The sequence below is a fragment of the Engystomops pustulosus genome, chromosome 2 (genome assembly GCF_040894005.1).
Source record: "Engystomops pustulosus chromosome 2, aEngPut4.maternal, whole genome shotgun sequence".
NCBI lineage: Eukaryota > Metazoa > Chordata > Amphibia > Anura > Leptodactylidae > Engystomops > Engystomops pustulosus.
Window position 1 is genome coordinate 6,540,971 of NC_092412.1, and position 72,089 is coordinate 6,613,059.

The window sequence follows — 72,089 nt, forward strand, 5'->3', positions numbered from 1 at the left end:
ATGCACAGCACAGCGCTACTGCTCCTATCCTGTATATATGGGCACAGTACTACTACTCCTATCCTGTATATATGGGCACAGCACAGTACTACTACTCCTATCCTGTATATATCTACACAGCACAGTACTACTGCTCCTATCCTGTATATATGAGCACAGCACAGTACTACTACTCCTATCCTGTATATATGGGCACAGCACAGTACTACTACTCCTATCCTGTATATATGGGCACAGCACAGTACTACTCCTCCTATCCTGTATATATGGTCACAGCACAGTACTACTACTCCTATCCTGTATATATGGGCACAGCACAGTACTACTACTCCTATCCTGTATATATGGGCACAGCACAGTACTACTACTCCTATCCTGTATATATGGACACAGCACAGTACTACTGCTCCTATCCTGTATATATGGGTACATCACAGTACTACTACTCCTATACTGTATATATGGGCACAGCACAGTACTACTACTCCTATCCTGTATATATGGGCACAGCACAGTACTGCTGCTCCTATCCTGTATATATGGGTACAGCACAGTACTACTACTCCTATCCTGTATATATAGGTACCTCACAGTACTACTACTCCTAACCTGTATATATGGGCACAGCACAGTACTACTACTCCTATCCTGTATATATCTACACAGCACAGTACTACTGCTCCTATCCTGTATATATGAGCACAGCACAGTACTACTGCTCCTATCCTGTATATATGAGCATAGCACAGTACTACTACTCCTATCCTGTAAATATGAGCACAGCACAGTACTACTACTCCTATCCTGTATATATGAGCACAGCACAGTACTACTACTCCTATCCTGTATATATGAGCACATCACAGTACTACTACTCCTATCCTGTATATATGAGCACAGCACAGTACTACTACTCCTCTCCTGTATATATGAGCACAGCACAGTACTACTACTCCTATCCTGTATATATGAGCACAGCACAGTACTACTACTCCTATCCTGTATATATGAGCACAGCACAGTACTACTACTCCTATCCTGTATATATGAGCACATCACAGTACTACTACTCCTATTGTGTATATATGGGCACATCACAGTACTGCTACTCCAATCCTGTATATATGGGCACAGCACAGTACTACTACTCCTATCCTGTATATATGAGCACAGCACAGTACTACTACTCCTATCCTGTATATATGAGCACATCACAGTACTACTACTCCTATCCTGTATATATGAGCACAGCACAGTACTACTACTCCTATCCTGTATATATGGGCACAGCACAGTACTACTACTCCTATCCTGTATATATGGGTACAGCACAGTACTACTACTGCTATCCTGTATATATGGGCACAGTACTACTATTCCTATCCTGTATATATGAGCACAGCACAGTACTACTACTCCTATCCTGTATATATAAGCACAGCACAGTACTACTACTCCTATCCTGTATATATGAGCACAGCACAGTACTACTACTCCTATTCTGTATATATGGGCACAGTACTACTACTCCTATCCTATATATATCTACACAGCACAGTACTACTACTCCTATCCTGTATATATGGGCACAGTACTAGATAGATAATGATTACCTCCAGGGTCTCCAGTGATCCCGTGTGAAGTGTTGGGATTATTCTGAGCTTCGCCTTAAAAATGAACCAATTAGAAATGAAATAGACTTAAATTATATGCACATTCATAGGAAGAGAAAGAATATAATACTCAGCAATAAGGTGCACAGTACTACTACTCCTATCCTGTATATATGAGCACATCACAGTACTACTACTCCTATCCTGTATATATGGACACAGCACAGTACTACTACTCCTATCCTGTATATATGGGCACAGAACAGTACTACTACTCCTATTCTATATATATGGGCACAGCACAGTACTACTACTCCTATCCTGTATATATGGACACAGCACAGTACTACTACTCCTATCCAGTATATATGGGCACAGCACAGTACTACTACTACTCCTATCCTGTATATATGGGCACAGCACAGTACTAATACTCCTATCCTGTATATATGGGCACAGCACAGTGCTACTACTCCTATCCTGTATATATGGGCACCGCACAGTACTACTACTCCTATCCTGTATATATAGGCACAGCACAGTACTACTACTCCTATCCTGTATATATGGGGACAGCACAGTACTACTACTCCTATCCTGTATATATGGGCACAGCACAGTACTACTACTCCTATCCTGTATATATGAGCACAGCACAGTACTACTACTCCTATCCTGTATATATGGGTACATCACAGTACTACTACTCCTATCCTGTATATTTGGACACAGCACAGTACTACTACTCCTATCCTGTATATGGGGACAGCACAGTACTACTACTCCTATCCTGTATATATGGGCACAGCACAGTACTACTACTCCTATCCTGTATATATAAGCACAGCACAGTACTACTACTCCTATCCTGTATATATGGGTACATCACAGTACTACTACTCCTATCCTGTATATTTGGACACAGCACAGTACTACTGCTCCTATCCTGTATATATGGGTAAGCACAGTACTACTACTCCTATCCTGTATATATGGACACAGCACAGTACTACTACTCCTATCCTGTATATATGGACACAGCACAGTACTACTGCTCTTATCCTGTATATATGGGGACAGCACAGTACTACTACTCCTATCCTGTACATATGGGCACAGCACAGTACTACTGCTCCTATCCTGCATATATGGATACAGCACAGTACTACTACTCCTATCCTGCATATATGGATACAGCACAGTACTACTACTCATATCCTGTATATATGGGCACAGCACAGTACTACTACTCCTATCCTGTATATATGTGCACTGCACAGTACTACTACTCCTATTCTGTATATATGGGTACAGCACAGTACTACTACTCCTATCCTGTATATATGGGCACAGCACAGTACTACTGCTCCTATCCTGTATATATGGGCACAGAACAGTACTACTACTCCTATCCTGTATATATGGGTACAGCACAGTACTACTACTCATATCCTGTATATATGGGTACAGCACAGTACTACTACTCATATCCTGTATATATGAGCACAGCACAGTACTACAGCTCCTATCCTGTATATATGAGCACAGCACAGTACTACTACTCCTATCCTGTATATATGAGCACAGCACAGTACTACTACCCCTATCCTGTATATATGGGCACAGCACAGTACTACTACTCCTATCCTGTATATATGGGCACAGCACAGTACTACTACTCCTATTCTGTATATATATGCACAGCACAGCGCTACTGCTCCTATCCTGTATATATGGGCACAGTACTACTACTCCTATCCTGTATATATGGGCACAGCACAGTACTACTACTCCTATCCTGTATATATCTACACAGCACAGTACTACTGCTCCTATCCTGTATATATGAGCACAGCACAGTACTACTACTCCTATCCTGTATATATGGGCACAGCACAGTACTACTACTCCTATCCTGTATATATGGGCACAGCACAGTACTACTCCTCCTATCCTGTATATATGGTCACAGCACAGTACTACTACTCCTATCCTGTATATATGGGCACAGCACAGTACTACTACTCCTATCCTGTATATATGGGCACAGCACAGTACTACTACTCCTATCCTGTATATATGGACACAGCACAGTACTACTGCTCCTATCCTGTATATATGGGTACATCACAGTACTACTACTCCTATACTGTATATATGGGCACAGCACAGTACTACTACTCCTATCCTGTATATATGGGCACAGCACAGTACTGCTGCTCCTATCCTGTATATATGGGTACAGCACAGTACTACTACTCCTATCCTGTATATATAGGTACCTCACAGTACTACTACTCCTAACCTGTATATATGGGCACAGCACAGTACTACTACTCCTATCCTGTATATATCTACACAGCACAGTACTACTGCTCCTATCCTGTATATATGAGCACAGCACAGTACTACTGCTCCTATCCTGTATATATGAGCATAGCACAGTACTACTACTCCTATCCTGTAAATATGAGCACAGCACAGTACTACTACTCCTATCCTGTATATATGAGCACAGCACAGTACTACTACTCCTATCCTGTATATATGAGCACATCACAGTACTACTACTCCTATCCTGTATATATGAGCACAGCACAGTACTACTACTCCTCTCCTGTATATATGAGCACAGCACAGTACTACTACTCCTATCCTGTATATATGAGCACAGCACAGTACTACTACTCCTATCCTGTATATATGAGCACAGCACAGTACTACTACTCCTATCCTGTATATATGAGCACATCACAGTACTACTACTCCTATTGTGTATATATGGGCACATCACAGTACTGCTACTCCAATCCTGTATATATGGGCACAGCACAGTACTACTACTCCTATCCTGTATATATGAGCACAGCACAGTACTACTACTCCTATCCTGTATATATGAGCACATCACAGTACTACTACTCCTATCCTGTATATATGAGCACAGCACAGTACTACTACTCCTATCCTGTATATATGGGCACAGCACAGTACTACTACTCCTATCCTGTATATATGGGTACAGCACAGTACTACTACTGCTATCCTGTATATATGGGCACAGTACTACTATTCCTATCCTGTATATATGAGCACAGCACAGTACTACTACTCCTATCCTGTATATATAAGCACAGCACAGTACTACTACTCCTATCCTGTATATATGAGCACAGCACAGTACTACTACTCCTATTCTGTATATATGGGCACAGTACTACTACTCCTATCCTATATATATCTACACAGCACAGTACTACTACTCCTATCCTGTATATATGGGCACAGTACTAGATAGATAATGATTACCTCCAGGGTCTCCAGTGATCCCGTGTGAAGTGTTGGGATTATTCTGAGCTTCGCCTTAAAAATGAACCAATTAGAAATGAAATAGACTTAAATTATATGCACATTCATAGGAAGAGAAAGAATATAATACTCAGCAATAAGGTGCACAGTACTACTACTCCTATCCTGTATATATGAGCACATCACAGTACTACTACTCCTATCCTGTATATATGGACACAGCACAGTACTACTACTCCTATCCTGTATATATGGGCACAGAACAGTACTACTACTCCTATTCTATATATATGGGCACAGCACAGTACTACTACTCCTATCCTGTATATATGGACACAGCACAGTACTACTACTCCTATCCAGTATATATGGGCACAGCACAGTACTACTACTACTCCTATCCTGTATATATGGGCACAGCACAGTACTAATACTCCTATCCTGTATATATGGGCACAGCACAGTGCTACTACTCCTATCCTGTATATATGGGCACCGCACAGTACTACTACTCCTATCCTGTATATATAGGCACAGCACAGTACTACTACTCCTATCCTGTATATATGGGGACAGCACAGTACTACTACTCCTATCCTGTATATATGGGCACAGCACAGTACTACTACTCCTATCCTGTATATATGAGCACAGCACAGTACTACTACTCCTATCCTGTATATATGGGTACATCACAGTACTACTACTCCTATCCTGTATATTTGGACACAGCACAGTACTACTACTCCTATCCTGTATATGGGGACAGCACAGTACTACTACTCCTATCCTGTATATATGGGCACAGCACAGTACTACTACTCCTATCCTGTATATATAAGCACAGCACAGTACTACTACTCCTATCCTGTATATATGGGTACATCACAGTACTACTACTCCTATCCTGTATATTTGGACACAGCACAGTACTACTGCTCCTATCCTGTATATATGGGTAAGCACAGTACTACTACTCCTATCCTGTATATATGGACACAGCACAGTACTACTACTCCTATCCTGTATATATGGACACAGCACAGTACTACTGCTCTTATCCTGTATATATGGGGACAGCACAGTACTACTACTCCTATCCTGTACATATGGGCACAGCACAGTACTACTGCTCCTATCCTGCATATATGGATACAGCACAGTACTACTACTCCTATCCTGCATATATGGATACAGCACAGTACTACTACTCATATCCTGTATATATGGGCACAGCACAGTACTACTACTCCTATCCTGTATATATGTGCACTGCACAGTACTACTACTCCTATTCTGTATATATGGGTACAGCACAGTACTACTACTCCTATCCTGTATATATGGGCACAGCACAGTACTACTGCTCCTATCCTGTATATATGGGCACAGAACAGTACTACTACTCCTATCCTGTATATATGGGTACAGCACAGTACTACTACTCATATCCTGTATATATGGGTACAGCACAGTACTACTACTCATATCCTGTATATATGAGCACAGCACAGTACTACAGCTCCTATCCTGTATATATGAGCACAGCACAGTACTACTACTCCTATTCTGTATATATGGGTACAGCACAGTACTACTACTCCTATCCTGTATATATGGGCACAGCACAGTACTACTGCTCCTATCCTGTATATATGTGCATAGCACAGTACTACTGCTCCTATCCTGTATATATGGGCACAGTACTACTACTCCTATCCTGTATATATCTACACAGCACAGGACTACTACTCCTATCCTGTATATATGGGCACAGTACTACTACTCCTATCCTATATATATCTACACAGCACAGTACTACTACTCCTATCCTGTATATATGGGCACAGCACAGTACTACTACTCCTATCCTGTATATATGAGCACAGCACAGTACTACTACTCCTATCCTATATATATCTACACAGCACAGTACTACTACTCCTATCCTGTATATATGGGCACAGCACAGTACTACTACTCCTATCCTGTATATATGGGCACAGCACAGTACTACTCCTCCTATCCTGTATATATGGTCACAGCACAGTACTACTACTCCTATCCTGTATATATGGGCACAGCACAGTACTACTACTCCTATCCTGTATATATGGGCACAGCACAGTACTACTACTCCTATCCTGTATATATGGACACAGCACAGTACTACTGCTCCTATCCTGTATATATGGGTACATCACAGTACTACTACTCCTATACTGTATATATGGGCACAGCACAGTACTACTACTCCTATCCTGTATATATGGGCACAGCACAGTACTGCTGCTCCTATCCTGTATATATGGGTACAGCACAGTACTACTACTCCTATCCTGTATATATAGGTACCTCACAGTACTACTACTCCTACACTGTATATATGGGCACAGCACAGTACTACTACTCCTATCCTGTATATATCTACACAGCACAGTACTACTGCTCCTATCCTGTATATATGAGCACAGCACAGTACTACTGCTCCTATCCTGTATATATGAGCATAGCACAGTACTACTACTCCTATCCTGTAAATATGAGCACAGCACAGTACTACTACTCCTATCCTGTATATATGAGCACAGCACAGTACTACTACTCCTATCCTGTATATATGAGCACATCACAGTACTACTACTCCTATCCTGTATATATGAGCACAGCACAGTACTACTACTCCTATCCTGTATATATGAGCACAGCACAGTACTACTACTCCTATCCTGTATATATGAGCACAGCACAGTACTACTACTCCTATCCTGTATATATGAGCACAGCACAGTACTACTACTCCTATCCTGTATATATGAGCACATCACAGTACTACTACTCCTATTGTGTATATATGGGCACATCACAGTACTGCTACTCCAATCCTGTATATATGGGCACAGCACAGTACTACTACTCCTATCCTGTATATATGAGCACAGCACAGTACTACTACTCCTATCCTGTATATATGAGCACATCACAGTACTACTACTCCTATCCTGTATATATGAGCACAGCACAGTACTACTACTCCTATCCTGTATATATGGGCACAGCACAGTACTACTACTCCTATCCTGTATATATGGGTACAGCACAGTACTACTACTGCTATCCTGTATATATGGGCACAGTACTACTATTCCTATCCTGTATATATGAGCACAGCACAGTACTACTACTCCTATCCTGTATATATAAGCACAGCACAGTACTACTACTCCTATCCTGTATATATGAGCACAGCACAGTACTACTACTCCTATTCTGTATATATGGGCACAGTACTACTACTCCTATCCTATATATATCTACACAGCACAGTACTACTGCTCCTATCCTGTATATATGGGCACAGTACTAGATAGATAATGATTACCTCCAGGGTCTCCAGTGATCCCGTGTGAAGTGTTGGGATTATTCTGAGCTTCGCCTTAAAAATGAACCAATTAGAAATGAAATAGACTTAAATTATATGCACATTGATAGGAAGAGAAAGAATATAATACTCAGCAATAAGGTGCACAGTACTACTACTCCTATCCTGTATATATGAGCACATCACAGTACTACTACTCCTATCCTGTATATATGGACACAGCACAGTACTACTACTCCTATCCTGTATATATGGGCACAGAACAGTACTACTTCTCCTATCCAGTATATATGGGCACAGCACAGTACTACTACTACTCCTATCCTGTATATATGGGCACAGCACAGTACTAATACTCCTATCCTGTATATATGGGCACAGCACAGTGCTACTACTCCTATCCTGTATATATGGGCACCGCACAGTACTACTACTCCTATCCTGTATATATAGGCACAGCACAGTACTACTACTCCTATCCTGTATATATGGGGACAGCACAGTACTACTACTCCTATCCTGTATATATGGGCACAGCACAGTACTACTACTCCTATCCTGTATATATGAGCACAGCACAGTACTACTACTCCTATCCTGTATATATGGGTACATCACAGTACTACTACTCCTATCCTGTATATTTGGACACAGCACAGTACTACTACTCCTATCCTGTATATATGGGGACAGCACAGTACTACTACTCCTATCCTGTATATATGGGCACAGCACAGTACTACTACTCCTATCCTGTATATATAAGCACAGCACAGTACTACTACTCCTATCCTGTATATATGGGTACATCACAGTACTACTACTCCTATCCTGTATATTTGGACACAGCACAGTACTACTGCTCCTATCCTGTATATATGGGTAAGCACAGTACTACTACTCCTATCCTGTATATATGGACACAGCACAGTACTACTACTCCTATCCTGTATATATGGACACAGCACAGTACTACTGCTCTTATCCTGTATATATGGGGACAGCACAGTACTACTACTCCTATCCTGTACATATGGGCACAGCACAGTACTACTGCTCCTATCCTGCATATATGGATACAGCACAGTACTACTACTCCTATCCTGCATATATGGATACAGCACAGTACTACTACTCATATCCTGTATATATGGGCACAGCACAGTACTACTACTCCTATCCTGTATATATGTGCACTGCACAGTACTACTACTCCTATTCTGTATATATGGGTACAGCACAGTACTACTACTCCTATCCTGTATATATGGGCACAGCACAGTACTACTGCTCCTATCCTGTATATATGGGCACAGAACAGTACTACTACTCCTATCCTGTATATATGGGTACAGCACAGTACTACTACTCATATCCTGTATATATGGGTACAGCACAGTACTACTACTCATATCCTGTATATATGAGCACAGCACAGTACTACAGCTCCTATCCTGTATATATGAGCACAGCACAGTACTACTACTCCTATTCTGTATATATGGGTACAGCACAGTACTACTACTCCTATCCTGTATATATGGGCACAGCACAGTACTACTGCTCCTATCCTGTATATATGTGCATAGCACAGTACTACTGCTCCTATCCTGTATATATGGGCACAGTACTACTACTCCTATCCTGTATATATCTACACAGCACAGGACTACTACTCCTATCCTGTATATATGGGCACAGTACTACTACTCCTATCCTATATATATCTACACAGCACAGTACTACTACTCCTATCCTGTATATATGGGCACAGCACAGTACTACTACTCCTATCCTGTATATATGAGCACAGCACAGTACTACTACTCCTATCCTATATATATCTACACAGCACAGTACTACTACTCCTATCCTGTATATATGGGCACAGTACTAGATAGATAATGATTACCTCCAGGGTCTCCAGTGATCCCGTGTGAAGTGTTGGGATTATTCTGAGCTTCACCTTAAAAATGAACCAATTAGAAATGAAATAGACTTAAAGGGGTATTCTCTCGCCTGGGCATTCACATTCAGTTTCACTAATCTTCCATTTATAAACATTTCTTCAATTAGATGTTATTAAAAAAAATGTTCCTGTGTGAAGATAATTTCTCATAAATGTAGTCTTGTTGTTCCTTAGAAACGAGATCAGCTTCCTCGGTTACGACCACGTCACACTCTGGCAGCAGTGGCCAGACATGAGCTATTGAGTCCTGCCTGACCTCCTGGATTCAGCAATCATTACCACAGGACGGCTGTGGGTCATGTAGTAACTCCCAGACATTTCATATACAAAGCCTTTTGTTTCTTTGTGCAATCCCTCCAGCAGATGTGGCCGTATCCGAGGAAGCTATCTCGTTTCTAAGGGACCATATGACTACATTTATGAGAAATAGAGATGAGCGAACATGCTCGTCCGAGCTTGATGCTCGGTCGAGCATTAGGGTACTCGAAACTGCTCGTTACTCGGACGAATACTTCGCCCGCTCGAGAAAATGGCATCACCCGCCGTTTTGCTTTTTGGCGGCCAGAAACAGAGCCAATCACAAGCCAGGAGACTCTGCACTCCACCCAGCATGACGTGGTACCCTTACACGTAGATAGCAGTGGTTGGCTGGCCAGATCAGGTGACCCTGGGATAGACTAGCCGCTGGCCGCGCTGCTCGGATCATTCTGTGTCTGGATGCCGCTAGGGAGAGAGCTGCTGCTGCTCAGGGAAAGCGTTAGGGTGTTCTATTAGCTTACTGTTAGGCAGGAGTGATTCTACAACAACCCAACAGCCCTTCTTAGGGCTACAATAACGTTATACATTTTTTATTTTAATTTGCATCTTTTACCATTTTGTGAGGAATTAGCAGGGGGACTTGCTACCGTTGTGTTTAGCTCTTAGTGGCACACATATCCATAGCAAAGACCGAAGTGGGAAAATTCAGTAGGGGTTGGATTTCTATTAGGCAATAACTCAGTGTCATCTCATCTGGCATAGTACTGTGCTTCCTTTGATACTTGGCTAGAAAATAGCCATAGGAGAATACAAACAGCTTCTTGAAGCCTACAGTAGCGTTCTATATATTTGATTTCTGGTTGATCTGCTGGTGGCTGTAGTTTCTGCAGTGCATGTACTTGCCAATTCTGAGCAATTTGTAGTGAGACTTGCGACCGCTGTGTTCTGCGCTTAGTGGCGCACATATCCATAGCAAAGACCGAAGTGGCAAAATTCAGTAGGGGTTGGATTTCTATTAGGCAATAACTCAGTGTCATCTCATCTGGCATAGTAGTGTGCTTCCTTTGATACTTGGCTAGAAAATAGCCATAGCAATAGGATAGGATTGTTTGGTTTTAAAAACTCAAAAAAAAACAAAAAACACAAAAAAAAAAAAAAAACACAAAAAAACACCAAAAAAAACAAAAAGAAGTAAAAAAAAAAAAAAAGTTATAACTCTCATTTTAAAAATGTTTAACCCGAGGGCTAGGGGTAGAGGACGAGGGCGGGGACGTGGGCGTCCAACTACTGCAGGGGTCAGAGGCCGTGGTCCTGGGCGGGGTGAGACACCACCTGCTGATGAGGGAGCAGGGGAACGCCGCAGAGCTACACTCCCTAGGTTCATGTCTGAAGTTACTGGGACTCGTGGTAGAGCACTGTTGAGGCCAGAACAGTGCGAACAGGTGATGTCGTGGATTGCTGACAATGCTTCGAGCAATTTGTCCACCACCAGTCAGTCTTCCACGCAGTCCACCCATGTCACCGAAATCGCCACTCCTCCAGCTCCTGCACCTCAGCCTCCTCCCCCCCAGTCTGCCCCCTCCCAGGAAAATTTGGCATTTGAACCGGCATACTCTGAGGAACTGTTTTCTGGACCCTTCCCACAGTCACAAACCACTTGTCCGGTTGCTGCTGAGCAATTTTCCGATGCCCAGGTTTTCCACCAGTCACAGTCTGTGGGTGATGATGACCTTCTTGACGTAGTGGAAGTGTGTAAAGAGGTGTCCGACGATGAGGAGACACGGTTGTCAGACAGTGGGGAAGTTGTTGTCAGGGCAGGAAGTCCGAGGGGGGAGCAGACTGAGGGATCAGAGGATGATGAGGTGACAGACCCAAGCTGGGTTGAGAGGCCGGGTGAACACAGTGCTTCTGAGACGGAGGAGAGTCCTCGACCAGAACAGGTTGGAAGAGGCAGTGGTGGGGCCAGACGGAGAGGCAGGGCCAGAGCTGGTGCATCAGCGCCAAATGTGTCAACTAGTGAAGCTCCCGTGGTGAGGGCTCTTGCGGCGAGGGCTAGATCTTCAGAAGTGTGGAGGTTCTTTAAGGAAACACCGGATGACCGACGGACTGTGGTGTGCAACATTTGCCAAACCAGGCTCAGCAGGGGTTCCACCACTACTAGCTTAACTACCACCAGTATGCGCAGGCATATGAATGCTAAACACCCCACTCAGTGGCAACAAGCGCGTTCACCTCCGGCCGTGCACACCACTGCTCCTTCCCCTGTGTCAGCTGCTAGTCAGCCCCCTGCCCAGGACCCTGGCACAAAAACCCCATCGTCGCCTCCACGATCCTCCACAGCATCCACCAGCGTTCAGCTCTCCATACCCCAGACGCTGGAGCGGAAACGCAAATATAGTGCAACCCACCCGCACGCCCAAGCCCTTAATGTGCACATCTCCAGATTGCTTAGCCTGGAGATGCTGCCCTATAGGCTAGTAGAGACCGAGGCCTTTCGCAACCTCATGGCGGCGGCCGCCCCTCGGTATTCGGTCCCCAGCCGCCACTACTTTTCCCGATGTGCCGTCCCAGCCCTGCACCAGCACGTGTCAGACAACATCATCCGTGCCCTGACCAACGCCGTTTCTGACAAGGTCCACCTGACCACGGACACGTGGACGAGTGCTGCCGGGCAGGGCCACTATATATCGCTGACGGCACATTGGGTTAACTTGGTGGAGGCTGGGACCGAGTCTGACCCTGGGGCTGCTCATATACTGCCGACGCCGAGGATTGCGGGGCCTACCTCGGTCCAGGTGTTTCAGGCCTACTATGCCTCCTCCTCCTCCCACCCCTCCTCCACCTCCTCCTCCGAACTACCATCCGTGGGCACGGCGCCATCAGTCGGTAGCTCTAGGCACAGCAGCAGTGCCGTCGCTAAGCGACAGCAGGCGGTGCTCAAACTGCTGAGCCTAGGCGACAAAAGGCACACCGCCCAAGAGCTATTACAGGGCATCACGGCGCAGACTGATCTGTGGCTGGCACCGCTGAACCTCAAGCCGGGAATGGTTGTGTGTGACAACGGCCGTAACCTGGTGGCGGCTCTGCAACTCGGCAGACTGACACATGTGCCATGCCTGGCCCATGTGTTAAATCTGATAGTGCAGCGTTTCCTCAAGACATACCCCAATCTGTCTGATTTGCTCACGAAGGTGCGCCGCATCTGTGCGCATTTCAGGAAGTCCAGCACAGATGCTGCCACTCTCAGGGCAGCGCAGCGCCGCCTCCAACTGCCCGCTCACCGACTGTTGTGCGACGTGCCCACGAGGTGGAATTCAACACTGACCATGTTATCCAGAGTTTACCAGCAGCGCAGAGCGATTGTAGACTGCCAGATGTCAACTTCCACCAGAACTGGTAGTCAGGTCAGTCAGCTTCCTCAAGTCTACAATGAGGAGTGGACGTGGATGTCTGATATCTGTCAGGTGCTGAGTAACTTTGAGGAGTCAACACAGATGGTCAGTGGCGATGCCGCCATCATCAGCCTCACCATCCCGCTGCTTGGCCTGTTGAAAAACTCTCTGGTCAGCATGAAGTCGGAAGCTTTATCATATTCCCTTGTTGATAGCCAAAGCACCCTCAGGTCTGTTTCTCAGCGCATATCGGAGGAGGTGGAGGTGGAGGAGGATGAGGAGGAAGAGGAGGAGAATGTTGGCGAGACACAAGAGGGGACCATTGTTGAGTCCTTCACTGTTCAGCGTGTATGGGCAGAAGAAGAGGAGTTGGAGGAGTTGGAGGAGGAGGAAATGGAGAGTCAGGCCAGTGAGGGGAGTGAATTCTTACGCGTTGGTACTCTGGCGCATATGGCAGATTTCATGCTAGGCTGCCTATCCCGTGACCCTCGCGTTCAAAGAATTTATTCCAGCACCGATTACTGGGTGTTCACTCTCCTGGACCCACGGTACAAGCAAAATCTTCCCACTCTCATCCCTGGAGAGGAAAGGAGTGTGAGAATGCATGAATACCAGCAGGCCCTGGTGCACAAGCTGAAACAGTATTTCCCTTCTGACAGCGCTAGCGGCAGAGTGCGTAGTTCTGCGGGACAAGTAGCGAGGGAGAGTAGGCGAGCAGGCAGCTTGTCCAGCACTGGCAAGGGTACGCTTTACAAGGCTTTTGCCAGCTTTATGTCACCCCAGCAAGACACTGTCACCTGTCCCCAGTCTCGGCAGAGTAGGGCTGATCTTTACAGAAAGATGGTGAGGGAGTACGTAGCTGACCATACCATCATCCTAGATGATCACACAGCTCCCTACAACTACTGGGTTTCAAAGCTGGACATGTGGCACGAACTGGCGCTGTACGCCTTGGAGGTTCTTGCCTGCCCTGCCGCTAGCGTCTTGTCCGAGCGGGTTTTCAGTGCAGCTGGTGGCATCATCACCGATAAGCGTACACGCCTGTCGACTGACAGCGCTGACAGGCTGACGCTTATTAAAATGAATAAAGCCTGGATTTCTCAGAATTTCCAATCTCCACCAGGTGAAGGAAGCTCAACCTGAATAATTGATCCACTCCTCCTCCTCCTCCTCATTTTCCTCCTTCTCCTCCTCTTTGTACAGTAAAGCAGAGGAAAATGGCTATTTTTTGACAGGGCCCACTGGCTCTACCTATAGTACTTCATGCATTTAATTTTTCTGGAGGGCCACCTACCCGGTCCTCTGTTTGAAACAATTTTTGTGAGTGCCACATACAGGCACTCAATCTATTCCATTTTTCTGGAGGGCCACCTACCCGGTCCTCTGTTTTAAAAAATTTTTGGGACTGCCACATACAGGCACTCAATCTATTCCATTTTACTGCAGGGCCACCTACCTGCTCCTCTGGTTTGAACAATTTTTGGGACTGCCACATACAGGCACTCAATCTATTCCATTTTACTGGAGGGCCACCTACCTGCTCCTCTGGTTTGAAACATTTTTGGGACTGCCACATACAGGCACTCAATCTATTCCATTTTACTGCAGGGCCACCTACCTGCTCCTCTGGTTTGAACAATTTTTGGGACTGCCACATACAGGCACTCAATCTATTCCATTTTACTGGAGGGCCACCTACCTGCTCCTCTGGTTTGAAACATTTTTGGGACTGCCACATACAGGCACTCAATCTATCCCATTTTACTGGAGGGCCACCTACCTGCTCCTCTGGTTTGAAAAATGTTTGGGACTGCCACATACAGGCACTATCCAAATTAAATTGTCTCCATAGCAGCCTCCACACGTTGTCTCCATTGCTACCTCCAAAAGTCGTCCATATAGCTGCCTCCATACATCGTCCCTTTATCAAACGAGGTGTGTCAGGCAGAATTTTGGGTTGTTTTCATGGATTCCACATCAAAGTTGTTAACTTTGTCGCCACCCTGCTGTGTTATCCACAAAATACACTGGCAAACTTTTACCATTTACGGATATTATTTCAGCGCTTCTTGCGCATCTGTTTACATTCCCCTCACCCGCCATATCCCAAACTTATAAGAACGCTACTACACTTAACTTGGTGCAGGCTGGGACCGAGTCTGACCCTGGGGCTGGTCATATACTGCCGACGCAGAGAATTGCGGGGCCTACCTCGGTCCAGGTCTCAAAGGCCTACTATACCTCCTCCCACCCCTCCTCCACCTCCTCCTCCTCCGAATTACCATCCGTGGGCATGGCGCCATCAGTCGGTAGCTCTAGGCACAGCAGCAGTGCCGTCGCTAAGCGACAGCAGGCGGTGCTGAAACTGCTGAGCCTAGGTGATAAAAGGCACACCGCCCAAGAGCTATTACAGGGCATTCCACATCAAAGTTGTTAACTTTGTCGCCACACTGCTGTGTAAGCCACAAAATATACTGGAAAACTTTTACCATTTAGGGATATTATTTCAGCGCTTCTTGCGCATCTGTTTACATTCCCCTCACCCGCCATATCCTAAACTTATAAGAACGCTACTACACTTGATCTTATACAAAAGGTTCTTAGAAGTGCTGTTTGGGGAGTAGCCTAGAGACAGGGGCTTGGATTGGCGAAAGCTCGCCTGGCAGCGGAACGCCAGCTCCATCTCAAGATTCAACTAACATAGTTTTAACTGCAGCACCTTTAATCTACTACTAGTTCACTGCCTCCATACATGGTCCCCTTATCAAACGAGCTGTGTCAGGCAGAATTTTGGATTGTTTTCATGGCTTCCATGTTAACTTTGTCGCCACCCTGCTGTGTAATCCACAAAATATACTGGCAAACTTTTATCATGTACCGATATTATTTGAGCGCTTCTTGCTCACCTCCTTTGGTTCCTCTCTGCCACCCATTGGTTTTAAGCCTGAGTCCATTTGGGGTATGTCGCCATGACACTCTCTAGCCTGCTGCCGCTGCCTCTGCCTCTGCATGCCGTCCCCTATAGTGTCAGGGTCAATTATTGGATGTTTTAGATGCTATCTAGCCTCATTCTGTCACTCTGTCATGGCCATGCTGTTGCCCATAATTTTGGCATAATGGTGCGATTAAGCAGCCTCAGAGGCATCCATGCATGCTGCCCCTGCTGTTTCCTGTCCATTTCCGTGGTGTTTCCATCCTTTTCTGAGGTTCCCAGGTGTTTGGCCAAGCTTCCCTGTGCAGAGCCTTGGTCCCCTTGAAAAATGCTCGAGTCTCCCATTGACTTCAATGGGGTTCGTTATTCGAGACGAGCACTCGAGCATCGGGAAAAGTTCGTCTCGAATAACGAGTACCCGAGCATTTTAGTGTTCGCTCATCTCTAATGAGAAATTATCTTCACACATGAACATATTTTTTAATAACATCTAATTGAAGAAATGTTTATATATGGCAGATTCATCAAACTTAATGTGAGTGCCCAGATGAGAATATCCCTTTAAATTATATGCACATTGATAGGAAGAGAAAGAATATAATACTCAGCAATAAGGTGCACAGTACTACAACTCCTATTCTATATATATGGGCACAGCACAGTACTACTACTCCTATCCTGTATATATGGGCACAGCACAGTACTACTACTCCTATCCTGTATATATGGTCACATCACAGTACTACTTCTCCTATCCTGTATATATGGGCACAGCACAGTACTACTACTCCTATCCTGTATATATGGTCACATCACAGTACTACTTCTCCTATCCTGTATATATGGGCACAGCACAGTACTACTACTCCTATCCTGTATATATGAGCACAGCACAGTACTACTACTACTATCCTGTATATATGAGCACAGCACAGTACTACTACTCCTATCCTGTATATATGAGCACAGCACAGTACTACTACTCCTATCCTGTATATATGGGCACAGCACAGTACTACTACTCCTATCCTGTATATATATGGGTACAGCACAGCACTACTACTCCTATCCTGTATATATGAGCACAGCACAGTACTACTACTCCTATCCTGTATATATGAGCACAGCACAGTACTACTACTCCTATCCTGTATATATAGGCACAGCACAGTACTACTACTCCTATCCTGTATAGATGGACACAGCACAGTACTACTACTCCTATCCTGTATATATGAGCACAGCACAGTACTACTACTCCTATCCTGTATATATGGGCACAGCACAGTACTACTACTCCTATCCTGTATATATGGGCACAGCACAGTACTACTACTCCTATCCTGTATATATGGGGACAGCACAGTACTACTTCTCCTATCCTGTATATATGGGCACAGCACAGTACTACTACTCCTATACTGTATAAATAGACACAGCACAGTACTACTACTCCTATCCTGTATATATCTACACAGCACAGTACTACTACTCCTATCCTGTATATATGTGCATAGCACAGTACTACTACTCCTATCCTGTATATATGGGGACAGCACAGTACTACTACTCCTATCCTGTATATATGGGCACTGCACAGTACTACTACTCCTATCCTGTATATATGAGCACAGCACAGTACTACTACTCCTAACCTGTATATATGAGCACAGCACAGTACTACTACTCCTATCCTGTATATATGGGCACAGCACAGTACTACTACTCCTATCCTGTATATATGGGTACAGCACAGTACTACTACTCCTATCCTGTATATATGGGCACTGTACAGTACTACTACTCCTATCCTGTATATATGAACACAGCACAGTACTACTACTCCTATCCTGTATATATGAGCACAGCACAGTACTACTACTCCTATCCTGTATATATATGGGCATAGCACAGTACTACTACTCCTATCCTGTATGTATGGGGACAGCACAGTACTACTACTCCTATCCTGTATATATGGGCACTGCACAGTACTAGTACCCCTATCCTGTATATATGGGCACACCACAGTACTACTACTCCTATCCTGTATATATATGGGCATAGCACAGTACTACTACTCCTATCCTGTATATATGGGCACAGCACAGTACTAATTTTCCTATCCTGTATATATGTGCATAGTACAGTACTACTACTCTTATCCTGTATATATGGGCATAGCACAGTACTACTACTCCTATCCTGTATAGATGGGCACAGCACAGTACTACTACTCCTATCCTGTATATATATGGGCAAAGCACAGTACTACTGCTCCTATCCTGTATATATGGGCACAGCACAGTACTACTATTGCTATCCTGTATATATGGGCACTGTACAGTACTACTACTCCTATCCTGTATATATATGGGCACAGCACAGTACTACTACTCCTATCCTGTATATATGGGCACAGCACAGTACTACTATTGCTATCCTGTATATATGGGCACTGTACAGTACTACTACTCCTATCCTGTATATATATGGGCTTAGCACAGTACTACTACTCCTATCCTGTATATATGGGCACAGCACAGTACTACTACTCCTATCCTGTATATATCTACACAGCACAGTACTGCTACTCCTATCCTGTATATATGAGCACAGCACAGTACTACTACTCCTATCCTGTATATATGGGCTTAGCACAGTACTACTACTCCTATCCTGTATGTATGGACACAGCACAGTACTACTACTCCTATCCTGTATATATGGACACAGCACAGTACTACTACTCCTATCCTGTATATATGGGCACAGCACAGTACTACTACTCCTATCCTGTATGTATGGGCACAGCACAGTAATACTACTCCTATCCTGTATATATGGGCACAGCACAGTACTACTGCTCCTATCCTGTATATATGGGCACAGCACAGTACTACTACTCCTATCCTGTATATATGGGCACAGCACAGTACTACTACTCCTATCCTGTATGTATGGACACAGTACAGTACTACTACTCCTATCCTGTATATATGGGCACAGCACAGTAATACTACTCCTATCCTGTATATATGGGCACAGCACAGTACTACTGCTCCTATCCTGTATATATGGGCACAGCACAGTAATACTACTCCTATCCTGTATATATGGGCACAGCACAGTACTACTGCTCCTATCCTGTATATATGGGCACAGCACAGTACTACTACTCTTATCCTGTATATATGGGCACAGCACAGTACTACTACTCCTATCCTGTATGTATGGACACAGTACAGTACTACTACTCCTATCCTGTATATATGGGGACAGCACAGTACTACTACTCCTATGCTGTATATTTGGACACAGCATAGTGTCTTGTTGCGGCAGGATAGCACCAGGTCGCTCCACAGGCGCAACTTTGTCGGTGTCGGCGGTCAAGGTGAAGTACAGATTTGTAAGGCAGAATTGTGGTTGGGGACAGGCAGCACAGGATCAGAGTCGGGGACATAGCTGAAGGTCAGGACAGGCAGCACAGGATCAGAGTCGGGGACATAGCGGAAGGTCAGGACAGGCAGCACAGGATCAGAGTCGGGGACATAGTGGAAGGACAGGTCAGGCAGCACAGGATCAGAGTCGGGGACATAGCAGAAGGTCAGGACAGGCAGCACAGGATCAGAGTCAGGGACATAGCGGAAGGTCAGGACAGGCAGCACAGGATCAGAGTCGGGGACATAGCGGAAGATCAGGGCAGGCAGCACAGGATCAGAGTCAGGGACATAGCGGAAGGCAGCACAGGATCAGAGTTGGGGACATAGCGGAAGATCAGGACAGGCAGCACAGGATCAGAGTTGGGGACATAGCGGAAGGTCAGGGCAGGCAGCACAGGATCAGAGTCGGGGACATAGCGGAAGGTCAGGGCAGGCAGCACAGGATCAGAGTCGGGGACATAGCGGAAGGTCAGGACAGGCAGCACAGGATCAGAGTCAGGGACATAGCGGAAGGTCAGGACAGGCAGCACAGAATCAGAGTCGGAGACATAGCGGAAGGCAGCACAGGATCAGAGTTGGGGACATAGCGGAAGATCAGGACAGGCAGCACAGGATCAGAGTCAGGGACATAGCGGAAGGTCAGGACAGGCAGCACAGGATCAGAGTTGGGGACATAGGGGAAGGTCAGGGCAGGCAGCACAGGATCAGAGTCGGGGACATAGCGGAAGGTCAGGACAGGCAGCACAGGATCAGAGTTGGGGACATAGCGGAAGGTCAGGGCAGGCAGCACAGGATCAGAGTCGGGGACATAGCGGAAGGTCAGGGCAGGCAGCACAGGATCAGAGTCAGGGACATAGCGGAAGGTCAGGACAGGCAGCACAGGATCAGAGTCGGGGACATAGCGGAAGGTCAGGACAGGCAGCACAGGATCAGAGTCAGGGACATAGCGGAAGGTCAGGACAGGCAGCACAGAATCAGAGTCGAAGACATAGCGGAAGGCAGCACAGGATCAGAGTTGGGGACATAGCGGAAGATCAGGACAGGCAGCACAGGATCAGAGTCAGGGACATAGCGGAAGGTCAGGACAGGCAGCACAGGATCAGAGTCGGGGACATAGCGGAAAGTCAGGACAGGCAGCACAGGATCAGAGTTGGGGACATAGCGGAAGGTCAGGGCAGGCAGCACAGGATCAGAGTCAGGGACATAGCAGAAGGTCAGGGCAGGCAGCACAGGATCAGAGTCAGGGACATAGCAGAAGGTCAGGGCAGGCAGCACAGGATCAGAGTCGGGGACATAGCCGAAGGTCAGGGCAGGCAGCACAGGATCAGAGTCGGGGACATAGCAGAAGGTCAGGGCAGGCAGCACAGGATCAGCATTGGGAACAGCCTCCACACTATGTACACGAGCTCTGCACAATTTGTAGCTGTAGACCCCACTATTACCATCAGGGTCGGCACCAGCACTGAGCTGCTTTGTCATTTCCATTTTTCACTCCCCGCTTCCAAAAATCTATAACTTTTACATTTCTCCATGTGCAGGGCTGTGCGGGGGCTTGTTTTCTGCACAACAAATTTCCCTTCATAGTGATGGTCTGTAATATCCCATGCCTTGTACTGGGAAGCGGGAAAAAAACTGCAAACGCAGTGAAAATGGTAAAAAAAAACCATTAGCTTTTTTGTGGGATTGCATTTTACGGCTTTCACTGTGCGCCACAAATGATTTGTCCGCTTTATTCTTTGGGTCGGTGCGATCACAGGGATAACACATCTCTACAGGTTTTATAATGTTTTTATACAATGAGAAAAATGAAAACTTTATGAAAAAGTTATTTTTGGGAGATTTTGCCGTCTTCTGGCGCCAATAACTTTGGAGCTGTGGGCGGTGTCATTTTTTTGTGACTTATGATGATGTTCTGACTGTTATCGTTTTTAGGACTGTGCGACTTTTTGATCAATTTTTATGGAATTTTTAATATTTTTAAAAATGGCAAAAAAAAAGTGCCGTTGTCGACTTTGGGCGCTATTTTCCGTTACAGGGTTAAACGCAGTGAAAAACACTTATTATATTTTGATAATTCAGGCTTTTTCAGACGTGTCGATACCTAATGTGTTTATGATTTTTACTGATCGGATTGTGGCGCATCGGCACCGGCATGCATGCGACGGAAATCAGGGTGCATGGCCGTACGAAAACTTAACGGATTCGGAAAAAACGCTGCATGTAAAAAAAAAAGTGTTGCGGGACACGCGCTTACCTGCACCAGTGTAGGATCGTGAACTTCAGTGCACTCCGACGGAATTCAGCGCAGCAGCGACACCTAGTGGACATCGGGTGCACTACCTTAGTGAATCGCCGGAAGACCCGAATCCTCCGCAGAGAACCCGCCTCTGGATCGCGACAGGACCGGGTAAGTAAATCTGCCCCATTGTACTAAAATGATTAAAACGAGACAGCCTCAGGTCTTCGGAAGTCGTCATGGGGAGCAGCGATCGTCACCAAGCTGGCGGCGCCTACGTGCCACCATCTTCATGAAAGCGCTGGCAGCATTGGCGGGGCCGATCTGCGGGATAACACCCTTTGCTACAATATGCAGCAAAGACTTACCGGCCATGGAGAGGGTCAGCCTGTGAGCCCTCTCCATGCACCCGCACCCGTCGTTAAGGGGTTACCGGGGGCTTTGCCTGGGGTAGTTGAATGGTTATCACCTGCATTGGGTGCCAGCACTGGTCGCTGATGTTAGCCTCGGGTGTTCGTTGCATTGTACATCAAACACCCGGCACGTGTAAGAAGAGGTCCTCTCCATGAGCGTTCTTCATACACTCCCCCACCAGGAAGTTGGGGATCATCAAGGTGCAACAAGGGGTTACAGTTAAAAAGACAAAGGAACTTGCGGTCTGCTTCTCACAACTGACCAGAAGCCAAGGCGAGCCATTGGGGCTCATTTACTAAGGGTCCGTCAGACTCATTTTCGTCGGGTTTCCAGATGATTTCCGTTTTGCACCGAATTGCCCGAGGATTTTGGCACACGTGATTGGCTTGCACGCAACAGAAATCCGGGGGGCCGTTGGACAACTCGCCGGATTTGGACAACGCGCGGGATTTAACAATTAGAATTGTGTCCCAAGACACGCACTTACAAGCTCCGGGAAGAAGAAGGCGAACTCCGGGGGACCTCGGCGGGGAAGCGACGGATGCAGGACTTGGGCGCACGAGCTTAGTGAATCGCGCCATACGTGAATCCTCATCGGGCACCGCACCGCACCTCGGGATCTGGACAGGACCGGGTGTAGAGAGTAAAATCCTATAAATACCTGGGAAACTGAATGGCCTGGAGAACATAGAGGAACAATGCAGGAAGATGCGGAGTAGTTTCTTCTGCATTGCTCCGTCTTTCAGTGTCTGAATAGGTAGATTATGGTAACTGTGGACTCGCTCGTACACATTTTTTGGTATTATTTATTCATGCCTACTTTTAGGTTTTCATTTACTCATTTTTTTATGCATGTGTTTGAATTTGTGCTCCAGATCCTCCTCTCTGACAGTGAAGAGGATTGTAACGGTCAGATACCAGGACTGATATCTCAGCAACCATAAGGGCTAGAAAGAAAATTCTAAGTGCTCCCGAATCTGTGTAGAAGCCTTTACACTACAGTCTCCAAGAGCGAGTTTCTTTTTTCTGTGTCTGTGTTTTATCTCAAACAAAGTCTTACTGCTAACGTGTAGGATGGTAACCTCTACCACACTTTTTATTACCCCAGTACATCAGTACATACTATCAGTGATCTTCTGTCCTAAACATAGGACAGAACTCAACCATTGGGTCCGCGTATCTCTCAGGGTGTGGTCAAACATACAATTTTTTGGATGCGTTTTAAAAAACATGCAAAAAGGCATCAAGAAAGGCCCTCTGTGAGTGCACCCTCAGGCTTCTGCTACAGCCAATAACTGCACGGCATCATTAAGGGCCATCTGCAGCTTCTCTGCACCCGTCAGACCTACATCACAGACAGTAGTGACTAATGGATTGATGATACTCAAGTTCTTAACTATGTAGTAAACACGGAGATTATTTCCAGCTTCTGACAGCATCATATAAACTATCCGATTGATATTTGGAGCGAACAAGGTAATGTATTTACACGGGACACTACAGAGAATATGGGAATCTTTTTCCACCACTATTTGTCGTGGAATCGCTGATGCTCTGGAGACTTCTCCTCGGGAGGGCACTGCATTAGCAATGTGGAAAGTAGATGGTCAGCAACAGGGGTCCTGACACCGGACTTACAGGAACCAGAGGATCGGTGGTAAAGAACCTGAGCAGTAGATTCATCATTAGGATTGGGAAGACCCAGTATGAGAAGAAGGCTCAGGATAGAGCCACTTTCTTACAGAACCTGGACAAGTTGGAGAACTTGGCACAGCAGACACCAACTGCACAACCAAGAACAGCAACGAGATGTGAGTAACTACAAGCCCCAGGGGGAGCTCACAGCTCATTACACATACATGAAAATAGCCTGGAGTAGGAGAATGTAGTGTGCATAGCATCGTGGAGTAGCAGAGCTGAGTGTGGAGCCAGGTCAGGACCAGGAGACATCAGAAGTCAAGTCTTGGAACAACCCAGGACACATCTATACCCCCAGCGATATGTATTGTACTCCACAGCCAGAGTGACGGCTCAGAAGAAGACAAGACCCACTGCCCATAGTAGAGACACCAACCACCGATACGACAAAGCCGTGCAACAAAATAGTAACCAGCGAAAAAAAACATTTCGTCTGCTCACCTGATGATTCAGTCACGTAACCGCAGTCTTGGCTCTTTTCCCCTGAAAGCATAAAAAAAAACATTCATTCCAAATATGTCATGATGCGGCCATTGGTGAAGACCATCGACTCTACAAGTATCAACTAGAAGTGTGGCTTATCCTCCTCCACCACCAGCAGTTCAGCAATGGAAGAAAGACCCGGAAGATCTGCAGATCTCATTATAACTACTCAGGTTCCAGTTTGTATTTTCGTAGCATCTGAAGTTTCGGCCACATGACGTGGTCATTAGACTGAGGTCATACAGAGTCAACAAGGCTCGGACGGAGATGGAGACCTGGTGCACCACCACTGGTCTGCGGAAGATCAGTGGGTCTAACCCCTAGGATCCAGTGGATGCGGAGGATTAGTTTATATCCCGATAAGGGCACTTACCTTGGAGCCTGGAGCTCTAGAACTGCCACAGTTATCCAAGTAACATAACAGCAATTTGGGGCCATCAAACGACGAGACACAACTTATTCATTGAGGCATTTGTATTATTTCTGTAAAATGTCCTTTAAGACAAGTGCATGCTACTGGCAGGAGTAGATGGGTAGATATTGGAAACATGGGATGGCTCCATGAAAAAGCCAAGGTCTGTGATTTTTAAAGTTGAGGGCTACTATAGTTAGGAGCCATTTTTATGACCCCCTGACAAGCTGTGGTACATCTCCGACGGGTAACTCACCGATAGAAAGTATGGAAGTATGTGAGTGCGGAAGATTCAGCTACGCAGGAGGCTGAATCCACACAAGGTGCAGAGTTGGATGTAGCTGCTCACCAACTATGACACTCGAGGGGGCTCAGACTTCCATGCCATACCAAAGCATCTCATGGGCTTCATCATTATGGGTATGGGAAATCGATGGATCACAGAGGCCTCGCCCAAGACAAGACTCTGGGGCAGAGAGGGGTGGAGCGGATACATGGAAAGGCTACAAGACTCCGATGATGCACCTTGACCAACCGGCCGGCCTTGCATGGAACCACTTCCTAACGTGAATCTACCGCACAAGTGGAGAAACAAAAAAAATCTGCTCACTAACATTTCCACAATCCGCACCATCCTAGAAGGTCTCTCGGACAAGATGTGAAGGACAAAACTGACTCGGATGCCTGGGTGCCACTGTACGCCATGGGGCCTCACTCGCCCCAGATTGTCCCCTCTGAGAACCACAAGAGTGTAAATGAATCAGTGGATGGGGGCAACATTTCAGAGTCCTCTTACCCCCCAGGTAGGCACAGTTGTAATAGCTGCACTTCCTATAGGTGCTCTGCAGGGTCATCTTCTTCTGTTCCTCATCATAGCTGCTGACCCGAAACACTTCAGTCAGTGGGATCAGGGCCTCCTTATAGGAATGATTGTAGGACATGTTCAGTAATTCCACCCCGAAGCATGTGCTAATGACCAGAGAGATGTTCCCAGTATTTTCCACCACCTTGATGTCGGAGGAGGCATCGTTCAGTCCTGCCAGTCTTACTGTGGCCTGAGGGGTCCATGTCACACTCCTGCTGAGACTCCCATATACAGTCAGTGGTTCCCCCTTACACCCGGGCTGAAGCAGCGCCAGCGCTCGGGTCAGATAGAAATGCATCGCATGGAACTGGAAACTCCTGGGATCCCGACCATATGTCATCACTCCATTATTCAGAAGTTTACTAAAACCAAAATTCCTAATACTATAAGCGAATAACGCAATCCCATACTCATTCTTAAAGCCTAAAGGGAAAGATTCCTCCGGAATTTTTCTCCTTTTCCAAAATTGAGATGCAAAGTTCCAAGACCATTTTAATTTATCGGAAGCCTCCATTTCAGTACGTAATATTTCCGGAGCCAATGCATCCATTCTGTCAGTGCAGCCAATGTACTGATCGTCAAATACATCTTCAAAAATTTCCTGGTTAAGTTGGCAAGAAACCTTAAAAAATCCAAAACAAAAAAGTATTAATGAAAATTAATATAAAGCAAAAAAAATCATCTAAAATGAAACTACGGACACCGACTTGTGTTACCAATCACTGGATGCATGAGATGAGGTCGGGTACAGTCACCCAGGTCACTAAGGTCACCCCTATCTAGTAGACGTCACGTCAACAACATTGAATAGGACAAGACAAAACTGCTGAAGCCCCTCCCTGCCGAAGCCCCTCCTCCTTCAAATTTCCCAATTTTTTTTATTTTTCTGTGCACAGAGCTGTTTGACACTTCTTATCTGTGGGACACATTTGGGCTCATATACTAAGGGTCCGTCGGACGCAATTTCATCAGGTTTCCTGACGATTTTTGCCCCGGGATTTTGGCGCACGTGATCGGATTTTGGCACATCAGCGCCGGCATGCACGCGACAGAAATCGGGGTCGTGGTCGTCGGACAACGCGACGGATTCGGACAAACCACGGAATTTAAAAATGGAATTGTGTTGCAAGATCAGCACTTACAAGCACCAGGCAGAAGAAGGTGAACTCCGGAGGACCTCGTCGCAGCAGCGACAGATGCAGGAACTCTGCACGATCTTAGCTATTCGCGCCGGACCCGAGTCCTCGTCAGACAACGCACCTCAGGATCGCGACTGGACCGGGTAAGTAAGTCTGCCCCATTGTCCGTCCTCGTGTCAGTATTTTATATCCTGCGTCGTGTACTGGGAAGATGCACGTCCGAATGACCCCTCCCCTTTTTTCTTTGGGTCGGTACAATCACGGAGATCAAATTTATATACTTTTTTGTTTTCCTTGTAGGGCTGTCACTTAGCGCTCCATGTCCTCAGAGGAGATCAAGGACCCGAATCACTGGAGCTGAATCAGCAATGGGAAACATGGGGTAACACACATCAGAATATTAATCCCTACCAGGGGGTTCCCATCACGATCGGCCGCCCCCACAGCTTTCTTGAGTGGGGAACAATCATTGCTATGGCCTGATCTAAGACCCCAGAGCTGTTGATAGTAAATGCCTGTAAGATCCTGTCACAGACAAGACATTACAGGCGCCATGTCAGCCTATGCATGATGTTATAATGAGACTTTAAAAAATAGTTTAAAGAAAAATGTTTTTAAATAAAATTCAACTAATATATTTTTAAAATGCCCCCAAAGCCCCATACATATAAAAGTGAGATAAAAGACAAAAAAGTGAAAATCACTATAGAAACCTAACATATATAATATCTCCATATCCAAAGTGACCCATACAATAAAACAAACTCATTATGGAACCTGCACAATGAATGGCGTAAAAAAAAGGATCCATACCGAAATGTTACTGGAGAAAATGATTTCTCACGCACATTGGATTTTCATTCATTTCTAATCTAATCCAATGAGTAGTAATAGCAGTAGTAACTTACCTGCGCAGTCAGGAGGAGAACCAGCACGAGGCCGAGGATAGACAGCGGGGGATGCGCCATAGGGGAGCCGGACCCTACAAGACACAACCAGGCACCAGGATTATGGAGGAGAGCGGAGAGGACAAACCCAAGGGGAAAGAGAAAGACGGACAGGAAGGAGAAGAGACGGAGAAGAGTCATAGCAGCAGATAGTAAGAAACATGTGAAGGAGGGTGTGTACTTACCCCTGGAGCTGAGCTTGGGGCAGTACTTCTCCTCAGCCTTCTCCTTCTTGGCTGCTTATAGGTTCCCACTTACTTCTGGACCTGGTGGTGTGATGTCTCCTCAGCCTTCTCCTTCTTGGCTGCTGGTAGGTTCCCACTTACTTCTGGACCTGGTAGTCTGATGTCTCCTCAGCCTTCTCCTTCTTGGCTGCTGGTAGGTTCCCACTTACTTCTGGACCTGGAAGTCTGATGTCTCCTCAGCCTTCTCCTTCTTGGCTGCTGGTAGGTTCCCACTTACTTCTGGACCTGGTGGTGTGATGTCTCCTCAGCCTTCTCCTTCTTGGCTGCTGGTAGGTTCCCACTTACTTCTGGACCTGGTGGTGTGATGTCTCCTCAGCCTTCTCCTTCTTGGCTGCTGGTAGGTTACCACTTACTTCTGGACCTGGTAGTCTGATGTCTCCTCAGCCTTCTCCTTCTTGGCTGCTGGTAGGTTCCCACTTACTTCTGGACCTGGTAGTCTGATGTCTCCTCAGCCTTCTCCTTCTTGGCTGCTGGTAGGTTCCCACTTACTTCTGGACCTGGTGGTGTGATGTCTCCTCAGCCTTCTCCTTCTTGGCTGCTGGTAGGTTCCCACTTACTTCTGGACCTGGTATTCTGATGTCTCCTCAGCCTTCTCCTTCTTGGCTGCTGGTAGGATCCCACTTACTTCTGGACCTGGTGGTGTGATGTCTCCTCAGCCGTCTCCTTCTTGGCTGCTGGTAGGTTCCCACTTACTTCTGGACCTGGTGGTGTGATGTCTCCTCAGCCGTCTCCTTCTTGGCTGCTGGTAGGTTCCCACTTACTTCTGGACCTGGTGGTGTGATGTCTCCTCAGCCGTCTCCTTCTTGGCTGCTGGTAGGTTCCCACTTACTTCTGGACCTGGTGGTCTGATGTCTCCTCAGCCTTCTCCTTCTTGGCTGCTGGTTGGTACCCACTTACTTCTGGAGCTGGTGGTCTGATGTCTCCTCAGCCATCTCCTTCTTGGCTGCTGGTAGGTTCCCACTTACTTCTGGACCTGGTGGTCTGATGTCTCCTCAGCCTTCTCCTTCTTGGCTGCTGGTAGGTTCCCACTTACTTCTGGACCTGGTGGTGTGATGTCTCCTCAGCCTTCTCCTTCTTGGCTGCTGGTAGGTTCCCACTTACTTCTGGACCTGGTGGTGTCTCTTCAGCCTTCTCCTCCTCTCTGGTTGCTGGTTCTCTGGATGTTTAAGTAATAACTATGAGAGAACTTTACTACTTGTATCATCTAATCAGCCCCCGGTGTTACAGCTGGCAGCGTAATAACACCACAGGCCACCAGGGACGTGTCTGTGCTACACTAAGGACAGAAAACAAGAACCGGGGGCCGGAGAAGTTCTCGATAACCAGTAACTGCTGACAAACATCAATTATACAGGATCACATCTCCAGATGTGTCACCGCACTTGTACACAAGGCGGAGGCGGTGATGTCCTGCTGGAGAGATCACTCATAGACCTTCTCCTACTCATGGCTTCTACTTCTACTCACGGCTCAGGTTGGTGGGGGTCTCGAGTCGTGGTGAGGTCTCTTCTAGTGGAGCTTTTACAGAGGTCGTCTAGTATGACCCAAAACTCACATTAAAAAGTTGTAACATATAGGAAAGGATTTATGAGGAACTCGTAATGATGGACATCTGTATAATGGTTCTGGTCGGTGGGTTCTCGAGAGGCGGTGAGGTCTTCTAGAGGAGCTTTCTCAGAGGTCATCTAGTATGACCCCAAACTCCCAGGGATTAAAAAGTACTTACCTTGCTCAGGTTCTTGTTCTTACTGTTGACAGTGCCGGCTCAGCAGGAGGTCCCTCTTGTCGTGGGAATCTTGAGCGGAGAACACATTTTCATTGGTCCAAACTTGCTAATTTTCAGGGACTGAATCAAACCAAAATTTTTGGATTTGCTTCAACAAATTTTGCACATACAGGAAGTCTAACAGGTGATTCAATGGATTTTTGATGGCCAATACCGATTCTATGCTACATGTGTGGTACCTGACCCTTCAGCATTCTTTTGATGTCTATGTGATGTCTTCTACTGATCCAACTGAAGGATTTCGGTGCAGGCCAATTTGGACATGAATAAGGGAATAGTTTGTTCCTGTCTCAAATTTATAATACAATCTGTTCCTTAAATCCTCCACTGACTCCCCTATGAGCCTCTGTCAGAATTCCACCTGGGAATATTGGCAAACAGAGTCGGCACATTTATGCAAAATCATTTTTTTATTGTAGCTCATATTAAGTGATCAGATATAAAGGAAGTTCCCTATTACACAAAATTTTACATCATTATCTCATAGACTGTAAGCTCTTGTGTCACCCCCTCATCCTCATAGACTGTAAGCTCTTGTGTCACCCCCTCATCCTCATAGACTGTAAGCTCTTGTGTCACCCCCTCATCCTCATAGACTGTAAGCTCTTGTGTCCCCCTCATCCTCATAAACTGTAAGCTCTTGTGTCACCTCCTCATCCTCATAGACTGTAAGCTCTTGTGTCACCTCCTCATACTCATAGACTGTAAGCTCTTGTGTCACCCCCTCATCCTCATAGACTGTAAGCTCTTGTGTCACCCCCTCATCCTCATAGACTGTAAGCTCTTGTGTCACCCCCTCATCCTCATAGACTGTAAGCTCTTGTGTCCCCCCTCATCCTCATAGACTGTAAGCTCTTGTGTCACCCCTCATCCTCATAGACTGTAAGCTCTTGTGTCACCCCCTCATCCTCATAGACTGTAAGCTCTTGTGTCACCCCCTCATCCTCATAGACTGTAAGCTCTTGTGTCACCCCCTCATCCTCATAGACTGTAAGCTCTTGTGTCCCCCCTCATCCTCATAGACTGTAAGCTCTTGTGTCCCCCCTCATCCTCATAGACTGTAAGCTCTTGTGTCCCCCCTCATCCTCATAGACTGTAAGCTCTTGTGTCACCCCCTCATCCTCATAGACTGTAAGCTCTTGTGTCCTCCCTCATCCTCATAGACTGTAAGCTCTTGTGTCACCCCGTCATCCTCATAGACTGTAAGCTCTTGTGTCACCCCGTCATCCTCATAGACTGTAAGCTCTTGTGTCACCCCGTCATCCTCATACACTGTAAGCTCTTGTGTCCCCCCTCATCCTCATAGACTGTAAGCTCTTGTGTCACCCCCTCATCCTCATAGACTGTAAGCTCTTGTGTCACACCCTCATCCTCATAGACTGTAAGCTCTTGTGTCACCCCCTCATCCTCATAGACTGTAAGCTCTTGTGATCAGGGCCCTTACATCTACTGTTCCATATGACTATTTGTATTCTGCAATATACACTCACCGGCCACTTTATTAGGTCCACCTGTCCAACTGCTCGTTAACACTTAATTTCTAATCAGCCAATCACATGGCGGCAGTGCATTTAGGCATGTAGACATGGTCAAGACAATCTCCTGCAGTTCTCCCGAGCATCAGTATGGGGAAGAAAGGTGATTTGTGGCCTTTGAACGTGGCATGGTTGTTGGTGCCAGAAGGGCTGGTCTGAGTATTTCAGAAACTGCTGATCTACTGGGATTTTCACGCACAACCATCTCTAGGGTTTACAGAGAATGGTCCGAAAACGAAAAAACATCCAGTGAGCGGCAGTTCTGTGGGCGGAAATGCCTTGTTGATGCCAGAGGTCAGAGGAGAATGGGCAGACTGGTTCGAGCTGATAGAAAGGCAACAGTGACTCAAATCGCCACCCGTTACAACCAAGGTAGGCAGAAGAGCATCTCTGAACGCACAGTACGTCCAACTCTGAGGCAGATGGGCTACAGCAGCAGAAGACCACACCGGGTGCCACTCCTTTCAGCTAACAACAGGAAACTGAGGCTACAATTTGCACAAGCTCATCGAAATTGGACAGTAGAAGATTGGAAAAACGTTGCCTGGTCTGATGAGTCTCGATTTCTGCTGCGACATTCGGATGGTAGGGTCAGAATTTGGCGTCAACAACATGAAAGCACGGATCCATCCTGCCTTGTATCAGCGGCTCAGGCTGGTGGTGCTGGTGTCATGGATCCATCCTGCCTTGTATCAGCGGGTCAGGCTGGTGGTGGTGGTGTCATGGATCCATCCTGCCTTGTATCAGCGGGTCAGGCTGGTGGTGGTGGTGTCATGGATCCATCCTGCCTTGTATCAGCGGCTCAGGCTGGTGGTGTCATGGATCCATCCTGCCTTGTATCAACGGTTCAGGCTGGTGGTGGTGGTGTCATGGATCCATCCTGCCTTGTATCAGCGGCTCAGGCTGGTGGTGCTGGTGTCATGGATCCATCCTGCCTTGTATCAGCGGCTCAGGCTGGTGCTGGTGGTGTCATGGATCCATCCTGCCTTGTATCAGCGGGTCAGGCTGGTGGTGCTGGTGTCATGGATCCATCCTGCCTTGTATCAGCGGCTCAGGCTGGTGGTGGTGGTGTCATGGATCCATCCTGCCTTGTATCAGCGGGTCAGGCTGGTGGTGGTGGTGTCATGGATCCATCCTGCCTTGTATCAGCGGCTCAGGCTGGTGCTGGTGGTGTCATGGTGTCTTTGGGCCCCTTGGTACAACGCCACAGCCTACCTGAGTATTGTTGCTGCCCATGTCCATCCCTTTATGAGCACAATGTACCCTGTAACATCTGATGGCTACTTTCAGCAGGATAATGCGCCATGTCATAAAGCTGGAATCATCTCAGACTGGTTTCTTGAACATGACAATGAGGTCACTGGACACAAATGGCCTCCACAGTCACCAGATCTCAATCCAATAGAGCATCTTTGGGATGTGGTGGAACGGGAGATTCGCATCATGGATGTGCAGCCAACAAATCTGCGGCAACTGTGTGATGCCATCATGTCAATATGGACCAGAATCTCTGAGGAGCTTCCAGCACCTTGTTGTATCTATGCCACGAAGAATTGAGGCAGTTCTGAAGGCAAAAGGGGGTCCAACCCGTTACTAGCATGGTGGACCTAATAAAGTGGCCGGTGAGTGTACATTATTTGTGTATCTTCTCTATGATTAGATATGATAATCTATGGAATATGGCGGCGATATATAAAGATTATAACTATTATCATTCTGTTTCTATCCTTGTGTGGTCCATCACTCTACGTTGTCCTCTTTGCACATTGTGACCTTATGATCTCACATCTTCTGCTTGACAAATGAAGAATCCCGGCCAGACGCTTCAGATTTATGTTAAAAGAAGTGCAATACCCATGGCCACCAGTAGAGGCGCAGTCACGGCTTCATGAAACTTCATGATAGTTGACGCTGGAACAAAATGGTTTAGAAAATACTGAATGATCTCACTCATTAACCTTTTCATTTCAACATTCTTGACAAGGTCCGAGCAGATGGTGAAACTCATGGTAAAAACCCTCCGACTCTTCGCCCCTTACCATCACTTTCCTCAGTTTGCATAGTCATCTGTGTTGGACTGGCCCACCAGAGAATCGGAGGATCCTCCAGTGGGCCAAGGCTCTAACCCAATACAGAACCCTAGAGGTCGGGCAGAACACATCCAAATTTGAAGACCACTTGGGTTTATTTCTTGGGGTTGATGAAGGGTGGGCCCCCAGGATAATTTATCTAGTGGGCCCATGGAACTCCAGTCCAAAACTGGAAGCCATCTTGTTCTCAGTTTCTCATCATCTATCTGCAATCTATCTCTAGCCTTTGCTTTGCTGCTTCCCCATCCAAAGCCCTGTTTCTGTAAAAGTCCCACAATTCTCCAGACATGGGACACTATGGTTTCTGGCCTATAGCTGAAGTCCGGGAGGTAGAATGAGCAGGATGTACCTGCACCTTGTAGGTATAGAGTGACTACCTACCTTCCGGTGCCTGATTGTAGTCATGTGATTGAGGGGGGTAAATTGTGGATGGAGAGGGGGATGAAGTAACATTCGACACTATAAACATTAGGACCATTTATAGTAGACCAAAGAAGAACCTTCTATAGTATACTGTAGGTGTAGGATACAGAACGGTCCTGTCTCCGGTCCACCATAATTGTTTCTAACAATTCTCCAATGGCTTCCAATGGCGCAACACTGTCCCCTAGATAGACAAACCTGAGTGTCCACCTTCTTACAGGTCAATCATATCTCTGCTCAGCATTACATGGGGACCACCTGCCTTCTCAGTAATAGGAGGTGTAATGTCCCGCAAGACGGCTCGTTACTAAACTCAGCACCAAATTACCTTTAATGTTGTTATTATTCTCTAGGATTCATCTAACATATACTACGGCTATACAGTAATGATCCTGTGCTGCTATATACCTCCCAAAAAGAAGTGTTTACATGTATTATACCATGCCTGCCTCTACAGAGTTAATGTGCTATCTTTTTGTTATGTTTGAAGTTAAAGGAAACCTACCACTTCTGAAGGTAGGTATGAGATGCAAACACCGGGCACCAGCTCAGGGTGAGCTGGTGCCGGTGCTTAGTCTCGTTAGTGTTAAAATCGCGGTATCGCGGTATCGCGGTTTTAACACTTTTTAAACTTTATAGTAGAAACTGCTTCGGCGCTGCGCGCGACCGTGCGCGCGCAACGCCTGCGGCATTTCCAATGTAGGCGCGCGCACGATCGTGCGCACGCAGCGCCGAAGCAGTTTCTGCTATAAAGTTTAAAAAGTGTTAAAACCGCGATACCGCGGTTTTAACACTAACGAGACTAAGCACCGGCACCAGCTCACCCTGAGCTGGTGCCCGGTGTTTGCATCTCATACCTACCTTCAGAAGTGGTAGGTATCCTTTAATGTAACTTTTCTAAATTAGACAGGGCTGGGATTGTTAGAAGGCTCAGAATATTCCAGAAGCTTAAGGTCTATATATTCAGGCCATGTCTAAGCCTCTGACACACTCTCGTGATATTTCAGTGTGTCCAGATCTCTGCATCCAGATTGCTGCACAAGCAGCAGAGCCAATCTGGCTCAAATTTCAAATCTTATGACCACTGGATCAAGGCTGACTAGAAAATTCCTGCTTCACAATATAAAGGATTGTTCACAGCCTGTTACCTGCTGATGTTCTGGACTGTGTACCACGTTATTACAAGATTCCCATTGTCAACTGATCCCCGGCTACTGCCACTAACATCACAGCCTCCCATACACCATCTGCCCAGGAATCTGTTACCACACACACCAGGAGTGCACCAGAGGATCCCTTCTCTATACTGCACCCTCCCTCTATTCTTGGATCTCACTACTGGCCCTGACGGCTCTGGACGGGGCCTGTTCTTATGGACCAAGCCACAATGACACATTTCTACAGCCAACCAATCCTGTCCTTGGGAATCCAGCATTGCCCACATGAAGGTCAGGTCCCATCGGGGGGACGTTGTACAGGGTATCTCTCATTTTTATCTCCTTTCAGCAGCTTAATGGCAGAAGCTAAACAAGGATCTCCAACCAATCATCAGCTAACAAATCTGTAACATGTGAACGCAACCCGAAAAACAGAAAGCAGCAGTAAATGGGCTCCTTACCTGATGATGGGGTGTTGTATCTGCATTTTACACTTTTTCTTCCTGAAGCATAAAAGAAACATTCATTTCTAATGTGTAATTATAAGGATGTCAGAGGGGCTTTCTGGGAATTTTGGAAAAACCCAATAGGGGTTGGGGGCATAAGGAAAAAAATGACTGTTCTCACTCTGTTACAGGTGGATTCAGCTTCACTTCTGTCACATCTTCACCAAAACTGCCAGCTGGGGCAAAAGTGTGAGACAGTGGCCCTCGGTTACGCCCTCAGGGGCCACCAAGGCCGCAGTGAGTCTGGTGACCCTGGACACTGCCGGTCAGGCGCCGATCCTTATGGGGTTTTCCAGAACTCAGTATTTCTGAGGCCATTGGTCCAGTTCTCTTTCCGCCACTATTTTTATGCCTCAAGCAGAGACCCAATATCATTATCCCTGGCTTCTAGTTCTAGACGAGCTCCAGGACCTGTAATGGGCCCATTTACTTATCCTAATGCATTCTGGGTATATTTGGGTTTTAAGTTTTGTATATATTGGGGCTCATTTACTAAGGGTCCGCGGAGCAACAAGTTTCCCGATGATTTCCGTTTAGCGCCGAATTGCCCCGGGATTTTGGCGCACACGGTCGGATTTTGGCACATCGGCGCCGGCTTGCATGCGACAGTAATTGGGGGGCGGACCGTCGGACAACCTGACGGATTCGGACAACACGCAGGATTTAACATTCGCAAGATACGCACTTACAAGCACTGGGAAGAAGAAGGTGAACTCTAGTGGACTACGGCACGGAAGTGACGGATGCAGGAACTCGGGCGCACGATCTTAGTGAATCGCGACGGACCCGAATCCTCGTCGGACAACGCACCGTGGGATCGCGACAGGACCGGGTAAGTAAATCTGCCCCAATATGTCTGAAGATGTTTTTGATATATCAACTGTTTTTCCTCAATCCGAAAAATCAGTAGACCACATCTCATCGAAACGAACAAGCGACGGGAGGTGAATCAGATTCCATGCACACAGACATGAGCTTTGGACATGTGCTGGCTGAAGTTTCTACAGGTACCACACGCCCCGATTCACAACTTTGTGCGTGAAAGCCATAAAAACTGTGTCCTCAAGAAAATGGCGCAGTTGCATTTTCTCTACAATTTCATCAATGCCATCAGCATGGAATATACCATCACTAGGAAGAAAAATGTACTCACAAAACAAGCCCTCGCATAGCTCTGTACACAGGAAAAAAAATAGAAACAGACTGGGTAAAAAATGGAAACGCAAGAAATAAAAATGGCCTTGATCTTAAAGGGAACCTGTCACCAGGAGAGCCATTTTTAGCACTCCCCCAGTCCCCACAGAGCATAGTACATGCACTGCCAAAGTGTTTTTGTATTAAAAATTGGTTTTACAGAAAAAATGAGATGTTATATTGTACCTTTCATTAGCATCTGCTGTGTGACTAGGCAGTTGCCTTTTGGGAGGAGCTGGAAAGGAGCAGTTCCCCCCCACCCTTGGGAAACAGCTACTCCATGTGACCTTTTCAAATATATGAAAACTACCATCACTGGGCTTAGCGACGCCCCCTGCTCCTCTTCAGCCAATCCCGAGTGTGGGGAGTTATTCATATATATTTGAAAAGGTCACATGTTTCCCAAGGGTGGGGGGGTCTGCTCCTTTCCAGCCCCTCCCAATTGGCAACTGCCTAGTCACCCAGCAGATTCTAATGAAAGGTACAATATAACATCTCATTTTTTCTGTAAAACCAATTTTTTATACAAAAACACTTTGGCAGTGTATGTACTATGCTCTGTGGGGACTGGGGGAGGGCTAAAAATGGGTCTCCTGGTGACAGGTTCCCTTTAAGAGTTAATATATTTAGAATTTGTATATTTCTAGACTTTTGGTAATAAGTAAAAATGTCCTATTTTTGTCTCTAGAAAACACAATTATTCCGAAACTGGAGGTGGAATGTCATCATGAGAAGCCATTGTTATTGCAACCCCAAGGTCACATGACTTCCTGTCATTGTCTTCTGGCCCTTTTCACCCCTTTGGAGCTTTGGTGCCTATCTTGGAGCTGAATGATCATTGGAGTAATCATTTCCTAATTCCGTAAATTGACAACATTGGAGGGATGGACATGTGTGAGGACGTAGACTCTTCTTACTGTCCTCACATTGTCCACAATGGAGAAAAGTCTTGGATCTCTGCTCTAGTGATCAGGTGTTCATGGACTACACTCTGGATACATGCACATGGTGGGAAGGATCCTTCAGAAAATTGGACCCAAAATGTATGTAAATTGACTTGGTCTTGTGCTTTTATAACCCACTTAGGCTTCATGGTTAGTTGACCTAAACTGAAAAGTCAAAAGATGTCTAGACTGCCCCACTACTTACCCCCCAGGTAGGCACAGTTGTAATAACTACAGTTCCTATTGGTGGTCTTCAGTGTCATTCTCTTTTGGTCCTTATCATAGTTGCTGACCCAAAACACTTCATTCACTGGAACCAGCACCTCCATATATAGTGGATCGTATGAGAAGTTCTTAATTTCCAGCCCAAAACACGTGTAGATCAATAATGAGATATTACCAAGTCCCTTTATCACGTCAATATCAGTAGAGAAAAAATGAAGTTGTCTCAGTCTCACATTGGCCTTAGGGTGCGATGGCGGCTCCAGCTCAACATCACCAAGACTCGCCAATATGAGCCTTGGTTTTCCATCACACCTGGACTGAAGCAAGGTCAACGCTCTGGTCAGATAGAAATGAAAAGCATAGAACCTGAACGATGTGGGGTCAGTGCCGTATCTTCTAATATCCTCGTTCAGATCCTTCCTGGTAGGTAAGTTGTCAATAGAATAAAGTAATAACGCAATCCCATACTCCTCCTTAAATCCACCAGGAAGCCGTCCCAATGAAGGTTTCCTTTTTTTCCATAAAGTAGAGGCAAGGCTCCAACCCTTGTCAAACGTAAGGGTCATCGTTGTTCTTTCTTGAGTATCTTTGAGGCCAATGACTCCATTTTCTCAGTGCAGCCGATGTATTGATCATCAAATGAATCTTCAAACATCTCCAGCTGAACCTTCACACAGAAGGCCTACAATGCCCAAAAATACATAGTAATAAAATATAGTAATAGGCAAACAAAGTATATCAGGTGCAGCCTATTATCCTGCAATACTGATCACAGGAAGACAAAATCAGCAGCAGCACGAAACCAATTCCCTCCATTTTAGAGGACACGTTCCTCCCTGATCCAAATCTTCAAATCTAAAGAAATTCATAGTTCTGCTCTTACAGTCAAGAATCCTTGGAAATAAAGAGGTTGCTCACACTAGATGGAGACAACTATAAGGCCCTGTACACACCCCTACACCTTCAGAAGCTTAGATGATGTTACACCATTCATCTTCTTTTTCGTTTTGAGAAGGCTTATTTTTTGGCCAGTCTGTTTTTTTGGTTCTTTTACACCAGACAAGTCATGCCTTCATGGACAACACTAGACACCCACAGCCATGCCTTCATGGACAACACTAGATACCCCCAGCCATGCCTTCATAGACCACACCAGACTTCTCAAACTATGCCTTCATGGACAACACTAGACATCCCCAGCCATGCCTTCATGGACAACACTAGACACCCCAAGCCATGCCTTCATGGACAACACTAGACACCCTGAGCCATGCCTTCATGGACAACACTAGACACCCTGAGCCATGCCTTCATGGACAACACTAGACACCCCCAGCCATGCCTTCATGGACAACACTAGACATCCCCAGTCATGCCTTCATGGACAACACTAGACACCCGAGCCATGCCTTCATGGACAACACTAGAATTCCCCAGCCATGCCTTCATGGACAACACTAGACATCCCCAGCCATGCCTTCATGGACAACCATAGACACCCCCAGCCATGCCTTCATGGACAACACTAGAAATCCCCAGCCATGCCCTCATGGACAACACTAGACACCCCCAGCCATGCCTTCATGGACAACACTAGACATCCCCAGCCATGTCTTCATGGACAACACTAGACATCCCCAGCCATGCCTTCATGGACAACACTAGACACCCCCAGCCATGCCTTCATAGACCACACCAGACTTCTCAAACTATGCCTTCATGGACAACACTAGACACCCCCAGCCATGCCTTCATGGACAACACTAGGCATCCCCAGCCATGCCTTCATGGACAACACTAGACATCCCCAGCCATGTCTTCATGGACAACACTAGACATCCCCAGCCATGCCTTCATGGACAACACCAGACTTCTCAAACTATGTCTTCATGGACAACACTAGACACCCCGAGCCATGCCTTCATGGACAACACTAGACACCCCGAGCCATGCCTTCATGGACAACACTAGACACCCTGAGCCATGCCTTCATGGACAACACTATAAACCCCGAGCCATGCCTTCATGGACAACACTAGAAACCCCGAGCCATGCCTTCATGGACAACACTGGACACCCTGATCCATTGGTTCATGGACCACACAAAACCTTCTGAAACCATGCCTTCATGGAAAACACCAGACACCCCAAACTGGGTCTTCATGGACCAGACTCCCCCAGCCATTGGTTCATGGACCACACCAAACTTCCCCGAACCATGCCTTGATGGACAACACCACACTCCACTCCCCAGCCCTGCCTTCTTGGCCCACATAAGATTCCCCAAACCATGTTTTCATGGACCACATGCCATGGCTTAATGAGCCACACCAATAAGCCATCACAACACACATCAAACTCCTGCAACCATGGCTTTCTGAAACACACAACCCACCCCAAACCATGCCTTTGTAGACCACAACCAACTCCACCTAGTATTCCTTCATTGATAACACCAGATTCTACCACCCATGTCTTTAAGAACCACAGCAGTATCCTCCAACCAAGCCTCTATGGACCAAACCATACTCTTTAAAACATGCCTTTCTTGGACACACCATAATCTCCTGAACACCCGGTGACAGCCACTACCAGGCAAAGCCTAATTATCCCCCGTAGTTAAATAACATCTAAAATAAACCATTACCGTATAGGTGACTGCAATTGAGTTGTACTGGTGTCTTTGTGTGTCCTCTGCATTGGCCAGCCGCTCTTGCTAGTAAAATCCACCCCTCCACGTAACTACAAGCTATTTGAAATGTCTAGCACATGCACAGTGCGCCTGCCATGACCGAAGTGCACCGCGCATGCGCAAGTGTTATGTTCATGCCACCAGCGATAGAGAGAGCTTGCCGATCCAATGCTCATCGGTGACCGGCATGTGCACATCTGAGCATCACCGGCTAAGCCTTCACTCCTTGCTGGTCACACTGCCATCTTGCTGTGTTCACTAGCTCGTCTCTTGGTTGCTGTAGTTCTTGGTTTCTGATCTCTTGCCCGTGTCTTGACAATTCTATTCAGATTCGATTTGGTTATTGTTATTTCCCACTGTTGTCGACCTGGATTGTCTACCCTGCCTTATTGTCTTTTGTCTGTCTGTCTTGTTACGTGTTCACACCTTACCCAGGGAGGATACGTCGACCAGTTATTGACCTCTGTTTATGGGGGGGCAATAAATAGGTAGGGGCAGATTGGGGGGCTCAGTGCCAGGGCTCACTGTCCTTGTTTGTGTCCTGCCGTTACACATGGAAAATGGTGAAGCACCAATGCAGAGAACCCACACAGACACCATTACATACAATGACAGTCAGGGTTTTGTGCTGACAGGTTCCCTTTAATGCTTGTTTGCATGACAGCGGATATCTTAAGGATTTCTATAGGCCACCCAGTGGCACAGACATGAGTCCTAATGGTCAACATAGAGGATTTGATATTGCTAATTATGCAGGAAGAAGGGAGGTGACGTCCCACAAGGGGCGTGAATTCATGCCCCTCGAGTGACATCACCTCGCTCTTCCATGCTCCCAGCTAAGAGAGGGAGGTGCTGGGGTGTGCATAATTAGCAGCCCGGAGCACCGCACATCTTGTCCCTGCACTCCAGGCTGCTAGTTATAATTCTATTTTCTAGAGAGCGATAGACATCACCGGGATCAAGATGAATAGAAGCGGCGTTGAGCATTTGTAGGATTTTTAATGTTTTTTGTGTGGTTAAATTTAGAATAAGGAAAGTTTTTGTTGTCAATATTTATAAAGCAGGGTAACACTATAACCATCACCTGTGACTAATATGATGAGGATGATGAGAAGTAGTAGATTTGTACCTGTCTAGTTACGAAGATAAACAGCCCGAGGCAGAGGATAGACAGCGGGGGATGGGCCATAGGGGAGCCGGACCCTACAAGACACAACCAGTAAAATAAGACCAAGAGGTTAACAGTAGGAAGAATGGGAGAGAAACATTGTGAGAGATAAAGATAAATGAGAGACAGAAGAAAGAAGAGGATGAAGAAAGAATAGGAGTCAGGTTGTAAGACACAGGACAGGAGGGTCTCCACTTACCTCTGGACATGGGGGCCAGATGTCTCCTCAGCCTTCTCCTCGTCGTTTGCTGGTCCTCTAGATGCTCAGGTAATAACTATGAGAGAACTTTACTACTTGTATCATGTAATCAGCCCCCGGTGTTACAGCTGGCAGCGTAATAACACCACAGGCCACCAGGGACGTGTCTGTGCTACACTAAGGACAGAAAACAAGAACCGGGGGCCGGAGAACTTCTCGATAACCAGTAACTGCTGACAAACATCAATTATACAGGATCACATCTCCAGATGTGTCACCGCACTTGTACACAAGGCGGAGGCGGTGATGTCCTGCTGGAGAGATCACTCATAGACCTTCTCCTACTCATCCTGTAGTTCTCTCATTCCTCACACTTGGATATTAAGGTCAAATGTAATGAAAAGTCGTAACATATCGGAAAGAATTCCATGGGAGAATCGTAACGATGGACATCTCTATATTGGCTGTGATTGGTGGAAGTCTCAAGTCTGTGGTGATGTCTTCTAGTGGAGCCAAAACACCCAGGGGGCCTGGGAATGGATTATAAAATAAAAAGGCACTTTACTGGGACCCCGCCCTCATTGCCGGTTCAGCAGGAGGCACCAGAGGTCACGTGTCATGGGTCACAGAAGAGGGATCGGTGACGATCAGACTCTCCTGAGCCTCAGAACCAGATGTGATACGAATCTGCCGAAATTATAAAAATTTGTAAAAAAAATACTGAAAACAAAGTACTGGGGACCTGAGGGGGTTTTATACCAATTTCCAGTAAAATAAAGCAACATTAGTTTGGGCCATTTAGATCCGGACACAAATGAACCTTTGGTGGAAATCTGAGCTGCATCTTCCATTATCCAAAGTTCCTATTGGACAGTAAATTCCCTTCTGCCCTGGAGATCACAAGGAGAGGACAAGGTCTGATCACCAGAAATCATGTCATCTGCATTGGTGAACATGTGATGGATGTGTACGGGGTCTCCTGGTCACTAGAACAGGGTTCTACACAATTACCAAAGTGATGACGATAATTAGAGAACAGCAATGACTGGAGCCCAGAGAGATTATAATGATGTTTCCTGCAGGTCCCAGCAGTCACCAATCAGGAGGGAGAGCACAGGACCTCAGCCCCAGCCGCAGGCCCTCAGCCCCGACTAGAGGACCTCAGCCCCAACCAGAGGACCTCAGCCCCGGCCGCAGGACCTCAGCCCCAGCCGCAGGACCTCAGCCCCAGCCGCAGGCCCTCAGCCCCGACCAGAGGACCTCAGCCCCAACCAGAGGACCTCAGCCCCGGCCGCAGGACCTCAGCCCCAGCCGCAGGCCCTCAGCCCCGACCAGAGGACCTCAGCCCCAACCAGAGGACCTCAGCCCCGGCCGCAGGAACTCAGCCCCAGCCACAGGACCTCAGCCCCGACCAGAGGACCTCAGCCCCAACCAGAGGACCTCAGCCCCAACCAGAGGACCTCAGCACTGGCCACAGGACCTCAGCCCCGGCTGCAGGACCTCAGCCCTGGCTGCAGGACCTCAGCCCCGACCAGAGGACCTCAGCACCAACCAGAGGACCTCAGCACCAGCCGCAGGACCTCAGCCCCGACCAGAGGACCTCAGCCCCAACCAGAGGACCTCAGCACAAGCCGCAGGACCTCAGCCCCGACCAGAGGACCTCAGCCCCGACCAGAGGACCTCAGCCCCAACCAGAGGACCTCAGCACCAGCCGCAGGACCTCAGCCCCGACCAGAGGACCTCAGCCCCAACCAGAGGACCTCAGCACAAGCCGCAGGACCTCAGCCCCGACCAGAGGACCTCAGCACCTTGCATTCGCTCTGCTGTGTAGCTATATGAAGTATATGAAAAACAAAGAATTAAAGTAAAGAGACAAGTACAGACATCGTGTAGGAGGTGGGTCGTGTAGAGGTAATAATATATTTACCTTATAGAGATGAGGTTGTGATTTTGCCACAATCACAATGAAAGCTTAATATGCAAGGGGCAGCCACTGGGGGCTCCAACATCAGGCAGATGCAGGTTGGGGTTTCCTCCTCTTCTTCTTTCTCCCTACTGGCCCTGATGGACGCAGACAAGGCCTGTTCTCATGGACCAAGCCCCTTGAGGTATCCTCACATAACCAAACTGTACACCATGCACATATCTGACTACATAAAATCACAGAAGCCTGCATGCACTTCTGCTCCTCTCCATGCAGGTGGCTGTGATTTCATGTGATCAGATATGTGCATGGTGTATAGTTTGGTGATGTTAGAAGGCTAAAGGACCTGCAATGATGTCACCCTGTTCACATGACATTACTGCTGCATGTGGGGAGGAGCTGCTGGATTCGGCCCGCAGAGGCCACGCCCACCTCGACTTGCTATAAACATCCCTGGGTACCAGGTAAAATTATAAACTTGAATATTTTGGAATCTGAGGGAGACAACTTTTAGCTAAAAGAAGGGGGTAATTAGTTACTAGGGCTCTATGGGAACCTGCCACCAGCTGCATTTGTGAAAAATATATTGACAGATTCCCTTCGAAGGACGGATCCATGAACATTGATGCAGAATTTCTTTATTATTACTGGTATCGGCTCCTGAGACATGAGGGATGTCCAGTCATGGGATCTGGGGAACATGGTACAGAGGACCCGACAGCCTCTCACATAACACAAGGCGTCAGCCATAAGAGAAGCTGAGTGCAATACTCAGAGTGACCACTAGTATCACCCTCACCGCGTCCATGGAGCTCACTGCAGAGGAGGCTGAAATATAAAGGAAAAATATTGTATATATGAGCACAGCACAGTACTACTACTCCTATCCTGTATATACGGGCACAGCACAGTACTACTACTCCTATCCTGTATATACGGGCACAGCACAGTACTACTACTCCTATCCTGTATATATGGGCACAGCACAGTACTACTACTCCTATCCTGTATATACGGGCACAGCACAGTACTACTACTCCTATCCTGTATATATGGGCACAGCACAGTACTACTACTCCTATCCTGTATATATGAGCACAGAACAGTACTACTACTCCTATCCTGTATATATGAGCACAGAACAGTACTACTGCTCCTATCCTGTATATATGGGCACAGCACAGTACTACTACTCCTATCCTGTATATATGGGCACATCACAGTACTACAGCTCCTATCCTGTATATATGGGCACAGTACTAGATAGATAATGATTACCTCCAGGGTCTCCAGTGATCCCGTGTGAAGTGTTGGGATTATTCTGAGCTTCACCTTAAAAATGAACCAATTAGAAATGAAATAGACTTTAATTATATGCACATTGATAGGAAGAGAAAGAATATAATACTCAGCAATAAGGTGCACAGTACTACTACTCCTATCCTGTATATATGGGCACAGCACAGTACTACTACTCCTATTCTGTATATATGTACACAGCACAGTACTACTACTCCTATTCTATATATATGGGCACAGCACAGTACTACTACTCCTATCCTGTATATATGGGCACGGCACAGTACTACTACTCCTATCCTGTACATATGGGCATAGCACAGTACTACTACTCCTATCCTGTATATATGGGGACAGCACAGTACTACTACTCCTATCCTGTATATACGGGCACAGCACAGTACTACTACTCCTATCCTGTATATACGGGCACAGCACAGTACTACTACTCCTATCCTGTATATATGGGCACAGCACAGTACTACTACTCCTATCCTGTATATACGGGCACAGCACAGTACTACTACTCCTATCCTGTATATATGGGCACAGCACAGTACTACTACTCCTATCCTGTATATATGAGCACAGAACAGTACTACTGCTCCTATCCTGTATATATGAGCACAGAACAGTACTACTACTCCTATCCTGTATATATGAGCACAGTACTACAGCTCCTATCCTGTATATATGGGCACATCACAGTACTACAGCTCCTATCCTGTATATATGGGCACAGCACAGTACTACAACTCCTATCCTGTATATATGGGCACAGCACAGTACTACTACTCCTATTCTGTATATATGTACACAGCACAGTACTACTACTCCTATTCTATATATATGGGCACAGCACAGTACTACTACTCCTATCCTGTATATATGGGCACGGCACAGTACTACTACTCCTATCCTGTACATATGGGCATAGCACAGTACTACTACTCCTATCCTGTATATATGGGGACAGCACAGTACTACTACTCCTATCCTGTATATACGGGCACAGCACAGTACTACTACTCCTATCCTGTATATATGGGCACAGCACAGTACTACTACTCCTATCCTGTATATACGGGCACAGCACAGTACTACTACTCCTATCCTGTATATATGGGCACAGCACAGTACTACTACTCCTATCCTGTATATATGAGCACAGAACAGTACTACTACTCCTATCCTGTATATATGAGCACAGAACAGTACTACTACTCCTATCCTGTATATATGAGCACAGTACTACTACTCCTATCCTGTATATATGGGCACAGCACAGTACTACTACTCCTATCCTGTATATATGGGCACAGCACAGTACTACTACTCCTATCCTGTATATATAGGTGCAGCACAGTACTACTACTCCTATGCTGTATATATGGGCACATCACAGTACTACAGCTCCTATCCTGTATATATGGGCACATCACAGTACTACAGCTCCTATCCTGTATATATGGGCACATCACAGTACTACAGCTCCTATCCTGTATATATGGGCACATCACAGTACTACAGCTCCTATCCTGTATATATGGGCACAGCACAGTACTACAGCTCCTATCCTGTATATATGGGCACAGCACAGTACTACTACTCCTATCCTGTATATATGGGCACAGCACAGTACTACTACTCCTATCCTGTATATATGGGCACAGCACAGTACTACTACTCCTATCCTGTATATATGAGCACAGCACAGTACTACTACTCCTATCCTGTATATATGGGCACAGCACAGTACTACTACTCCTATCCTGTATATATGGGCACAGTACTAGATAGATAATGATTACCTCCAGGGTCTCCAGTGATCCCGTGTGAAGTGTTGGGATTATTCTGAGCTTCACCTTAAAAATGAACCAATTAGAAATGAAATAGACTTAAATTATATGCACATTGATAGGAAGAGAAAGAATATAATACTCAGCAATAAGGTGCACAGTACTACTACTCCTATCCTGTATATATGGGCACAGCACAGTACTACAACTCCTATCCTGCATATATGGGCACAGCACAGTACTACTACTCCTATTCTGTATATATGTACACAGCACAGTACTACTACTCCTATTCTATATATATGGGCACAGCACAGTACTACTACTCCTATCCTGTATATATGGGCACGGCACAGTACTACTACTCCTATTCTATATATATGGGCACAGCACAGTACTACTGCTCCTATCCTGTATATATGGGCACAGCACAGTACTACTACTCCTATCCTGTATATATGGGTACAGCACAGTACTACTACTCCTATCCTGTATATATGGGCACAGCACAGTACTACTACTCCTATCCTGTATATATGGGTACAGCACAGTACTACTACTCCTATCCTGTAAATATGGGTACAGCACAGTACTACTGCTCCGATCCTGTATATATGGGCACAGCACAGTACTACTACTCCTATCCTGTATATATGGGCACAGCACAGTACTACTACTCCTATCCTGTATATATGGGCACAGCACAGTACTACTACTCCTATCCTGTACATATGGGCACAGCACAGTACTACTGCTCCTATCCTGTATATATGGACACAGCACAGTACTACTACTCCTATCCTGTATATATGGGCACAGCACAGTACTACTACTCCTATCCTGTATATATGGGCACAGCACAGTACTACTACTCCTATCCTGTATATATGGGCACAGCACAGTACTACTACTCCTATTCTGTACATATGGGCACAGCACAGTACTACTGCTCCTATCCTGTATATATGGACACAGCACAGTACTACTACTCCTATCCTGTATATATGGGCACAGCACAGTACTACTACTCCTATCCTGTATATATGGGCACAGCACAGTACTACTACTCCTATCCTGTATATATGGGCACAGCACAGTACTACTACTCCTATCCTGTATATATGGGCACAGCACAGTACTACTACTCCTATTCTGTACATATGGGCACAGCACAGTACTACTGCTCCTATCCTGTATATATGGACACAGCACAGTACTACTACTCCTATCCTGTATATATGGGCACAGCACAGTACTACTACTCCTATCCTGTATATATGGGCACAGCACAGCACTACTACTCCTATCATGTATATATGGGCACAGCACAGTACTACTACTCCTATCCTGTATATATGGGCACAGCACAGTACTACAACTCCTATCCTGTATATATGGGCACAGCACAGTACTACTACTCCTATTCTGTATATATGTACACAGCACAGTACTACTACTCCTATTCTATATATATGGGCACAGCACAGTACTACTACTCCTATCCTGTATATATGGGCACGGCACAGTACTACTACTCCTATCCTGTACATATGGGCATAGCACAGTACTACTACTCCTATCCTGTATATATGGGGACAGCACAGTACTACTACTCCTATCCTGTATATACGGGCACAGCACAGTACTACTACTCCTATCCTGTATATACGGGCACAGCACAGTACTACTACTCCTATCCTGTATATATGGGCACAGCACAGTACTACTACTCCTATCCTGTATATACGGGCACAGCACAGTACTACTACTCCTATCCTGTATATATGGGCACAGCACAGTACTACTACTCCTATCCTGTATATATGAGCACAGAACAGTACTACTACTCCTATCCTGTATATATGAGCACAGAACAGTACTACTACTCCTATCCTGTATATATGAGCACAGTACTACTACTCCTATCCTGTATATATGGGCACATCACAGTACTACAGCTCCTATCCTGTATATATGGGCACATCACAGTACTACAGCTCCTATCCTGTATATATGGGCACATCACAGTACTACAGCTCCTATCCTGTATATATGGGCACAGCACAGTACTACTACTCCTATCCTGTATATATGGGTACAGCACAGTACTACTACTCCTATCCTGTATATATGGGCACATCACAGTACTACAGCTCCTATCCTGTATATATGGGTACAGCACAGTACTACTACTCCTATCCTGTATATATGGGCACAGCACAGTACTACTACTCCTATCCTGTATATATGGGCACAGCACAGTACTACTACTCCTATCCTGTATATATGGGCACAGCACAGTACTACTACTCCTATCCTGTATATATGGGCACAGTACTAGATAGATAATGATTACCTCCAGGGTCTCCAGTGATCCCGTATGAAGTGTTGGGATTATTCTGAGCTTCACCTTAAAAATGAACCAATTAGAAATGAAATAGACTTTAATTATATGCACATTCATAGGAAGAGAAAGAATATAATACTCAGCAATAAGGTGCACAGTACTACTACTCCTATCCTGTATATATGGGCACAGCACAGTACTACTACTACTATCCTGTATATATGAGCACAGCACAGTACTACAGCTCCTATCCTGTATGTATGGGCACAGTACTACTACTCCTATCCTGTATAGATGGGCACAGCACAGTACTAATGCTCCTATCCTGTATATATGGGCACAGCACAGTACTACTACTCCTATCCTGTATATACGAGCATAGCACAGTACTACTACTCCTATTCTGTATATATGGGCACAGTACTAGATAGATAATGATTACCTCCAGGGTCTCCAGTGATCCCGTGTGAAGTGTTGGGATTATTCTGAGCTTCACCTTAAAAATGAACCAATTAGAAATGAAATAGACTTTAATTATATGCACATTGATAGGAAGAGAAAGAATATAATACTCAGCAATAAGGTGCACAGTACTACTACTCCTATCCTGTATATATGGGCACAGCACAGTACTACAACTCCTATCCTGCATATATGGGCACAGCACAGTACTACTACTCCTATTCTGTATATATGTACACAGCACAGTACTACTACTCCTATTCTATATATATGGGCACAGCACAGTACTACTACTCCTATCCTGTATATATGGGCACGGCACAGTACTACTACTCCTATTCTATATATATGGGCACAGCACAGTACTACTGCTCCTATCCTGTATATATGGGCACAGCACAGTACTACTACTCCTATCCTGTATATATGGGTACAGCACAGTACTACTACTCCTATCCTGTATATATGGGCACAGCACAGTACTACTACTCCTATCCTGTATATATGGGTACAGCACAGTACTACTACTCCTATCCTGTAAATATGGGTACAGCACAGTACTACTGCTCCGATCCTGTATATATGGGCACAGCACAGTACTACTACTCCTATCCTGTATATATGGGCACAGCACAGTACTACTACTCCTATCCTGTATATATGGGCACAGCACAGTACTACTACTCCTATCCTGTACATATGGGCACAGCACAGTACTACTGCTCCTATCCTGTATATATGGACACAGCACAGTACTACTACTCCTATCCTGTATATATGGGCACAGCACAGTACTACTACTCCTATCCTGTATATATGGGCACAGCACAGTACTACTACTCCTATCCTGTACATATGGGCACAGCACAGTACTACTACTCCTATCCTGCATATATGGATACAGCACAGTACTACTACTCCTATCCTGCATATATGGATACAGCACAGTACTACTTCTCATATCCTGTATATATGGGCACAGCACAGTACTACTACCCCTATCTGTATATATATGCACTGCACAGTACTACTACTCCTATTCTGTATATATGGGTACAGCACAGTACTACTACTCCTATCATGTATATATGGGCACAGCACAGTACTACTGCTCCAATCCTGTATATATGGGCACAGCACAGTACTACTACTCCTATCCTGTATATATGGGCACAGCACAGTACTACTGCTCCTATCCTGTATATATGGGCACAGCACAGTTCTACTACTCCTATCCTGTACATATGGACACAGCACAGTACTAATACTCCTATCCTGTATATATGTGTACAGCACAGTTCTACTACTCCTATCCTGTATATATGGGCACAGTACTACTACTCCTATCCTGTATATATGGGTACATCACAGTACTACTACTCCTATCCTGTATATATGGGCACAGCACAGTACTACTACTCCTATCCTGTATATATGGATACAGCACAGTACTACTACTCCTATCCTGTATGTATGGGCACAGCACAGTACTACTACTCCTATCCTGTATATATGGGTACAGCACAGTACTACTACTCCTATCCTGTATATATGGGCACAGCACAGAACTGCTACTCCTATCCTGTATATATGTGTACAGCACAGTACTACTACTCCTATCCTGTATATATGGGGACAGCACAGTACTACTACTCCTATCCTGTATATATGGGGACAGCACAGTACTACTACTCCTATCCTGTATATATGGGGACAGCACAGTACTACTGCTCCTATTCTCTATATATGGGTACAGTACAGAACTACTACTCCTATCCTGTATATATGGGCACGGCACAGTACTAATACTCCTATCCTGTATATATGGGCACAGCACAGTACTACTACTCCTATCCTGTATATATGGGCACAGTACTACTACTCCTATCCTGTATATAAGGGCACAGCACAGTACTGCTACTCCTATCCTGTATATATGGACACAGCACAGTACTACTACTACTCCTATCCTGTATATATGAGCACAGCACAGTACTACTACTCCTATCCTGTATATATGAGCACAGCACAGTACTACTACTCCTATCCTGTATATATGGGCACAGCAAAGTACTACTACTCCTATCCTGTATATATGGGCACAGCAAAGTACTACTACTCGTATCCTGTATATATGGGACAGCACAGTACTACTACTCCTATCCTGTATATATGGGGACAGCACAGTACTACTACTCCTATCCTGTTTATATGGGAAAGCACAGTACTACTACTCCTATCCTGTATATATGAGCACAGCACAGTACTAGTACTCCTATCCTGTATATATGGACACAGCACAGTACTACTACTACTCCTATCCTGTATAAATGGACACAGCACAGTACTACTACTCCTATATATATGAGCACAGCACAGTACTACTACTCCTATCCTGTATATATGAGCACAGCACAGTACTACTACTCCTCTCCTGTATATATGAGCACAGCACAGTACTACTACTCCTATCCTGTATATATGGGCACAGCAAAGTACTACTACTCCTATCCTGTATATATGGGCACAGCAAAGTACTACTACTCCTATCCTGTATATATGGGACAGCACAGTACTACTACTCCTATCCTGTATATATGGGGACAGCACAGTACTACTCCTCCTATCCTGTTTATATGGGAAAGCACAGTACTACTACTCCTATCCTGTATATATGGGCACAGCACAGTACTACTACTCCTATCCTGTATATATGGGCACAGCACAGTACTACTACTCCTATCCTGTACATATGGGCACAGCACAGTACTACTGCTCCTATCCTGTATATATGGACACAGCACAGTACTACTACTCCTATCCTGTATATATGGGCACAGCACAGTACTACTACTCCTATCCTGTATATATGGGCACAGCACAGTACTACTACTCCTATCCTGTATATACGGGCACAGCACAGTACTACTACTCCTATCCTGTATATATGGGCACAGCACAGTACTACTACTCCTATCCTGTATATATGAGCACAGAACAGTACTACTACTCCTATCCTGTATATATGAGCACAGAACAGTACTACTACTCCTATCCTGTATATATGAGCACAGTACTACTACTCCTATCCTGTATATATGGGCACATCACAGTACTACAGCTCCTATCCTGTATATATGGGCACATCACAGTACTACAGCTCCTATCCTGTATATATGGGCACATCACAGTACTACAGCTCCTATCCTGTATATATGGGCACAGCACAGTACTACAACTCCTATCCTGTATATATGGGCACAGCACAGTACTACTACTCCTATTCTGTATATATGTACACAGCACAGTACTACTACTCCTATTCTATATATATGGGCACAGCACAGTACTACTACTCCTATCCTGTATATATGGGCACGGCACAGTACTACTACTCCTATCCTGTACATATGGGCATAGCACAGTACTACTACTCCTATCCTGTATATATGGGGACAGCACAGTACTACTACTCCTATCCTGTATATACGGGCACAGCACAGTACTACTACTCCTATCCTGTATATATGGGCACAGCACAGTACTACTACTCCTATCCTGTATATACGGGCACAGCACAGTACTACTACTCCTATCCTGTATATATGGGCACAGCACAGTACTACTACTCCTATCCTGTATATATGAGCACAGAACAGTACTACTACTCCTATCCTGTATATATGAGCACAGAACAGTACTACTACTCCTATCCTGTATATATGAGCACAGTACTACTACTCCTATCCTGTATATATGGGCACATCACAGTACTACAGCTCCTATCCTGTATATATGGGCACATCACAGTACTACAGCTCCTATCCTGTATATATGGGCACATCACAGTACTACAGCTCCTATCCTGTATATATGGGCACATCACAGTACTACAGCTCCTATCCTGTATATATGGGCACAGCACAGTACTACTACTCCTATCCTGTATATATGGGCACAGCACAGTACTACTACTCCTATCCTGTATATATGGGCACAGCACAGTACTACAGCTCCTATCCTGTATATATGGGGGCGGCACGGTGGCAGAGTGAGTAGCACTTCTGCCTTGCAGCACTGGAGTCCTGGGTTCGAATCTCACCCAGGTCAACATCTGCAAAGAGTTTGTATGTTCTCTCCGTGTTTGCGTGGGTTTCCTCCGGGTACTCCGGTTTCCTCCCACACTCCAAAAACATACTGTTAGGCTGTTTAGATTGTGAGCCCCATTGGGGACAGGGACCGATTTGACATGCTTTGTGCAGCGCTGCGTAATCTGTGTGCGCTATATAAATAAAGAATTATTATTATTATTATTATTATTATATGGGCACAGAACAGTACTACTACTCCTATCCTGTATATATGAGCACAGCACAGTACTACTACTCCTATCCTGTATATATGGGCACAGCACAGTACTACTACTCCTATCCTGTATATATGGGCACAGCACAGTACTACTACTCCTATCCTGTATATAGGGGCACAGCACAGTACTACTGCTCCTATCCTGTATATATGGGCACAGTACTAGATAGATAATGATTACCTCCAGGGTCTCCAGTGATCCCGTGTGAAGTGTTGGGATTATTCTGAGCTTCACCTTAAAAATGAACCAATTAGAAATGAAATAGACTTTAATTATATGCACATTGATAGGAAGAGAAAGAATATAATACTCAGCAATAAGGTGCACAGTACTACTACTCCTATCCTGTATATATGGGCACAGCACAGTACTACTACTACTATCCTGTATATATGAGCACAGCACAGTACTACTACTCCTATCCTGTATATATGGGCACAGCACAGTACTACTACTCCTATTCTGTATATATGTACACAGCACAGTACTACTACTCCTATTCTATATATATGGGCACAGCACAGTACTACTACTCCTATCCTGTATATATGGGCACAGCACAGTACTACAACTCCTATCCTGCATATATGGGCACAGCACAGTACTACTACTCCTATTCTGTATATATGTACACAGCACAGTACTACTACTCCTATTCTATATATATGGGCACAGCACAGTACTACTACTCCTATCCTGTATATATGGGCACGGAACAGTACTACTACTCCTATTCTATATATATGGGCACAGCACAGTACTACTGCTCCTATCCTGTATATATGGGCACAGCACAGTACTACTACTCCTATCCTGTATATATGGGTACAGCACAGTACTACTACTCCTATCCTGTATATATGGGCACAGCACAGTACTACTACTCCTATCCTGTATATATGGGTACAGCACAGTACTACTACTCCTATCCTGTAAATATGGGTACAGCACAGTACTACTGCTCCGATCCTGTATATATGGGCACAGCACAGTACTACTACTCCTATCCTGTATATATGGGCACAGCACAGTACTACTACTCCTATCCTGTATATATGGGCACAGCACAGTACTACTACTCCTATCCTGTACATATGGGCACAGCACAGTACTACTGCTCCTATCCTGTATATATGGACACAGCACAGTACTACTACTCCTATCCTGTATATATGGGCACAGCACAGTACTACTACTCCTATCCTGTATATATGGGCACAGCACAGTACTACTACTCCTATCCTGTACATATGGGCACAGCACAGTACTACTACTCCTATCCTGCATATATGGATACAGCACAGTACTACTACTCCTATCCTGCATATATGGATACAGCACAGTACTACTACTCATATCCTGTATATATGGGCACAGCACAGTACTACTACCCCTATCTGTATATATATGCACTGCACAGTACTACTACTCCTATTCTGTATATATGGGTACAGCACAGTACTACTACTCCTATCCTGTATATATGGGCACAGCACAGTACTACTGCTCCAATCCTGTATATATGGGCACAGCACAGTACTACTACTCCTATCCTGTATATATGGGCACAGCACAGTACTACTGCTCCTATCCTGTATATATGGGCACAGCACAGTTCTACTACTCCTATCCTGTACATATGGACACAGCACAGTACTAATACTCCTATCCTGTATATATGTGTACAGCACAGTTCTACTACTCCTATCCTGTATATATGGGCACAGTACTACTACTCCTATCCTGTATATATGGGTACATCACAGTACTACTACTCCTATCCTGTATATATGGGCACAGCACAGAACTGCTACTCCTATCCTGTATATATGTGTACAGCACAGTACTACTACTCCTATCCTGTATATATGGGGACAGCACAGTACTACTACTCCTATCCTGTATATATGGGGACAGCACAGTACTACTACTCCTATCCTGTATATACGGGGACAGCACAGTACTACTGCTTCTATTCTCTATATATGGGTACAGTACAGAACTACTACTCCTATCCTGTATATATGGGCACGGCACAGTACTAATACTCCTATCCTGTATATATGGGCACAGCACAGTACTACTACTCCTATCCTGTATATATGGGCACAGTACTACTACTCCTATCCTGTATATAAGGGCACAGCACAGTACTGCTACTCCTATCCTGTATATATGGACACAGCACAGTACTACTACTCCTATCCTGTATATATGAGCACAGCACAGTACTACTACTCCTATCCTGTATATATGGGCACAGCAAAGTACTACTACTCCTATCCTGTATATATGGGCACAGCAAAGTACTACTACTCGTATCCTGTATATATGGGACAGCACAGTACTACTACTCCTATACTGTATATATGGGGACAGCACAGTACTACTACTCCTATCCTGTTTATATGGGAAAGCACAGTACTACTACTCCTATCCTGTATATATGAGCACAACACAGTACTAGTACTCCTATCCTGTATATATGGACACAGCACAGTACTACTACTACTCCTATCCTGTATAAATGGACACAGCACAGTACTACTACTCCTATATATATGAGCACAGCACAGTACTACTACTCCTATCCTGTATATATGAGCACAGCACAGTACTACTACTCCTCTCCTGTATATATGAGCACAGCACAGTACTACTACTCCTATCCTGTATATATGGGCACAGCAAAGTACTACTACTCCTATCCTGTATATATGGGCACAGCAAAGTACTACTACTCCTATCCTGTATATATGGGACAGCACAGTACTACTACTCCTATCCTGTATATATGGGGACAGCACAGTACTACTCCTCCTATCCTGTTTATATGGGAAAGCACAGTACTACTACTCCTATCCTGTATATATGGGCACAGCACAGTACTACTACTCCTATCCTGTATATATGGGCACAGCACAGTACTACTACTCCTATCCTGTATATATGGGCACAGTACTACTACTCCTATCCTGTATATATAGGGGGACAGCTCAGTACTACTACTCCTATCCTGTATATATGGGCACAGCACAGTACTACTACTCCTATCCTGTATATATGGGCACATCACAGTACTATTACTCCTATACTGTATATATGGGCACAGCACAGCACTACTACTCCTATCCTGTATATATGGGCACAGCACAGTACTACTACTCCTATCCTGTATATATGGGCACGGCACAGTACTACCCCTCCTATCCTGTATATATGGGTATAGCACAGTACTACTACTCCTATCCTTTATATATGGGCACGGCACAGTACTACCCCTCCTATCCTGTATATATGGGCACAGCACAGTACTACCCCTCCTATCCTGTATATATGGGCACAGTACTACTGCTCCTATCCTGTATATATGGGCACAGCACAGTACTACTGCTCCTATCTTGTATATATGGGTACAGCACAGTACTACTACTCCTATCCTGTATATATGGGCACAGCACAGTACTAATACTCCTATCCTGTATATATGGACACAGCACAGTACTACTACTCCTATCCTGTATATATGGGCACAGCACAGTACTACTGCTCCTATCCTGTATATATGGGCACAGCACAGTACTACTACTCCTATTCTGTATATATGAGTACAGCAGAGTACTAATGCTCATATCCTGTATATATGAACACAGCACAGTACTACTACTCCTATCCTGTATATATGGGTACAGCACAGTACTACTACTCCTATCCTGTATAAAAGGACACAGCACAGTACTAATACTCCTATCCTGTATAAAAGGACACAGCACAGTACTACTACTCCTATCCTGTATATATGGGTACAGCACAGTACTACTACTCCTATCATGTATATATGGGCACAGCACAGTACTACTACTCCTATCCTGTATATATGGGCACAGCACAGTACTACTACTCCTATCCTGTATATATGGACACAGCACAGCACTACTACTCCTATCCTGTATATATGGGCACAGCACAGTACTGCTACTCCTATCCTGTGTATATCGGCACAGCATAGTACTACTACTCCTATCCTGTATATATGGGCACAGTACTACTACTCCTATCCTGTATATATGGGCACAGCACAGTACTGCTACTCCTATCCTGTATATATGGACACAGCACAGTACTACTACTCCTATCCTGTATATATGAGCACAGCACAGTACTACTACTCCTATCCTGTATATATGGGCACAGCAAAGTACTACTACTCCTATCCTGTATATATGGGCACAGCAAAGTACTACTACTCCTATCCTGTATATATGGGACAGCACAGTACTACTACTCCTATCCTGTATATATGGGGACAGCACAGTACTACTACTCCTATCCTGTTTATATGGGAAAGCACAGTACTACTGCTCCTATCCTGTATATATGAGCACAGCACAGTACTAGTACTCCTATCCTGTATATATGGACACAGCACAGTACTACTACTACTCCTATCCTGTATAAATGGACACAGCACAGTACTACTACTCCTATCCTGTATATATGAGCACAGCACAGTACTACTACTCCTCTCCTGTATATATGAGCACAGCACAGTACTACTACTCCTATCCTGTATATATGGGCACAGCAAAGTACTACTACTCCTATCCTGTATATATGGGCACAGCAAAGTACTACTACTCCTATCCTGTATATATGGGACAGCACAGTACTACTACTCCTATCCTGTATATATGGGGACAGCACAGTACTACTCCTCCTATCCTGTTTATATGGGAAAGCACAGTACTACTACTCCTATCCTGTATATATGGGCACAGCACAGTACTACTACTCCTATCCTGTATATATGGGCACAGCACAGTACTACTACTCCTATCCTGTATATATGGGCACAGTACTACTACTCCTATCCTGTATATATAGGGGGACAGCTCAGTACTACTACTCCTATCCTGTATATATGGGCACAGCACAGTACTACTACTCCTATCCTGTATATATGGGCACATCACAGTACTACTCCTATCCTGTATATATGGACACAGTACAGTACTATTACTCCTATACTGTATATATGGGCACAGCACAGTACTACTACTCCTATCCTGTATATATGGGCACGGCACAGTACTACCCCTCCTATCCTGTATATATGGGTATAGCACAGTACTACTACTCCTATCCTTTATATATGGGCACGGCACAGTACTACCCCTCCTATCCTGTATATATGGGCACAGCACAGTACTACCCCTCCTATCCTGTATATATGGGCACAGTACTACTACTCCTATCCTGTATATATGGGCACAGCACAGTACTACTGCTCCTATCTTGTATATATGGGTACAGCACAGTACTACTACTCCTATCCTGTATATATGGGCACAGCACAGTACTAATACTCCTATCCTGTATATATGGACACAGCACAGTACTACTACTCCTATCCTGTATATATGGGCACAGCACAGTACTACTGCTCCTATCCTGTATATATGGGCACAGCACAGTACTACTACTCCTATTCTGTATATATGAGTACAGCAGAGTACTAATGCTCATATCCTGTATATATGAACACAGCACAGTACTACTACTCCTATCCTGTATATATGGGTACAGCACAGTACTACTACTCCTATCCTGTATAAAAGGACACAGCACAGTACTAATACTCCTATCCTGTATAAAAGGACACAGCACAGTACTACTACTCCTTTCCTGTATAGATGGGCACAGCACAGTACTACTACTCCTATCCTGTATATATGGGCACAGTACTACTGCTCCTATCCTGTATATATATGGACACAGCACAGTACTAATACTCCTATCCTGTATATATATGGACACAGCACAGTACTACTACTCCTATCCTGTATATATGGACACAGCACAGTACTACTGCTCCTATCCTGTATATATGGGCACAGCACAGTACTACTACTCCTATCCTGTATGTATGGACACAGCACAGTACTACTGCTCCTACCCTGTATATATGGGTACATCACAGTACTACTACTCCTATCCTGTATACATAGGCACAGCACAGTACTACTACTCCTATCCTGTATATATGTGCACAGCACAGTACTACTACTCCTATCCTGTATATATGGGCTTAGCACAGTACTACTACTCCTATCCTGTATATATGGGCACAGCACAGTACTACTACTCCTATCCTGTATATATGGACACAGCACAGCACTACTACTCCTATCCTGTATATATGGGCACAGCACAGTACTGCTACTCCTATCCTGTGTATATCGGCACAGCATAGTACTACTACTCCTATCCTGTATATATGGGCACAGTACTACTACTCCTATCCTGTATATATGGGCACAGCACAGTACTACTACTCCTATCCTGTATATATGGACACAGCACAGTACTACTACTCCTATACTGTATATATGAGCACAGCACAGTACTACTACTCCTATCCTGTATATATGGGCACAGCAAAGTACTACTACTCCTATCCTGTATATATGGGCACAGCAAAGTACTACTACTCCTATCCTGTATATATGGGACAGCACAGTACTACTACTCCTATCCTGTATATATGGGGACAGCACAGTACTACTACTCCTATCTTTTTATATGGGAAAGCACAGTAATACTACTCCTATCCTGTATATATGAGCACAGCACAGTACTAGTACTCCAATCCTGTATATATGGACACAGCACAGTACTACTACTACTCCTATCCTGTATAAATGGACACAGCACAGTACTACTACTCCTATATATATGAGCACAGCACAGTACTACTACTCCTATCCTGTATATATGAGCACAGCACAGTACTACTACTCCTCTCCTGTATATATGAGCACAGCACAGTACTACTACTCCTATCCTGTATATATGGGCACAGCAAAGTACTACTACTCCTATCCTGTATATATGGGCACAGCAAAGTACTACTACTCCTATCCTGTATATATGGGCACAGCACAGTACTACTACTCCTATCCTGTATATATGGGGACAGCACAGTACTACTCCTCCTATCCTGTATATATGGGCACAGCACAGTACTACTACCCCTATCCTGTATATATGGGACAGCACAGTACTACTACTCCTATCCTGTATATATGGGGACAGCACAGTACTACTCCTCCTATCCTGTATATATGGGCACAGCACAGTACTACTACTCCTATCCTGTATATATGGGCACAGCACAGTACTACTGCTCCTATCCTGTATATATGGGCACAGCACAGTACTACTACTCCTATCCTGTATATATGGACACAGCACAGTACTACTACTCCTATCCTGTATATATGGGCACAGCACAGTACTACTACTCCTATCCTGTATATATGGGCACAGCACAGTACTACTACTCCTATCCTGTATATATGGGCACAGTACTACTACTCCTATCCTGTATATATAGGGGGACAGCACAGTACTACTACTCCTATCCTGTATATATGGGCACAGCACAGTACTACTACTCCTATCCTGTATATATGGGCACATCACAGTACTATTACTCCTATACTGTATATATGGGCGCAGCACAGTACTACTACTCCTATCCTGTATATATGGGCACGGCACAGTACTACCCCTCCTATCCTGTATATATGGGCACAGCACAGTACTACCCCTCCTATCCTGTATATATGGGCACAGTACTACTGCTCCTATCCTGTATATATGGGCACAGCACAGTACTACTACTCCTATCCTGTATATATGGGCACGGCACAGTACTGCTACTCCTATCCTGTATATATGGGCACAGCACAGTACTACTATTCCTATCCTGTATATATGGGCTCAGCACAGTACTACTACTCCTATCCTGTATATATGGGCACAGCACAGTACTACCCCTCCTATCCTGTATATATGGGCACAGCACAGTACTACCCCTCCTATCCTGTATATATGGGCACAGTACTACTGCTCCTATCCTGTATATATGGGCACAGCACAGTACTACTACTCCTATCCTGTATATATGGGCACGGCACAGTACTGCTACTCCTATCCTGTATATATGGGCACAGCACAGTACTACTATTCCTATCCTGTATATATGGGCTCAGCACAGTACTACCCCTCCTATCCTGTATATATGGGCACAGTACTACTACTCCAATCATGTATATATGGGCACGGCACAGTACTACCCAGCTATACATTACATTCTAAAGGTTTGGACCTTCTCATTTTTATATTTTTATGACTGTAGATTCACACTGAATGCTTCAAAATAATAAATTACCACACGTGGGATTATGTTCTTACCGAAAAAGTTTGAAACAACTGAAAATATGTGTCAGAATCAGTGGTACTGGACCCCCTGGACCACCGCAGACGCTGACAGACGCCAACACCTGGGACCCGAATTAGTTTTCACCAGAGCCTGCCGCAAAGTGGTTTGGACTTGTTTCGGTGCCACCAGGTCGCTCCACAGGCACAACTTTGTTGGCGGTGGCGGCCAAGGCGAAGTACAGAATCGTAAGGCAGAATCATGATCGTGGACAGGCAGGAGTTCGAGATAGTCAGCACAGGATCAGATTCAGGGATGTAGCGGAAGGTCAGGGCAAGCAGCACAGGATCAGAGTCAGGGACGTAGCATAAGGTCAGGGCAGGCAGCACAGGATCAGAGTCAGGGATGTAGCGGAAGGTCAGGGCAGGCAGCACAGGATCAGAGTCAGGGATGTAGCGGAAGGTCAGGACAGGCAGCACAGGATCAGAGTCAGGGACGTAGCATAAGGTCAGGGCAGGCAGCACAGGATCAGAGTCAGGGATGTAGCGGAAGGTCAGGGCAGGCAGCACAGGATCAGAGTCAGGGATGTAGCGGAAGGTCAGGGCAGGCAGCGCAGGATCAGAGTCAGGGACATAGCGGAAGGTGAGGGCAGGCAGCACAGGATCAGAGTCGGGGACGTAGTGGAAGGTCAGGGCAGGTAGCACAGGATCAGAGTCGGGGACATAGCGGAAGGTCAGGGCAGGTAGCACAGGATCAGAGTCGGGGACATAGCGGAAGGTCAGGACAGGCAGCACAGGATCAGCATTGGGGACGTAGCAGAAGGTCAGGACAGGCAGCACGGGATCAGCCTGGGGGATGTAGCAGAAGGTCAGGCCAGGCAGCACAGGATCAGCCTGGGGGATGTAGCGGAAGGTCAGGATAGGCAGCACAGGATCAGCCTGGGGGATGTAGCGGAAAGTCAGGACAGGCAGCACAGGATCAGAGTCGGGGATATAGCGGAAGGTCAGGGCAGGCAGCACAGGATCAGAGTTGGGGACAACGAGGACAGGCAGTTAGGACAGGCAGCACAGGATCAGCCTGGGGGATGTAGCAAAAGGTCAGGACAGTCAGTAGAGGATCAGCCTGGGGGATGTAGCGGAAGGTCAGGACAGGCAGCACAGGACCAGAGTTGGGGACATAGCGGACAGGCAGTCAGGACAGGCAGCACAGAATCAGCCTGGGGGATGTAGCGAAAGGTCAGGACAGGTGCAACACCCTCGCCGATGCAAGGCAGAGCTGTGTTTGCGAATATGTCCCACCATGTAGCTTGCAGCCTGTGTAGGGTCTGACTAGCCCCACAGCATGTCACTACATAGTCCTTAGATAACACAGGGGAACACTGCAGTGGTAGAACCTGCCTGGTAAGGCAGGAGTTAAGTGTTTTGTGTAATGTCATATGTGTCAGCCAATCACATGTGTTACACTCTGTTTCTGTGAGCTGAGATGTAATTGGAGGAGTAGCCACCACCTGACCAGTGGGAGTAACAAAACCCCTGTTCAGGAATCTTCTAGAAGTCAGTTCTCTCTCAGAAGAGAGTGCAGTGTGAGGAGAGAGTTCACTCTCTCAGATTAGAGACTCTGAAGAATCTGTGCAGCTAGCACATCAGACCAGAGCAGGTGAGCCTAGCCCCTGCCTGAAGAGTGGAGCTAATAGCTAGTTAGTGAGGAAAGGGGTATCATCCTACCTTTAAGGGTGATACCTGAAGCACTCCAGGACAAGCTGAAGCATCCTTCCAGGACACAGCTACCTCCCAGCCTGCCATTGCATCCAGGCTGATGATCTACATCCTGTGGCTCCCTCCAACTACATCTCCAGCACTCCACCATCCTGTTAAGGCACGTTGCTACGGTTCCTGTCGGTTCCAATAAAGAACTGTAAGTTGTTTTTGTTTAACGTCTGCCTCCGTCTGGTCCCTGCTACCACGGCTGTCACCATCACAGGTACCCTGTCCACCACACAGGGACTCATACTCTTGACACCAAAGGGCTGCCCCAGGGAGATCCGCTATAGCAGCCTCTCCCTCATCATTTCTTGCCAACACCACCCTGCTGGAGACCTGCCAGGCTGTGGGACAGCCCTCCGGTTCCTCATACCAAGCACCGTGACACTAGCGTGCCTAGGCCCCAACCGCCAGCCACTCAGGTACTGCGGGCCCCGGCTGACTCCAGGCCCCAAGAAAAGGCTAGGCCCCGGTGGGGGATGTTGCAAGTGGCGCCACGAACCACAGGATATATACTTCTGTGCCTTATTCTGGCACTATAGACTGTACTTTATTACAAAGACTGTGCTGCCTAACCCTGCTGCCATCCGGGTTTAGGCCCAAGTGATTGTGTGCATTACTACTTTGAACTGTGTTATACTGCTGCCACGTGCTGTCGAGCTCCGCTCCAGCACTCAAGAGGTTAAACCCTGCAAAGAACTTTGTTAGCTCTGCTACTTCCGGCCCTGCCGCGCCTGAAGCATTTTACCTCAGAGGCGTGTGGCGCAGCAAGTAATTCCAGCCCGCCAAATCCTCACTGGCGGGAACTCCAGAGTCGTCCCTAGGCTCCGCCCCCTGCGTGAGTGGCGCGAAGTATCGTGGAGGAGCTGGAGCGTGTGCGGCCGGCAACGAAGAGGGTTAATCGGCCATCTTGGATTTCGGCGCAGGCCGCGCCTGAAGCTTGCCAGCAGCGTGCGCCTCATCCGGAGTTCCGGCGCACGTGTCCTGCGACTGGAGGAGAACACTGCTGAGCATCACCGAGCCCTGCTGCCTGCCGGACATCGGGAACGGAGTCCTTCGTGCACCGGAGCTGTCCTGTCACCGCGGCTGATCCTGAGTGAGTACCGCTGGGGAAGTTAAAGGGGGGTAGAGATTGTTTCCGACGCTAGGTTATTGGCTCACCTCCCAGGGAATAGTGACTGTGTTTTAAAGTGCCCACGTTCCATTCTAGCCATCGCCCATAGCAACGGACATTGTGTAACCCTGCAGACTTCCCTCAGCTAGGCCAGTCATGTCCGCCCAGGACGAAGATACGGGACTGGAGCAGGTCCCGTCCCCTGGTCCCTCATCAGGGTACCGGAGCATGTTAAGCCCTCCAGAGAGTCCTTTCAGCCCTGCTACAGCTAGTGTCCCTGTGACCCCCACCATGATGCCTCTGAATATGCCCTACTATCTGGGGGCCCCCTGGTTACCCTACTACGAGGGAGAATCACACACTCTCCCTGAATTCAGAGACAAGTTGTAAGCCACCTTCGCCTTGTACCCGTTCACAGAGGAACAGAAAGTGGGCATCCTAACCGGGCAGTTGAAAGGACCTGCTCTCCGGGAAGTCAAGTCTTGGCCCCGAGAACAGCGTCAGAATGTGGTCCAAATTCTTGATCGGCTGCGCAACACCTTTGACAAGTGTACTGCCTCAGAGTTGAAGCAGCAATTCTTCGGGAAAAGACAGAAGCCCCAAGAGTCCCTCCGAGACTTTGCCCTCTCCCTACAGGAGACCTGGAAGGCCATAACCCGTCTTGATCCCAAAGACTCTGAAACCTCTGACCAAACCCTGAGGGAACAATTCATTAATGGACTTGTTGATAGAAATCAAAGGTGTCAACTAAAGATCATCTCTTCTCAACATGCCCAGGCCTCCTTTCTTGAGTTTAAGGAAATTGCCATTGACATATTAGGGGACCGACCGCCTACTGGACCGCAGAAAGAGCCTGAATCCGTGGAAATGGGGGATACTGCCCTAGCTTGCCATCCAACGCAGTCGACATCACCTACTCCTGCGGCTACGGAAGTTGCTGGCTTAGCAGGACAGGTCCCTAATCTGGCAGACACCCTGCATAAAATTCTCGATCGGTTGACCGAGTTGGAAGTGACTGTCTCCGCTATGAGGAAGAAACCCCCAGAGAACTCTGTACGGTCAACTACCCCTCGTGACTCCCTGGCCAAACAGCGCCCAAGAGAAGCACAGTCGTTAAGCACCTGGAGTCAGAAGAAACCCCGCCAGCGGTGCAGCTACTGCCATAAATATGGGCATGAAGAGGATGGATGTCGTCAGTTAAACGACAAACCCTTGGAGCTAAGGGACGACCTCCAAGGGAAGAACCTGTAAGTCCCCGAGATGCCAACTGGATGCCCAGGTTCGTGGGGACTCGCCCCATGGTTCATGTAACTATTAACGGAGTTACCCTACTGGCCTTAATTGATACCGGCTCTCAAGGGACCACCCTCCGGAGTGCTACCTTCGAGAGATGCCGAGGAGGAGCATCCTTAATCCAGCCTCCCAAGGCTTACTTGAACATTATTGCTACGAACGGAAAACCCGTACCCATCCGCGGCTACTGGGAGCCCACACTAACCATTGGAGACACTGAGTTAACCAGATAGGGTGTAGTGGTGACACGAGTGCCCGAAAACGGTAACTTCTCTCTGGTACTGGGTACCAATGTCCTCCGCAACTGCTACCCTGAAGTGCTGAAGGCCCTCCACGACTTCCTGCCAACAGTGCCCAACGGTTCCCGGAAGGTAATTCAGGAGACTATGCCGGTTCTAGCGGCACAACAGAAGTTTGCTGGCCCTAATGGAGAAATCTGCAGAGCCCGGACCAAGGATCCCCAACCTGTCCGCCTTCAACCTGGGACTGAGACATTAGTATAGTGTCGAGCCTGCATGGGCGTCCAAGGTCAAGAATACCAGGCGATAGTAGAACCTCTACCAGCTGATGAAGACCTGCCCATTCTAGCCGCCAGGAGCCTAGTCACTGTATTCCGAGGACAAGTACCCATTCGACTACTAAATGTGGGAGACTCCCCAGTGGATCTGAGAAAGTACCAAGCCGTAGCCACTCTCTTCAGCGTCCATCCTGAAGACTTGGTGGAAACCTCTCTGTCTGCCTCCCAACAGTTGGAAGTGAAGCAAAGTGCTGAGGGTGAGCCTGCCGAGCAACCCTGGTGGCTTGAGCTCAATATTGGAGACGACGATTTTACTCCTGCAGACCAAGTACAAGGTGTCCTGGATGTCGTTATGAAGCACCACCAGGTCTTCAGCAAACACCCACTGGATTTTGGGCAGACTACCCTGATCCAACATACCATCCCTACTGGCTCTCATCCCCCTATCAAGGAGCGATACCGGCCCATACCTCCAGCCCGCTACCAAGAGGTGAAAAAGCTGGTACAAGAGATGAAGACAGCCAACGTTATCCGGGAGAGTCACAGCCCATGGGCTGCCTCGCCGGTCCTTGTGAAAAAGAAGGATGGAACCCTTCGATTCTGTGTTGACTATAGGAAGATCAACAATATCACCCACAAGGATGCCTATCCTCTGCCTCGAATCGAGGAATCCCTCGCAGCCCTAGGGTCAGCTGCCTACTTCTCTACCCTGGATCTGACCAGTGGCTACTGGCAAGTGGCCATGGCGCCGGAAGACAGAGAGAAGACGGCTTTCACCACCCCAATGGGCCTGTTCGAGTTCAACAACATGCCGTTCGGGCTATGCAACGCCCCAGGCACATTTCAACGGCTGATGGAGAGATGTTTGGGTCATCGCAACTTCGAGACCATTCTGCTATATTTAGACGACATCATCATCTACTCCAAGACTTATGAAGACCACCTCCACCATCTGGCTGAAGTCTTCCAAATCCTGACCCAACATGGGTTGAAGGCCAAGCCATCCAAGTGCCACCTGCTACGACCTAGCGTCAAGTACCTGGGACATGTGGTGAGCGCTCATGGAATTGAGCCAGATCCAGAGAAGATTGCAGCTGTCCACGACTGGCCTACCCCATCAACCATACGGGACATCAAAAGCTTCCTGGGATTTGCCATTTATTACAGGCATTTTATCCCGAAGTTTGCCCAGCTGGCGGCTCCCCTGCAAGAACTCCTAAGGGGCCTGCCAAAAGAGAGCCAAAGTTCCCGAGTATCCATTGAGTGGACAGCCGAATGAGAAGCTGCCTTCCAGATGCTCAAGCAACGGTTGACTGAGCCTCCGGTGTTGGGATATCCAGACTACAATCTGCCTTTTACCCTATACACCGATGCCAGTAAGCAAGGCCTAGGGGCGGTACTATCCCAGCTTCAAAACGGAACTGAAAGGGTCATAGCCTACGCCAGCCGTTCCCTCCAAGAACCGGAGCAAAACGACCAGAACTACAGTTCCTTCAAGTTGGAGTTTCTGGCATTAGTCTGGGCTGTGACGAAAAGTTCAAGGACTACCTGGCTGCATCCTTCTTCACTGTCTTCACAGACAATAATCCCTTGGCGCATCTGAACACCGCTCGTCTTGGAGCACTGGAACAACGGTGGGCCTCCAGACTTGCCAACTTCAACTTTACCATCAAGTACCGGGCTGGTAAGACCAATGACAACGCCGACGCTCTGTCCCGTCTCCCTGACCAGTGGGAGGGACCCTCTACGGATGCTCAGTGGAAAGATGTGGAGATGCCAGCGTTCTATGCCCGGTTTGTGCGTCAAGATGCCCAGAGAGTTTACTTCTTACCATCAGAGGCAGCGCAAGCTACTCCTCAAGAAGAGTCAGAGCCCCCTGCGGAAAAGGACCTCTGGATAAGTCTTCAGGCTGATAGCCGCGCCATAGGTGAAGTAATGGACTATCTCTCTAGTGGGCGAGTGCCTGAAAGAATCCGCCGGAGAAGAGCTGATGGAGAATTGTCTCAATTGTGGCGCCAGAGAAAGACTCTGAACATGCATCAGGGCCTGTTAAAGAGAAGAACTCTGGACCCTATCACTTATGACCGGCTGTACCAGATTGTGATTCCCAGGAGGGACGCCAAGATAGTACCGGATATGTACCATGACCAGTCCGGACACTTTGGCGCTCAGAAGACTGAAGCCACCGTCCGAAGGCGCTTCTACTGGGTCAACATGAAGCCCGACATCGAAGCCTGGTGTCGGGAATGCCCAGCCTGTGCCATCGCTCGAGGAGAGCGACACAATCAAAGGGCCCCTCTACATCCCATTGTGAGCCAACGGCCCTTAGAGATCCTGGCATTGGATCATGTGAAGTTGGAGCCCAGCAGATCCGGTCACCGTTATGCTCTCACGATCATCGACCACTATACCAAATTTGTGGTTGCAGTAACTGTCAGAGACCTATCTGCAAGGACCACCGCAACGGCCCTATGGAAGAGCTTCGTCGTCCCCTATGGCTGTCCGGACCAGATCCTTACGGACCAAGGAACAGCATTTGAGTTCCAAGTCTTCCAAGAGCTGTGCACTCTATATGGCTATAAAAAGCTGAGGACCACAGCCTATCATCCCCAAGGCAACGGGCTTTGGGAAAAGATGAATCAGACTCTAATTAACATGCTGAGGACTCTGACCCCTGCAAAAAGGGCTGACTGGCCAAAACTGTTGCCCGAATTAGTGTACCTGTACAACAATACCACTCATTGCTCCACAGGGTACACCCCGTATTATCTGATGTTCGGGAGACACGGCCATCTCCCTGCTGATATGACCTGGGACATGGAGTCCCCTGATTCCCAGTCTTTACTCCCCCAGACTGACTGGGTTCACGAACACCAGAGGCGCCGGGCGGATGCCAGAGAAGTTGTGGATCTGCGGTTAGAAGAGGCCCGAGAGAAACAAAAAAGGGACTTCGATCGTAATGCCTGTGCTGAGCCTCTTGCCCCAGGAGATCGTGTGTGGCTGCGCAAAAACCATCCCACCAGTAAGTTAGATGGGCGTTGGGAGCGTGAGCCATTCCTAGTTAGGGACAGTCTCTCCCCTGAAGTCTACGAAATTTCAAGAGGAGACCGTCCACTACTCCGGGTACATAGGAACCGGCTGAAGAGATGTCTTCGTCCTTTTGCCCCTATGTCCACACCTCTCATCTCGACCCCCAACTTACAGACCTCCTTGTGTTCACCTACCCCCAGTTTCTTAGAACTTGTGACTGTGCCTCAACTCTGTTTTGTTGTTTCCACTCCAGTAAGAGGTACCCCAGAGAGACCATCATCCCCACCGCAGTCTCCAATACTGCTACCTGTGGAGGATGATCTGGCTCCAGAGTCTGCAACCCCTGAGGCATCAGAGGCAGCTGAGACTCCGACTCCAGCGCCTGACTCAGAGGAGGACGATGAGGAGGTTGTTATCTTCTCCCAGCCGGAACTTCGGAGGTCTCAAAGGGAGACAAAAGGTAAAGCTCCTGCGTACCTGCAGGAGTATCAGCTGGTGTCACACAGAAGGAGGAGGCAGGTACGCTTTTATGACACTGAAGTACTTACCACCAAAGAAGATACTGAGTAACCCCTGATGGGCTGAAAGCCTTACCAGGTACTGTGCTTATTGTACATATGTATATTTATTTCTGCTACTCCCATTCGGGCTGAGCGCCCGCTAACCCTATAGAGCCAGAGACTTTCCTGGGACTCTCACCCTTACTTATCTCAGTCAAGACTCTCCTTGAACTGCCCACTGTCATGTGCTATGATAGCACCCCTTCCTCTGCCACAGCAGAGATTCCTACAAAGGACTCTGTCCCTCTACACATAGAGGAGACCCTTTGCTTCTTTTATTGCACTTTTCCCCACATCAAGGGCTGTACCCAGAAGATGGACTTTGCTATTAAAGACCTTCTGTTAGACTTTTGCCAACTCCAAGGAAAAGTTGCTACTTCATTGACTTATTATATCGCACTTAATGCCTTCCTTTTAGGTACGGACATTCTGCATGCACTACTATGCCTTTTCCTTTTCAGGTAAAGAGACATTTATTTATCCTGCTACCCTGAGTAGCCTTCCTCTGTAACGTTTGCAACGTTATGTTATAAGATGTGTACCCATTGAGCTCCTAAGCCAATGAGAGTTTACCAAAATGTTTGCACACTGTGAATTTATGCCAGTAGTTTGCACTAACCTTTTATAGGCTTTTTAGATTGTAGTGTGGCTGTGTCGGACCGTCCAATATGTAAACCCTGACCGCTATCTTATGCCTCAAACCGAAGTTTGTAAGTGGGGCTAGTCCGTAAACTG

At 46.3% G+C, this 72,089-nt stretch overlaps 1 protein-coding gene and 1 pseudogene across 1 annotated transcript; both read right to left on the reverse strand.

The window, feature by feature from the left end:
• Positions 1–24,219: 24,219 nt before the first annotated feature.
• LOC140116856 (ecto-ADP-ribosyltransferase 5-like) lies at positions 24,220–34,066 on the reverse strand. Its single transcript, XM_072133293.1, has 5 exons — positions 33,913–34,066; positions 28,454–28,527; positions 26,338–27,028; positions 25,088–25,129; positions 24,220–24,527 (listed from the first exon to the last, which is right to left on the reverse strand). Exons 1-5 carry the CDS (start codon positions 34,064–34,066, stop codon positions 24,220–24,222), a joined length of 1,269 nt encoding a protein of 422 aa, XP_071989394.1.
• Positions 34,067–36,020: 1,954 nt separating this feature from the next.
• On the reverse strand, positions 36,021–42,666 carry LOC140116857 (ecto-ADP-ribosyltransferase 5-like; annotated as a pseudogene).
• Positions 42,667–72,089: the final 29,423 nt, after the last annotated feature.

Coding starts and splice junctions, on each gene's coding strand:
- LOC140116856 (XM_072133293.1), bottom strand. CDS start 34,066: ATGAGTTTCACCATCTGCTCGGACCTTGTCAAGAATGTTGAAATGAAA. Junction 28,528..33,912: donor GCCTCTACTGGTGGCCATGG/GTATTGCACTTC, acceptor TGTGTCTTGTAG/GGTCCGGCTCCCCTATGGCG. Junction 24,528..25,087: donor TTACGTGACTGAATCATCAG/GTGAGCAGACGA, acceptor TTGCTAATGCAG/TGCCCTCCCGAGGAGAAGTC.